General features: G+C 40.7%; 1 protein-coding gene across 1 annotated transcript; it reads left to right on the top strand.

Annotated features, from left to right (window-relative positions):
- The first annotated feature begins 21,666 nt into the window (after positions 1–21,666).
- LOC142070330 (uncharacterized) lies at positions 21,667–45,622 on the top strand. Its single transcript, XM_075124050.1, has 2 exons — positions 21,667–21,789; positions 43,374–45,622. Exon 2 carries the CDS (start codon positions 43,379–43,381, stop codon positions 44,945–44,947), a length of 1,569 nt encoding a protein of 522 aa, XP_074980151.1. The 5' UTR covers positions 21,667–21,789; positions 43,374–43,378; the 3' UTR covers positions 44,948–45,622.
- The last annotated feature ends 26,467 nt before the right edge of the window (positions 45,623–72,089 follow it).

The raw sequence follows: 72,089 nt of genomic DNA, 5'->3' as shown, positions 1-72,089 counted from the left end.
AAATAAGAGAACTTCCTGTAAACTTATATAGAAAGGAAAGAAATATAATACTACATGTATAATATCATAATTTCTCCATGCTGCCTCATTCTCCATGTAGGCCCAGACAGATGAAAAAGCACAAGGATTAATATTCTTAACAACGGAGTGGTCACTTAATTAAAAGAAAAAGAATAATATAAGGTAAGTATAGAACCATTGTAAGCAACCACATCATACTGTGATGTTTTTCCCTGGTCCCATCTTCTCACACCCTGATCCCTGTTACCTTATTGTATTATGGCTGAACTTTACAAATACAGTTAATTTTAAAGATAAAATTATCTGCAGCATTTGTACTTTGAATGTACATAGAATGTTGGATAATGTAAAATACCAAAGGATTCCTTGGCAATGTGGCCACAAAATACCCTGATAACTGTCAAGATTTTAATGGTAACTATTGTACAAATTGTTTGATAAGCTACCTTTTCCAGATCCCTCTTAAAACTTCATTTAGGCAATGAAGGGAAGCCTACAAGGATTTTACGGAAAGGAAAGGGAGAAAAATAATGCAGTTATGGTTATTCAAATGAGCCTTTCCCTCATTGACTTCAGTAACCTTTGTGTCTTATCATTATCAGAGTTTAAACAGCTAGGAACTGATCCAACACTCATTGAAGTGAAACTCCTATTGGCTTAAGTGGGTGCTTGATCAGGCCCTGGATAAGAAAAACTAAAAAGAATATACTAATAAAATATTAATAGCAATTAATCCTGTGATTAAAAAAATCAATCACGATTAATCGCATGATTAATCACACTGTTAAACAATAATTGAATACCTTTTATTTAAATATTTTGGATGCTTTCTATGTTTTCAGATAAATTGATTTCAGTTACAACACAGAATACAAAGCGTACAGTGCTCACTTGATATTTATTTTGTATTACAAATATTTGTGCTGTAAAAAACAAAAGAAATAGTTTTTTTTCTATTCACCTAATACAAGTACTGTAGTGCAATCTCTTTACCATGAAAGTTGAACTTACAAATGTAGAACTATGTACAAAAAACCTGCATTCAAAAATAAAACAAATGTAAAACTTCAGAGCCCACAAGTCCACTCAGTACTACTTCTTGTTCAGCCAATCGCTCAGACAAACAAGTTTGTTTACGTTTGCAGGAGATAATGCTGCCTGCTTCTTGTTTACAATGTCCCCTGAAAGTGAGAATAGGCATTCTCATGGCACTGTTGTAGTCAGCATTGCAAGATATTTATGTTCCAGATGTGCTAAAGATTTACATGTCCCTTCATGCTTCAACCACCATTCCAGGGGACATGCGTCCATGGCGATGACAGGTTATACTCGAAAACAATCCAAAGCAATGCGAACCAACACATGTTCATTTTCATCTTCTGAGTCAGATGCCACCAGCAGAAGACTGATTTTCTTTTTTGGTGGTTCAGGTTCTGTAGTTTCTGCATTGGAATGTTGCTCTTTTATGACTTCTGAAATCATGGCCACAACTCATCCCTCTCAGATTTTGGAAAGCACTTCAGATTCTTAAGCCTTGGGTCGAGTGCTGTAGCTATCTTTGGAAATGTTACATTGGTACCTTCTTTGAGTTTTGCCAAATCTGCAGTGAAAGTGTTCTTAAAATGAACAACCTGTGCTGGGTCATCATCTGAGACTGCTATAACATGAAATATTTGTCAGAATGTAGGTAAAACAGAGCAGGAGACATGACATTCTTCTCCAAGAAGTTCAGTCACAAATTTAATTAACAAATTATTTTTTAAGGAGTGTCACCAGCATGGAAGCATGTCCTCTGGAATGGTGGCCGAAGCATGAAGGCGCATACGAATGTTTAGCATATCTGACACATAAATATCTTGCAATGCAGGCTACAAAAGTGCCATGCGAATGCCTGTTCTCAATTTCAGGTGACATTGTAAATAATAAGTGGGCAGCATTATCTCCCATAACCGTGAACAAACTTGTTTGCATTAGCGATTGGCTGAACAAAAAGTAGGACTGAGTGGACTTGTAGGCTCTAAAGTTGTACACTGTTTTGTTTTTTGAGTGCAGTTATGTAACAAATATATATATATATATATATATAATATATACATATATATTATATATATATATATATATATATATATATATATATTTGTAAGTTGCACTTTCACAGTAAAGAGATTGCATTATGGTATTTGCGTGAGGTGAATTGAAAAATACTATTTCTTTTATCATTTTTACAGTGCAAATATTTGTAATTAAAATAATAATATAAAGTGAGCACTGTGCATTTTGAATTCTGTGTTGTAATTGAAATCAATATATTTGAATATGTAGAAAAACATAAAAAATATTTAAGAAATTTCAATTGGTATTCTATTGTTTAACAGTGTAATTAAAACTGTGATTAATTTTTAATAGCAATTAATTTAATAGCAATTAATTTTTTTAGTTATGATGACTGCAATTAATCGACAGAAAATGTTTGTGTGAATATGTAATTGACAAATTTCACAGAATCTAATTTTGTTATTCAAAATTCAAGTCAGCTCTATTTAGAAATAATTATTTTTAAAAAAATCTGTTTTCTTATTTCCAATGGAACCACTTGACCTAATCCTCTGCAACAATCTTGTCTCATAATATTTCATATAGGAGCTTTGTGGTTAGCCTAAATTAGTTTCCTTTACATTTTTCCATAAACAGGAAAGCCTTCTTTGGAGCCAAATAAGAATTTTATTGGAACAGTTAAGTAACATTAGTTTTATAAACTTCTAACCAATGGTATTATTAGACTTTTCTTTCAAATTGATGTTAAATAAAATTATAAGTCAAAATAAAATTTAAACAATCCACTCGTAGACTAGCACAGTGTATAGTCTAGTCTAGTATAAAGCTGTAATACAATAATTTAAACCTAGAGCTTGGCTATTAATACACAAGGATCTTGCATATATTTCATGACTTGTTAATTGCCAGTTACTCTGTTTTTATGTCACTAAATCTTTTACTAGCATTTGATACAGTGGATTATGACAACTACGTAGCACATTCTGAATCTATTATTAACCTTTTGAGTAGGATGTCATAGGAATGGTTCTAAATCTTAGCATGTTTGATGATTGTTTTCATTAGGTCAGTATAATTTCATATCTGTGCTTTTCGTTGCAATATTTCTCTAGTATCTCTTATAGGGACATTTCTATTACTTATCTATATTTTACCTAAGATCTATCATTAAAAGGCACAACCTGAATGTCCACTGTAACATACATGATGGTACTATTGCACCATTTAATCGAATCAACGTGAAGAAATATCAGCTCAGATAGCTTGCTTATAAAAAATCAAATATTGGGTATCAATTTTATAAAAATTAACTAGCAAAAAGGATTTGGGATTGAATCAACAACTGAGCAGTTCCCTTTCCTTGGCAATTCAATCTGATACAATATTTTCTTCTTGATGTATTGAAACAGCATATGTGTGGTGCTAAGCCTGGACTTCCCTATAAACAGTGGCTGAACTAGATTAAAGGAATGTGGACTAGAGTTAAGTGAACTCTTTGCTTTTGGATAATATAGTCAAACTGTAGTCCCTATTTTGTTAATGAATTATCTAAGAACAGAACTAGAATTTCATTAAGGTGTGATTCAAAATGGTTTATGCAAACATATTTCAGCCGATGGGTAGTTCAAAAATTATTCCGTCTAACCTCTGCTTTGAATATTTACTATTTGTAATTCATGATGATGATTGTGCACCACTGAAGACAATTGGCTTTAATGGGAATAGCGCTAATAGCCCTATGTGACTGTATATGTAAGCCATATAATATTGCCTTTGATTCCTAACTAGATAATTCCCAAATTCACAGAAAATTCTAGAAGGTAGGCAAACACTTACATCATAAATACTTGTAACAATACATATTTGGCCAAATGTTAATGACAGCTCTTCTTTCCACAATAATTTTTGTGGAAAAAAAAGTTAATGAAAGTGTTCATAGAAATCAAATAAAGCAGATTGTTGCAAGGAATGTCAAAACAAATTTTTATGTTATTATTGGCACAAATGTTTGCAAATACTTGTTGACATCTAACAGAAACCACATCTAATAGAAACCACCTCTGTCTATAAGTATTTTTTTTCTATCTGCATACTATTGAACGGCTAGAATGATTTCTTGTCTTGCCTAGATCTTGGAAATGCAGAGGTATCTAAAAATACAAATAATGGAGGGGAAAAGTGAACCAAACTTTTTCCAACTTCAAAAAAAAATTTTTGTACAAATAATATATATTTTAGTCAAGTAACTTTATACCATACCTAATTAAAATACTATAAAAAGTTTATTCCTCTTTCCTTCTGAAGTTTTGCTTAAGAAAAACAAAATAAAACAAGAACTGATTTGCCGTGTTTTGAGCTGTGACCAATTGTTGTGTGGTGTTCTGTGGTGACAAGTGAAATATATGGGTTCTCTTTACGTTTATTCCAAACAGCTTTTTCAACAGGAACATCAAGGCCTGGAAAGCATGTGTCATATAACATTTTATAACAAACAATATTAAACATTAACTTTAATTTAATTAAAATTTACTGACAAGAATGGGTTCATGCCAGTGTAATGCTTTGAAGACCACAGTAAATGTTTTTGAAAAAGATACCACAACCAACGTAATAATTTACTCATTATGTGCAATTCCAAAAAACACATGCCTTAATAGAAAGCAGGTGCTTTCTCTTTTTACCTATCAAAATGTCATACTCAAGTGTGCTATAAGTAAATGATTAGAGAGTCCACATTTTTGTGATGGAATAGAAAAACCATGGGTGAAATTCTGACCTCCTTGAAGTCAATAGCCAAGCTTCCATTGACTTCAATAGAACTAGGATTTCACCATGTTTGGTTCTGACATCTATTTATATGGAATAATTAGATCTTTTTAGTAGAAACAACACTTATAAATCCTAGTCTCTTCACCAACAACCACCAGGAAGCTTGAATGGCAGCAGCCATAGATGCTACTGGAAAGCATCATTGTAGTAATGAATTCAGTATCAGCTGTGACATGGTGATGTGGGCACTCCACAGCCTACGGGCTAGGATTCCTTTCTTGACTCATCGGAAGAATCCTTGGCAGAGAACATTTATTCAGACTTTACACAGGAAAGGAGGCTTTGGCCTCAGGTGCCAAAGTGGGCTGGTTCAGGATGCTTAGGGTACTGAAAAACTGGATCTGACTGGTAAATTGCCTGTAAATCAGACTGGTCTGAAGGACCAGTGACATATTTAATGTATATTATCTCACGAACCATCCGGAATAGAAACAAATGTTATATATCACTGAAGAACCAGGAATCTCCATTTTCCAATGAGGAGGACATTTTTTTCAGCTTAGAGGGTTCACAAGATATCAGACCATAATATCACATCATTCTGATTACCATCATGCCTCTTATTTCCTTCACCTCAGTACCAATCTTATGTTAGTGGTCTGGTTTTTTCAAGAGTTGAAAGCAGTAGAATCAATGTTGTATTATCATCTGACGGTTTCTAATCCGACAGTTTTAAGGGCATAAAGTATTAATCTCTAACAACAGGAGTTTGTGAACATACTGTTAAATTCATGTTGGAATTAAAGTGGAGGTGGGGAAGGGAAATCAGGGAAATCTGATGAATACTCTATTTTTATAGCATGACTTGCATAATTATATTATTTTAAATATTTTACTTGTTGAATGCTAGTTATATAAAATTTTCATATTTTCACAAAACTCAATGAAAAGTTTATGGCCAAGATTTTCAGAAGTGGCTAGTAATTTTTCAGTGCCTCAGTTTTTGGGTTCTGAACTTGAGGCTTTTTAAAAGGGCCTGATTTTCAGAAAGTGATGAGCACCCAGCTTCTGAAAATTAGACTTGTCTGCAGTGTTCAAAGTTGGTCCCAGAAATTAAGGGGCTGAAACTCACTAGTCACTTCTGAAAAACTTGGTCAAGATATATACCTTGGCTATTTTTCTTTCTGCCTGCAAAATTTGAGAGGCTGTTTGAGTTCCATGCTGCTGTCCAAAACAGATCCTGTTTCCATATTCAACAGCAGCTACAAGGATTCTAACATTAAATGGAGATACGGTAATATTGGAGCAGATTCTTACCCCGGCTCTCCTCCCTTTGAACCACAAAGGAAGCAGATACTTGCCATAACTCTTCCAATGCTTTTTAGTATAATAGATGTGTTGAGGCTGGAAGGAGGAGTGTCCAGACTATGACAATGTTGATAAATGCAAATTCAAAGTAATGCACATTGGAAAACATAATCCCAACTGTACATATAATATGATGGGGTCTAAATTAGTTGTTACCAATCAAGAGAGAGATCTTGGAGTCATTGTGGATAGTTCTCTGAAAACACCCACTCAATGTGCAGCGGCAGTCAAAAAAGCAAACAGAATGTTGGGAAGCATTAAGAAAGGGATAGATAATAAGACAGAAAATATCATATTGTCTCTCTATATATCCAGGGTATGTTCACATCTTGAATACTGCATGAAGATGTGGTCGCACCATCTCAAAACAGATATATTGGAATTGGAAAAGGTTCAGAAAAGAGCAACTAAAATGATTAGGGGTATGGAACAGCTTCCATATGAGGAGAGATTAATAAGACTGGGACTTTTCCGCTTGGAAAAGAGACGACAAAGGCAGGGTTATGATAAAGGTCTCTGGGCATGGAGAAAGTAAATAAGGAAGTGTTATTTACTCCTTCTCATAACATGAGAATTATGGGCGGGGGGTTGGTCACAAAATGAAATTAATAGGCAGCAGGTTTAAAACAAACAAACGGAAGAATTTCTTCACACAATGCACAGTCAACCTGTGGAACTCTTTTCCAGAGGATGTTGTGAAAGCCAAGACTATATCAGGGTTCGAAAAAGAATTTGATAAATTCATAGAGGATAGGTCCATCAATGGCTATTAGCCAGGATGGACAGGGATGGAGTCCCTAGCCTCTGTTTGCCAAAAGCTGGGAATGGGCGACAGGAAATGGATCACTTGATGGTTACCCTCTGGGGCACCTGGTGTTGGCCACTGCTAGAAGACAGGATCCTGGGCTAGTTGGATCTTTGGTCTGACCCAGTGGGCCGTTCTTATATATTCTTATGACTTGCTCCAGCTAGCCTAGTGCTATAATCAGGTAAAGGATCAAAAAGCTGTAACTGGCCCTGGGGCATCCAAGAATGGCACTAGCCTTTTTTTCCAGCCAGGGTGGAAAACATTTGGCAGTGGAGGAAAACAAAAACAAAATACCAGCACAGCTGGCAAACCAGTGGAGCCAAAATGGGCCTGCCAGTCACAGCAGGGAAAAATGGACAAAAAAAAAAATTAGTGGTGGCACAGCAATCTGGCGTCCCTTTGAAATTGGACTGCAGGTCGACTGCCTCTCTCATCCATGCCTTGAGCCTGGTCACAGCCAACCCACCAGGATTTCTTTAATAGATCAAAGAATGGTCAGCTAATTGTCACGCATGGGACCTAATCCTGTAGCTCTCACTAATGCAAACATTTCTATTTACTTCAGTGCTTCTCCAACATGTAGTGACAACTTAGTGTAATTATGTACCCTGCAAAATCATTATTGATTGTGTGTTTGTGTTCATATAAACAGATAGATAGATATGAACAAAGATCAGTCAATGCCCAAATGATAGGAATTATTTTGAATTTTGACTACAAACTAGCTATAATTTATGCTTTGCTATTATTTCCTGTTACTGACAGTAATTAAAAATTTACCTTGAATGAGAAGCAGGGATTCCAGTAAGTTATGGTGGGCATAATTTACTACATGTTGTAACAAGATGTTGTTGCTTCATGAATTCTCCATTTTCTAATGTGAGACTTCTACTTTTTGCTTTGAATACATTTAGCCATTAGCAGGTATCACATAATTCTAAAGGGACTTAGGTCATCTACTTAAAATGGCATTAATCACATCATCCAGTGTTTTCCTAATTTTACTAGTATTAGTTAAAGTTGAAGTTGTGTCAGGAATTTCTGTATAAACCCAATTATCAGGTGTTTATAACCCAGTGGTAAAAATTCCCGAAGGGTTCAAACTTGAGGTTGAAGGACTCCCGCCATGATTAAATGTTTGTAAAAGTTTAAAGGAACCAACTTAACAGTATTTAAATATTATGAGAAATTACACCACATATATATTTTACACTCACACCCATTCCCTAACTCTCTCCCCCAACACAATAACTTTGGGAGTTCTATAAAAGCAGAATTTAGTTTTTTGGGCTACCCTGAGTGTATATTTGATTACTTATATGTATACATATGGCATCTTATCTCATTTTTTAAAAGAAAATATTTTCTAAATTTGCTTGAAATGATACATTTTTAAACTTTAACTACAGGTTTCAAAGTTTTTGTGTGAAATAGAACCCAAAGTTTGTTTTACTATTATATTTACTGAAATCCTGTAATAATGTGATCTTTTAAAAGGGACACAGCCAGGGCTCTGTTATCCCTATGCTGGAATAGGAGCCCTTTAACATTCTTGTATGGGAATTGCTACCACAGGGAAGATTTACGTCTAGTCTAAGTTGATAAAATGTAAATGCAGACAATGGAATACAATGGAGTTAAACCTATTTGCACCAGGTATGAATTTAGCCACATGCATTTTGGTGGGGGTCAGACAGGAAAATCTGTCATTTGAAAATAAATTTTGAACTAATCAAAAGACATCTACTTTCACTTCCATTTCCAGCTAATACCAATACATATCCCAACTTCATCAAACCTAGGATCTAAAATTAATTAATGATTAATCGTGAATTTAAAAAAAATTAATCGCCATTAATCGCAGTTTTAATCACACTGTGAAGCAATAACAGAATACCATTTATTTAAATATTTTGGATGTTTTCTACATTTTCACATATATTGATTACATTTACAACACAGAGTACCAAGTTGACAGCGGTGACTTTATATTATTTTTTATTACAAATATTTGCACTGTAAAAATGATAAACAAAAGTAACAGTATATTTCAATTCACCTCATGCAAGTACTGTAGTGCAATCATTTTATTGTGAAAGTGCAACTTACAAATGCAGATTTTTTTTTGTACATAGCTGCACTCAAAAATAAAACAATATAAAACTTTAGAGCAATGTTTATCAAACTTTTTGTGCTGGTGACCCCATTTGGACTTAAAAAAAAATTGTGACCCTTCCCCCACTAGAAAAAATGGTGATCCCCTACCTTCAACCCCTCCCCTGCTTGGGGTGTGGGGTTCCAGCCTTCAGCCTCCCTGGGGACTCCAGGCTTCAGCCTCTCTCAGGACACGGGGCTTCTAGCTTCAGCCCCCTGGGGGATGTGAGTCTTGGCGCTCCAATTCCACCACCGCCTGTGGAGGTCCAGGGCTTAGGGCTCCAGCCCCCCCTACTGCCTCTCAAGTGCAATTAATGCATTAAAAATTAACGTGTTAATCGTGCTGTGAATCAATATTTAATAAACAGCCCTAGTGCAAAGTGAAAGGTCATGGAGACTTATCAGTTGGAAGTGACAGAGGAGGAGTAAGTGGGGACAAAAAAACTAACTTGTTTTCAAGACTGTGCTTGATAAGTAGGGCTGTCAAGCAATTAAAAGAAATTAGTTGCGATTAATCACAGCTTTGATTGCACTGGATAAAAAGACAGTTCTATGTAGCTATTGCAAGGCTAATTTCCAATACCATCAAAGTACTTCAAGTTTGCAGTACACCTACACACTAAACATGCTTTTGCCTCCAATTCTTGTGCTACAGATAACCTACCGACAGCAAATGAATCCTTCCAGCCATAACAGAGTATGCTTACAGAGTTCCAGGATTGCTACAAGCCCATGGATCAAACAAAGTACAACAGCTTAACCAATGCTATTTAGGGTGACCTATGTCCCATTTTGACTGGGACAGTCCCCTTTTTAAGTGTTGTCCCAGCCGTCCACCTTTTTTGGCAAAACTGGGCATTTATCCTATTTGCTCTTGCCCAGTGGGGCGCGGAGGAGCTTGCAGGGGAGCAAGCGGCAATGCCAGCCCTGCGCAGGAGGGATAGCTCAGGAGAATGGCTGAGGAGAATGGCGCCACACTTGTGGGCCTCAGGAAAAAAAAAATCCATGCTTTTTTCTCTTTGACCTGTGAGATGTCTCCTGAGGCTACTCTCTCCCCGTCCCAAAGTAAAATATATTTCCCACAGACATATTTGAGAAAACATTCCTTTTAATAATACTCCAGGCCCTTCCACTCCAAAGGAGACCCCAAAATTTTCCCAAACCAACTGAAACATTCCCCACACTCATTTAATACAACACAAACATTCCATAAAGCATTTCACATTACACATAAACTCAAACACAGCACAGAGGGTTCCCCAAGTGCCATGGGACCATAATACAGTCCCACAAGGAACAAACCCAGAGTCCCAGACCTTCTGAGTCCTATACAGTGGGGTCATGGTCACCTATTCAACCTCACTGGGCACAGTCAATATATAGTCTCGTCTTCTCTGCCTGACTTAGAGGGCCCTGAACCCATAGGCATTTCAGTCTCTGCACACATCATTCCTAACTCAATCTGCAATTCATTGATCATGAGGATTAAGCATCCTCTTTCCTCCTGGGTGAAATGAAGGTCTGCCTCCAGTTGCTCTCTCTCTCATACCTGATGTCCTGTGACTTGTATTCTGCCACTTCTAATTGTTCTGAGATTTCCCGACCCCACAGGACGGGAGCCCTAAAACAGGTATTCCTCATCTCCCTTCCCCTACTGGAGCTCTGCTTCCATCCTGGCCTCTTGACTGGGCCTCTACTTGTTGGTGAGGCCTATCTGGGTCCTAAAGCTAGCTTGTTTATTGGAAACCCAGTCTAGGTCCCCATGGTACCCTGTTGGGACTGAGACTCTGTTTGGGTTCCCACCAGCCTCCATTCTCTTCTTTTTCTCTATATGGAGCCTGGCCAACTCTTACTCCAGGATTAAACATTGTTGTTTCTCAACCTCCACTTGAACCCGGGCTAACTCTTGTTCCAAACCACTAGCTGTTTAATAATGTTTTCCTATGAGGTGCTTACCTCCTCCAACTTTTGTAGACATCTTTTAAAATATTCCCCCATGACAACCTCTCTGCCCTTCTTCGCCATCCTTACTCCAGCTTCCAGCCCCCTTATTTCCTTTTCCAGTTGACCCTGGATCCTCCCTGTCCTGCATTGTTCTACTTCCTGCAGCATAAGGGCTGAGAAACCCATCCAGTCTTTACCCAGAATTATGAGCCAGGGCAGATCCTTGACCATGCTGATGTACTGCTGAGCTCTCTGGACCTGGCTCTCCAGGTCAACTTTTGCTATAGGGTAGATGTGTGTCTCACCATGGATAAACAAGATGCGTATTAAGAGATGCTGGTCTACATTACTCTCGCCCATTGTGTATCCTTCAAGTTTTGGTCACCTGGGGTCTTTCCCCCTACAGTTCCCTCAGTTTGCCATACCACCCCAGCTGCTCATTTCCCTTGGCCTCAAAGAAGTCATCTGCTCATTCAACAGATTCCACTGAAGCCAGCTGAAAGCACCTTACCCAGCTCTGGGCTCACACAAGTAGAACCTTTAGAAACTGCTCTAAGACAGTTTGGTCCAAGAGTCTCTCTATCAAGCTGGTCTCAGGAGAGAGATACCAAGCCACAAGATCCTGTACTTGCTGGGCCACTATCTGTGGTGCCCCTTGCAGAAATGGTTCTACTCAAAATTGGTGGCTATATGCCTCTGAAATAAGCTCTAATTGGTCCAAAATGGCTGCCTACATGACTTGATAGGAACTGGCCTGGACATCACTTAGTGCCCAGTAAGTCACCTGTGCCTTACCCTTCAGGAATAGTGCTATGTGGGATGCCCATGTTGATTCCTCCCAGCTTGCTGTCCTTGCCACTCTCTCAAAATGTTCAGAAGAAGGCCTGGGGGCCATCTTCTGGTCCCAGCTTCTCCAAGCCCAGGACCAGCTGGCCCATGGTCCCAACACTGATCATGTTACCTAGTGTCCCTTGGCCCAATCATTTCTATAACCACTCTTGATGTGGAAAGTGATCTTCTTGCCACCTCTGTTGTGTGGCGAATTGCGCCTCCTGATTCTTGTTTTGATTCCACCTCAATTGCATCAGCAGAGTCTGAATTTGCTGCTGATATTCTTGTTGCCACTAAATCACAGCCATCTGTTGCAGCTTCCCTGTTACTAACAGGCAGATCACCTCCTCCATTTTCCCCTTAGCCCGCAAAACTAGAGGGGGTCAGTCAATATCATGAGCTCAGCTTTCTCTTCACTGGCCCCCCAAAATTTACATCATTCTTCTCTTATATCAGGGCCAATCAAAGTTCCCACATTCTCCACCATATGTTACAGGGCAGGGCTTTTCACCACCTTCCAAACATACACTGCCCCACCCAGTCTCCTTTCAATAGGTTTATTTTTCAAACATAGAGAAATCAAACACAAGCAGTACTGAAGGGTTCATGTTTAGCTATTCCACCTGGAAGCAGGCAGGGCACACCCTTACTGTTTTGTAGAAGCAATGCACACATTGCTCTATCCAAGGACAAGGGCTGGATATGAACCATGAGAACTTGATTGTTGGGACAGCAACTGTGGGAAGCTTTCTTAGCCTGGGCTCAAGGCCTGAGAACCAGGATTGTAGTAGATAAAGGATGGTAAATAAGTATATTAATCAACGTCATACATTCCTTTGTGTATCTTTTTGCGGTAGCAGTGTGTAATGCTTAGGGGGGAGAAATATAATAAAAGGAGAAGGTGGAAGGTGGGGGGGCAGAACAGCCCATCTCAGCTGACCAGCCTACTTGCTTGCATAAAGCTGTGTTCTGTCTCATCATTGAACCGCCACACAGTACCACAGTTCACCCTTCTCAGCCAGGCCTTATTCAGCCAACTCCACTCTCCGCCAGCTCTTCTCTTCTGTAACAGCAGGTCCGTGGCGACCTTCCTGGACACCTAGCCCTTTGTTCCGTGCCCTGCCTCGCACTGGAGCTAGCTCCACTCCTCTGTGCTACTCTCCCCAGCCCACCGCAATCTCTCCTCCCCTTTCTGCCCACTGACGGACATTTATAGCCCCAGGTGTAGCCCTGCCCCCTCAGTTGGGCCTGACTGCTCTGACGCAGGGGATCTGGGCTGGGTCTCCCCAAAGGGACCAGCCACCTTGTGACAGCAAATAAAACTAATCTTTTCCATTCCTTGCAAACTTCTCTTCAACCTTCCTTCCCATAACTTCATTTCTGACCTACAGCAGATGCTTTTCAGCACTATGCCTTCAATTCACGTGATGACCACATCTTTATAATTATTTCTATGTACCTTCCATGCCTTGATGGTATATTGTTTTTTTCTTCTATTCTAGTTCCAGGACAATTATGGCTGAAGTACACTGTGACTGATACAGCAGCTTATTGAAGTAGGTCTGGAGCCACTTGCTTATTCTAAGCTTATAAGGTGAAATTTTGGCCCTAATCACAGCCACACAGAGCGAAGGGTACATTATGGAATATGCATCCTTAGTCAGAGGAGAAGAAATGTGGTTAGGAAGGGGGCAATCAAACAATTTTTTGCGTTCCTTCCCCTCCCCACCAAAATGTAACCAACCCGTATCCTCTGTGATCACATCACTATGCACAGGGCCAGCCCAAGGGTTCTGAAACTTCGGACCTTTCTGTGGTTCACTCCTGACTAATTTGACTATCAGTATTTCATCTAGTGCAGGAATGTGCTGAAGCAGCAACCACCCTATGTTCAGTTGTAATAAAAGGAAGAGGAAATGCAATAAATCAAATAACGTTATTTTTGGTCAGCCAGATTCAGTAATGGATGAGCTCAAAAGGCTCAGAGGTTTGTTCTGATAAACCAGCTAAATGCTTAATGTGAAAATAAGTCATATCTATATTTTTAAAATTTAAATAAACTGAAAGGTTTGCTTCAAGTTTAGTGTTAAGTTCAGATCAATTCTTACTTTAGTCAGACCAAGTCACCCGTTCATAACGAAGCGTCCAGTGCTTGGTCTTTCTTTATTACTGAGATAGAACCTTTTCGGGGTACATATTTCGGGGGATTTTTTAATTGCATAGTACAAGACTGTATACTGTCATCTAGGGCCCAATTCTGAACCACTGAAGCCAGTAGGAGTGGGATCTTTATGGGGAGTTTCCTCCCCTTGCAAGCCCCCACCCCACCTTCCTTGCCATGCATGTATTATTATGTATTTAATGCCAGTGGCATAGTAGAAGCTTTACAGACAAGTAAGAAGGCAAGATGTGCGCCATGAAGAGTTTAATTTAGGCTAGATCCTAGCTAGTGTAGATTGGCATAGCTCCATGGCATAAGTGGAGCTTCACTGATCTACACTAGGATAGGCTCTGGCCCAGCTACATAGCACTAGAGAAATAGAAAGCAAAGAAGGGACTAGAATGCTCAGTCCTCCTGTACTACTAGTAAAACACAAAAATCTGGGGTCCTCTGGCTGTCAGCTCTTGGCAGGAAGCTACTATTGTTCTTCGAGTCTCCATCATTTGTCAATCTTTGCAGCTTGCATTCAACTCTTGGCAGCTTCTCCATTCACAGTATTATTGCAGGGCTGATGCACAGCTCTGGGTATAATGTGGCTCTGAATAGTTTGGAATTTTACAAAGATAGAGCTTAATCCAAAATCAACTAAAAGCAAGAGTGTTTTTCCATTGATTACAATGTACTTTGGATCAGCCTCATATTGAAGTTTAATTGAACCAAAACTCAAACCTGAGGCCTGCTCCTGTTCCTACTTTATACTGAAGCTAATGGAAACATTCAAATGAAGTGATAAGTGATCACTTACTAAGTGATAAGTGCTATTAAAAAACCCACAAAGTAGACAGATTTCAGTGGAAGCAGGATCAGGCCCTCTAACTTTTCTATTCTAGTTTTGACACATGCATTTCCCAGAGACATAACAGTTCCGAACATCTCTTAATAACACTGTTGCTTAATATTATATTTCTCAAATTCTTTTGATGTGGGACTGCTATGAAGTTATTATGGTAAACCACTTTGCTTGGGAAATCTTTCCTCATCTGACTATAACACAGAACATTTTGCAGTGACAGCATTTTAAGTGGATTTGGACTCTGACCAGAGCTGTGGTCTTAAAACTTTTCTGTAGAATTAGGCACATTGCTACCTATGCATTTTAATATGCCCCTGCCTGTGAAATTTAATGAGATAATTATAACTGCTAATGCCTGCATCTCCTCAACCACCCAAGAAGGAAGAATGTTCTCTTGAGGTCTTACATAATCATTACAAACAAAGTAACCATTCCTTAACTAATCTTATGTTTAGGAAGGGGAAAGCTGCTTACAGGCCAAGTAAATATCTAAGCTGGTCTCTCTGGGTAGATCACCAACAGACACATTTCTGTTATCACTCACTATCTGTCATCCTACCAAGGTTTCAGAGTAGCAGCTGTGTTAGTCTGTATTCATAAAAAGAAAAGGAGGACTTGTGGCACCTTAGAGATGAACCAATTTATTTGAGCATAAGCTTTTGTGAGCTACAGCTCACTTCATCGGATGCATCACGAAAGCTTATGCATCCTACCAAGGTAACCAACGGGAACATGTAAGAAATGAACCACTAAGTATAACAGAAGTGTTTTCAGTGTGTGTTTTTTGTAATTGAGACGGGGGGCAAAGTAAACTCAGTACCTTATTATATTAGGTGAGAATCATACCTTGTATATGTCATTGCCTCTTTAAAAAATAGCAGTTATTCTATAAACACTGTTAGTAGCATGATGGAGAAAGTGGTGTTCCATCAGGAAAAGCTTCCTAACAATGAGATCTACTAGATGTTGGATGAGTTTCTCAAAGGAAGGAATGAAATCCCTGTCACTATAGGTTTCAGAGTACCAGCCATGTTAGTCTGTATCCGTAAAAAGAAAAGGAGTACTTGTGGCACCTTAGAGACTAACAAATTTATTAGAGCATAAGCTTTCATGAGCTACAGCTCACTTCATTGGATCCATACAGGGGGAAATACAGTAGGGAGATTTTATATACACAGAGAACATGAAACAATGGGTGTTACCATACACACTGTAACAAGAGTGACCAGGAAAGGTGAGCTATTACCAGCAGGAGAGCGGGAGTGGAGGGGGGCAGGAGGGGGACCTTTTGTAGTGATAATCAAGGTGGGCCATTTCCAGCACTTTAGAAGAACAGCAGAAGGGGAAATAAACAAGGGGAAATAGTTTTACTTTGTGTAATGACACATCCACTCCCAGTCTTTATTCAAGCCTAAATTAATTGTATCCAGTTTGCAAATTAATTCCAATTCAGCAGTCTCTCCTTGGAGTCTGTTTTTGAAGTTCTTTTGTTGAAGAATTGCAACTTTTAGGTCTGTAATCGAGTGACCAAAGAGATTGAAGTGTTCTCCAACTCGTTTTTGAATGTTATAATTCTTGACGTCTGATTTGTGTCCATTTATTCTTTTACGTAGAGACTGTCCAGTTTGGCCAATGTACATGGCAGAGGGGCATTGCTGGCACATGATGGAATATATCACATTGGTAGATGTGCAGGTGAATGAGCCTCTGATAGTGTGCCTTATGTGATTAGGCCCTATGATGATGTCCCCTGAATAGATATGTGGACACAGTTGGCAACGGGCTTTGTTGCAAGGATAGGTTCTTGGGTTCGTGTTTTTTTGTGTGTGTGGTGTGAGGTTGCTGGTGAGTATTTGCTTCAGGTTGGGGGGCTGTCTGTAAGCAAGGACTGGCCTCTCTCCCAAGATCTGTGAGAGTGATGGGTCATCCTTCAGGATAGGTTGTAGATCCTTGATGATGCATTGGAGAGGCTTTAGCTGGGGCTGAAGGTGATGGCTAGTGGCGTTCTGTTATTTTCTTTGTTGGGCCTGTCCTGTAGTAGGTAACTTCTGGGTACTCTTCTGGCTCTGTCAATCTGTTTCTTCACTTCAGCAGGTGGGTATTGTAGTTGTAAGAATGCTTGATAGAGATCTTGTAGGTGTTTGTTTCTGTCTGAGGGGTTGGAGCAAATGCGGTTGTATCGTAGAGCTTGGCTGTAGACAATGGATCGTGTGGTGTGGTCTGGATGAAAGCTGCAGGCATGTAGGTAGGCATAGCGGTCAGTAGATTTCCAGTATAAGGTGGTGTTTATGTGACCATCACTTATTAGCACCGTAGCGTTCAGGAAGTGGCTCTCTTGTGTGAACTGGTCCAGGCTGAGGTTGATGGTGGGATGGAAATTGTTGAAATCATGATGGAATTCCTCAAAGGCTTCTTTTCCATGGGTCCAGATGATGAAGATGCCATTAATGTAGCGCAAGTAGAGTAGGGGCATTAGGGGACAAGAGCTGAGGAAGCGTTGTTCTAAGTCAGCCATAAAAATGTTGGCATACTATGGGGCCATGCGGGTACCCATAGCAGTGCCACTGATTTGAAGATATACATTGTCCCCAAATGTGAAATAGTTATGGGTGAGGACAAAGTCACAGAGTTCAGCCACCAGGTTTGCTGTAACGTTATCGGGGATACTGTTCCTGAACTACAAGCATATCCAAACTTACCTTTAGAGTTTAAAGATGTGGGAAGGGGCTGCTTTTAACAAGAAATGAAATTTGTACATTACTTCCAAGCAAAATATGGGATTATTTGTCTTTTTGAGAAACCACTGAATAGGCACATTTTTCCTGTTGTTCTTCTGATTCAATTATTTTTTCACAGCTCTATTTAGCTCATGCTCGGATTGCATCAGTTTCAGAACACAGTCCTAATGAAATACTGTATTGTTCAAGTGTTTTAAATAGATGCCTGTAATACATGTTATGAAATGAATACATGTTTTCATGACAGAAGGTTGTGCATCAAAAGCATTCTCTGTCAGGACTCTGCACTTGTCCTTGTTGAACCTCATCAGATTTTGTTTGGCCCAATCCTCTAATTTGTCTAGGTCCCACTGTATCCTATGCCTACCCTCCAGCGTATCTACCTCTCCTCCCAGTTTAGTGTCATCTGCAAACTTGCTGAGGGTGCAATCCACGCTGTCCTCCGGATCATTAATGGAGATATTGAATAAAACCAGCCCCAGCCCTTGGGGCACTCTGCTTGATACTGGCTGCCAACTAGACATGGAGCCATTGATCACTACCCGTTGAGCCCAATGATCTAGCCAGCTTTCTATCCACCTTATAGTCCATTCATCCAGACCATACTTCTTGAACTTGCTGGCAAGGATACTGTGGGAGACCACATCAAAAGCTTTGCTAAAGTCAAGGACTAACATGTCCACTGCTTTCCCCTCATCCACAGAACCAGTTATCTCATCATAGAAGGCAGTTAGATTAGTCAGGCATGACTTACCCTTGGTGAATCCATGCTGACTGTTCCTGATCACTTTCCTCTCCTCTAGGTGCTTCAGAATTGATTCCTTGAGGACCTGCTCCATGATTTTTCCAGGGACTGAGGTGAGGCCGACTGGCCTGTAATTCCCAGGATCCTCCTTCTTCCCCTTTTTAAAGATGGGCACTACATTAGCCTTTTTCCAGTCATCTGGGACCTCCCCTGATCACCATGAGTTTTCAAAGATAATGGCCAATGGCTCCGCTATCACATCCGCCAACTCCTTTAGCACTCTCGGATGCAGTGCATCCGGCCCCATGGACTTGTGCTCGTCCAGCTTTTCTAAATAGTCCCGAACCTCTTCTTTCTGCACAGAGGGCTGGTCACCTCCTCCCCATGCTGTGCTGCCCAGTGCACTAGTCTGAGAGCTGACCTTGTTCGTGAAGACAGAGGCAAAAAAAGCATTGAGTACATTAGCTTTTTCCACATCCTCTGTCACTAGGTTGCCTTCCCCATTCAGTAAGGGGCCCTGACCTTCTTGTTGTTGCTAACATACATGTGGAAACCCTTCTTGTTACTCTTAACATCCCTCACTAGCTGCAACTCCAAGTGTGATTTTGCCTTCCTGATTTCACTCCTGCATGCCTGAGCAATATTTTAATACTCTTCCCTGGTCATTTGTCCAATCTTACACTTCTTGTAAGCTTCTTTTTTGTGTTTAAGATCAGCAAGGATTTCACTGTTAAGCCAAGCTGGTCACCTGCCATATTTACTATTCTTTCTACACATCGGGATGGTTTGTCCCTGTAACCTCAATAAGGATTCTTTAAAATACAGCCAGCTCTTCTGGACTCCTTTCCCCCTCATGTTATTCTCCAGGGGATCATGCCCATCAGTTCCCTGAGGGAGTCAAAGTCTGCTTTTCTGAAGTCCAGGGTCTGTATTCTGTTGCTCTCCTTTCTTCCCTGTGTCAGGATCCTGAACTCGACCATCTCATGGTCACTGCCTCCCAGGTTCCCATCCACTTTTGCTTCCCCTACTAATTCTTTCCGGTTTGTGAGCAGCAGGTCAAGAAGAGCTCTGCCCCTAGTTGGTTCCTCCAGCACTTGCACCAGGAAATTGTCCCCTATACTTTCCAAAAACTTCCTGGATTGTCTGTGCACTGCTGTATTGCTCTCCCAGCAGATATCAGGGTGATTGAAGTCTCCCACGAGAACTAGGGCCTGCGATCTAGTAACTTCCGTTAGTTGCCGGAAGAAAGCATGCTCAATGGCCTAAATACTACATTCCTTACTCAATTAAAACACTGTCCCAAATCCCCTGGGAAAAGCAAGGCCTTGGTGCACTGAACTGCTATTGTTCCACTGCATGGAGGGAATCCATGAAGAAGACTCTATAAGTCATTGGAAATGAGACTGGAAGGAACCAGGGAAATGGCCAAGTTTTTGTGTGTGTAAAGATAGAATTGGGGATAAGACCCAACCATAAGGGACAAAACATGGAGGTAATACTGTGAACCAGAGGTGGAAATACTTCCTTTCTGGTTGTGAATCTGACTTGGAATGAAAACACCAAGGATCATTCTATTACCACGGAGTGGAATCTGTAACTTTCATCCCACAGGAGAGATTTGTTTCAGGGGTTTCATTTTGGCCTCTTAAGATGACAAAAAGAGAGCGGTCTGGAGATAGAATTTAAACTCATGATGACAGCCAGTGAAACAGAGAGGGGAAGAAAGTTCCACAGTGTAGGAGGCAAAGCAGTGCAGTTAGAAATGGTAACAGGACAGTGAATTGAAGGAAGAAGATTGTGATAGGGAGTGAACAGAAGAAGATGAGGAGTAATATGAGAAGAAAGTAAGGAAATGGCATTTCAGGTGATAGCATTAAATATAAATGTGAGAATTTTATGCGCTGTACAGAAGAATAGAAAACCAGTGAAGTGAAGAATAGCAAAGGGAAATGTGAATAGAGAGATAAACAAAGATTATACTTGCTGCATGGCTTTGGACCAAATGAAATACCATACTCTTAAGTAGAGCAGTAGATGGCTGATTGTGTAGAATAAAATAGATGCTTTTAAGGAAAAAAATAACTTTGTAATAAGTGTATCAGGCAATATTTCTGTCTAGATGGAAAGTTTCTTATAAAGATGAAGATTCTTCGCTCTAGGTTCGCTTGGTGTTATAGTTTCTATGAGTTTGACTCAGGAGTCTACTTAAACTGGACAAGTAGGTACTTTTATTTATGTAGGTAGGTTGAACAACAGAGCTGAGTTTTGTATGTGGCCTGGTACTAACTAAATTGGTTGGTGTCTAACATATCCTTGCAATAGAAGGTTGGGATTTTGATCCCCAGATGGAGTTTACTGTCAGCTCTGGCTCCTGCCATGAATCTAACTGAATACTTTCTGGCCTTAAGAGGTGTGGTGGAAATCTAGTCTCTTACAGTACATAATGAGAGATCAAAGCTCGTTACCTTCCCATTATAAAGCTGCCATAGAACATTGATCAACTTTTTGTATTATTTGACCTTTAAACTGGATTTGGACAAGCAATCCCATATCATTTATGACAAAAGGAAATTAAAAATCAGTCCATTTACTAGAAAATTATAAATATAAAATATATTGTATTTTACAGACATTTTAAATGGAGAATAATTTGCCTAAAAACATTCACAACCTTTGTGTGATATCCAAATCTACAGATTACAAAACTTCCCCTCCTCTTGCTGGATTATCATATTTTCTGTTGCAGCACAGCATGTGAAGGATTACTACAATTTGCAGCTGAATTCTGGAATAAATTTTGTTTCGTTATTACTGGTGCATAGTTGTACAGGAACAGCGTAAGTGCCTCTTTCAACTTCAGCCTGAATCTTTGAAGCCAGAGAACTACTTTCAATTTGGATTCACTGATAAAGCATACATTATAATGGGTTAAGCATCAGACAAAAATAAAGACTTATGGCTGTGTAATTTCCCAAAGAGATTAGAAGACTTTGCTATAAAACATTCCTACCCAAAATCCTGGAAAAATGACAAAACTGGAGTTAGTCACAGAATGTTCCATCTCTCTATCAACCCCTTCCAATCCCCACACCAAAGGTTTTGTTACAAATCAGAGAGCTCACAGCTAAATCAGATGGATTCTACAGATTCCTTTCTCTTATTTCAAAGAGCTCTTTATTTTGGGGGGTATACATAGGCACATTTGGATAGCAAGCTATCCACTCAGCTGTCTGCAGGCTAGTGCCCTACCAGTCTGCACAGTAAGGTGGGATGCTTGGCATGTTCTGGTTTCTGTCAGGCATTATGAAGACATCAATGCAGCAGTCAAGCAAGAGCAGAAAGGTAAGGCATAAGGTAGTAGGTTGTTGTTGCTTTAGCTTAGATGGCTTTTCCTGTACAAGCAGAAAAGTAGGGTCTGGAGTTAGAGAGAGTATTTTCATGGACTTCAGTGTCAGCCATACTGGACATTCATTGCTTGATCCTGCATCTTGCACATCAAAGGGAACTTTTCCATTGACTTGAGTGAGAGCAGGCCCTTTTTGATGAAATAAATGATCTATTAACAGAAGTAATGCTTTGGGGGAGTGTCATAAATATAAAGGGAAGGGTAAACACCTTTAAAATCCCTCCTGGCCAGAGGAAAAACCCTTTCACCTGTAAAGGGTTAAGAAGCTAGGATAACCTCGCTGGCACCTGACCAAAATGACCAATGAGGAGACAAGGTACTTTCAAAGCTGGAGGTGGGGAGAAACAAAGGTTCTCTCTATCTGTGTGTTGTTTTTTGACAGGAACAGAACAGGAATGGAGTCTTAGAACTTAGTAAGTAATCTAGTTAGATATGCATTAGATTCTGTTTTGTTTAAATGGTTGATAAAATAAGTTGTGCTGAATGGAATGTATATTTCTGTTTTTGTGTCTTTTTGTAACTTAAGGTTTTGCCTAGAGGGATTCTCTATGTTTTGAATCTAATTACCCTGTAAGGTATTTACCATCCTGATTTTACAGAGGTGATTCTTTTACTTTTTCTTCAATTAAAATTCTTCTTTTAAGAACCTAATTGCTTTTTCATTGTTCTTAAGATCCAAGGGTTTGGGTCTGTGTTCACCTATGCAAACTGATGAGGATTTTTATCAAGCCTTCCCCAGGAAAGGGGATGTAGGGTTTGGGGAGGATTTTGGGGGGAAAGACATTTCCAAGCGGGCTCTTTCCCTGTTATATAATTGTTAGACACATAGTTTGTACCTTGGGGAAGTTGTAACCTAAGCTGGTAAAAATAAGCTTAGGGGGTTTTCATGCAGGTCCCCACATCTGTACCCTGGAGTTCAGAATGGGGAAGGACCCTTGACAGGGAGCAAGAAAACTCATGTGAGCTATCGTATTTGTAATACAGTAACTCCTCGCTTAACGTTGTAGTTATGTTCTTGAAAAATGCGATTTTAAGCGAAACGATGTTAAGTGAATCCAATTTCCCCATAAGAATTAATGTAAATGGGAGGGGGTTAGGTTCCAGGGAAATTTTTTTCACCAGACAAAAGACTATATTATATATATATATATATATATATATATACACACACACACACACACACACACACACACAGTATAAGTTTTAAACGAACAATTTAATCCTAGTACACAGCGATGATGATTGTGAAGCTTGGTTGAGGTGGTGAAGTCAGAGGTTGGGATATTTCCCAGGGAATGCTTTACTGCTAAATGATGAACTAGCATTTGGCTGAGTACTCAAGGGTTAACTCACTATTGTTAATGTAGCCTCACACTCTACAAGGCAGCACGAATGGTGGGAGGGGAGACAGCATGGCAGCCAGAGACACACACCCTGTGTGAGAGAGAGAGATGCGCATTGCTCCTTTAAATACGTTGACCCCACTCTTAAGTACACTGCCTTTTTAAGTTAATCAACAAGCTGAGACGGCAGCTCCTGCCAGGAAGCTCCCTCCATCCTGAGCCCTGTTGTGTGTCCCCCCTGCTATATGGAAGATGTGGTAAGCGGGATGCAGGAGCAGAGGGGAGGGGGACACCCTGACATTAGCCCTCCCACATCCCCCCCATCCCCTTCTGCACAGCAGTCAGGAGGCTCTGGAGATCAGCTCCAAGGCAGAGGGTAGGAGCAGCACATGGCACTGGTGGGAGGGACAGCTGAACTGCAGGCAATTGATAGCCTGCTGGCTGGCTGCGACACAGGGAACTGAGGGGAGCGGGGAGCTGATAGGGGGGCTGCTGGTCCACCCTGGTTCCAAGCCCCCACCAGCTAGCTGCAACAGGCTGCTCTTCCTGCAAGCAGTGGACAAAGCAGGCGGCTGCCAAACAACATTATAACAGAGCATTGTGAAACTTTAAACAAGCATGTTCCCTAATTGATCAGTGATGTAACAACGAAAAAACATGTAGACGACTCTAAGTGAGGAGTTACTGTAGGTGTTCAGATGTTTCAATATCCAAAAACAAAAGTACATAAAGAAAACATGGCAACTCTGAAAATGATAGAATCATAGAATATCAGGGTTGGAAGGGACCTCAGGAGGTCATCCATTCCAACCCCCCGCTCAAAGCAGGACCAATCCCCAACTAAATCATCCCAGCCAGGGCTTTGTCAAGCCTGACCTTAAACCCTCAAAGAAAGGAGATTTCACCACTTCCCTAGGTAACCCATTCCAGTGCTTCACCACCCTCCTAGTGAAAAAGTTTTTCCTAATATTCAATCTAAACCTCTCCCACTGCAACTTGAGGCCATTACTCCTTGTTTTGTCATCTGCTACCACTGAGGGTATCTCTACACTACGAAATTAGGTCGAATTTATAGAAGTCTTTTTTTAGAAATCGGTTTTATATATTGGAGTGTGTGTGTCCCCACAGAAAATGCTCTAAGTGCATTCAGTGCATTAACTCGGCGGAGTGCTTCCACAGTACCGAGGCAAGCGTCGACTTCCGGAGTGTTGCACTGTGGGTAGCTATCCCACATTTCCCGCAGTCTCCGGAAATGAGATTCAAAAGTTCACGGTTCTTTTCCTGTCTACCTGGCCAGTGCATCTGAGTTGAGAGTGCTGTCCACAGCGGTCACAATGGAGCACTCTGGGATAGCTCCCGGAGGCCAATACCGTCGAATTGTGTCCACAGTACCCCAAATTCGAGCCGGCAAGGCCGATTTAAGCGCTAATCCACTTGTCGGGGTGGAGTAAGGAAATCGATTTTACGAGCCCTTTAAGTCGAAATAAAGGGCTTCATCGTGTGGATGGGTGCAGGTTTACGTCGATTTAATGCTGCTAAATTCGACCTAAAGTCCTAGTGTAGACCAGGGCTGAGAACAGTCTAGATCCATCCTCTTTGGAAGCCCCATTCAGGTCATTGAAAGCAGCTATCAAATCTGCCCTCATTCTTCTCTTCTACAGACTAAATAATCCCAGTTCCCTCAGCCTCTCTCATAAATCATGTTCTCCAGTTCCCTAATCATTTTTGTTGCCCTCCGCTGTAATCATTCCAATTTTTCCACATCTTTCTTGTAGTATGGGGCCCAAAACTGGACACAGTACTCCAGATGAGGCCTCACCAATGCCGAACAGAGGGGAATGATCACATCCCTCGATCTGCTGGCAATGCTCCTACTTATACAGCCCAAAATGCTGTTAGCCTTCTTGGCAACAAGGGCACACTGCTGACTCATATTCAGCTCCTCGTCCACTGTAACCCCTAGGTCCTTTTCTGCAGAACTGCTGCCTAGCCACTCAGTCCCTAGCCTGTAGCTGTGCATGGGATTCTTCCATACTACGTGCAGGACTCTGCACTTGTCCTTGTTGAACTTCATCAGGTTTCTTTTGGTCCAAACCTCTAATTTGTCTAGGTCCCTCTGTATCCTATCCCTACCCTCCAGCATATCTACCACTTCTCCCAGTTTAGCGTCATCTGCAAATTTGCTGAGGGTGCAATCCACACCATCCTACAGATCATTAATGAAGATATTGAAAAAAAACGGCCCCAGCACTGACCCTTGGGGCACTCTGCTTGATACTGGCTGCCAGCTAGACATGGAGCCATTGATCGCTACCCGTTGAGCCCAATGATCTAGCCAGCTTTCTATCCACCTTATAGTCCATTCATCCAGCACATACCTCTTGAACTTGCTGACAAGAACACTGTGGGAGACCACATCAAAAGCTTTGCTAAAGTCAAGGACTAACATGTCCACCGCTTTCCCCTCATCCACAGAGCCAGTTATGTCATCATAGAAGGCAATTATGTTAGTCAGGCATGACTTGCCCTTGGTGAATCCATGCTGACTGTTCCTGATCACTTTCCTCTCCTAAAAGTTCTTCAAAATTGATTCCTTGAGGACATGCTCCATGATTTTTCCAGGGACTGAGGTGAGGCCGACTGGCATGTAATTACCTGGATCCTCCTTCTTCCCTTTTTTAAAGATGGGCACTACATTATTCTTTTTTCAGTCATCCAGGACATCCCCCGATCACCATGAGTTTTCAAAGATAATGGCCAATGGCTCTGCTATCACATCCGCCAACTCCTTTAGCACCTTCAGATGCAGTGCATCCAGCCCCATGGACTTGTGCTTGTCCAGCTTTTCTAAATAGTCCCGAACCACTTGTTTCTGCACAGAGGGCTGGTCACCTCCTCCCCATGCTGTGCTGCCCAGTGCACTAGTCTGGGAGCTGACCGTGTTTGTGAAGACAGAGGCAAAAAAAGCATTGAGTACATTAGCTTTTTCCACATCCTCTGTCACTAGGTTGCCTTCCCCATTCAGTAAGGGGCCCTGACCTTCTTGTTGTTGCTAACATACATGTGGAAACCCTTCTTGTTACTCTTAACATCCCTCACTAGCTGCAACTCCAAGTGTGATTTTGCCTTCCTGATTTCACTCCTGCATGCCTGAGCAATATATTTATACTCCTCCGTGGTCATTTGTCTAAGCTTCCACTTCTTGTAAACTTCTTTTTTGTCTTTAAGATCAGCAAGGATTTCACTGTTAAGCCAAGCTGGTCACCTGCCATATTTACTATTCTTTCTACACATCGGGATGGTTTGTCCCTGTAACCTCAATAAGGATTCTTTAAAATACAGCCAGCTCTCTTGGACTCCTTTCACCATCATGATATTCTCCCAGGGGATACTGCCCATCAGTTTTCTGAGGGAGTCAAAGTCTGCTTTTCTGAAATCCAGGGTCCATATTCTGCTGCTCTCCTTTCTTCCTTTTGTCAGGATAGTGAACTCGACCATCTCATAGAATCATAGACTTTAAGGTCAGAAGGGACCATTATGATCATCTCGTCTGACCTCCTGCACCACGCAGGCCACAGAATCTCACCCACCCACTCCTATAATAAACCTCTAACCTATGTCTGAGCTACTGAAGTCCTCATGGTCACTGCCTCCCAGGTTCCGATCCACTTTTGCTTCCTCTACTAATTCTTCCCTGTTTATGAGCTGCAGGTCAAAAAGAGCTCTGCCCTTATTTGGTTCCTCCAGCACTTGCATCAGGAAATTGTCCCTGACACTTTCCAAAAACTTCCCCAAATCAGCCCATATCATCATGTCTTCCTTGGTAGAAAATGCCAAAGCTTATAGAAAACTACTTTATAATATGTAAGGGTAAGATTTGGAATCCCTGACTTGCCATGGTGAACAGCTACTCACATAGGTATTTGGACTCACTGTGATTCACTTTGCGTCACTGCACAGCAGTCTGAATAAGAGGCTCATAGCCCGACGCAGGGCATACTCAGAATGGATTAAAAAAATATTCACTGAGCTGTGAGTAGGAGGAACCCAGTCCTGCTCATATCCCATTGATCAATGGCAAAACTTCCATTGACTTCCAGGGAAGCCAGTTTGGGTTCTAGATAATAATCCCCAATAGATTTTCTTACACAAAGAGAATTTACCTGCAAATTACATAGATTCTAATACTTATTACAATATTTATATTTTATTTCTGACTTTAGAAAAGTCTAAACAAAAGTGATTTTTATAAATAGCCATACTTTTAACTGTATAAATAATATTAAGTTCTGCCTTAATGTTTCAGAAATGTTCATCAGATGCTTGCCAGAGGGACATTTTCCATAATTTGATACTGCCAGGGAGTTAATGAAGTACATTTAATCACCTAGGGATGGTCCATCTCATCCTTAGGTTACTTAAAATAAAGATGAATGGTATAATTAAGAGAATTGTCCACTGTTCCTCTTTTTTTTACATTCTGATCCAAAGGGGGGGAAAGAAAACATTTTGAAGCCAGAATAATGTGGTTTTCTTCAACCTGGCTAATGAATACATTTTAATTTCCCATACAGTTGTGTTACTGAAAGTTTTGTTCCTTTATTGAAATTCCATTTACAGTGAAGCTAAATATTTTTCAAGGCCCAGAAACATAAATTAAATATCTAGACATAAATTTTGCTAAGCATTAAAATCAAGTGTCAACATTCTCTGTGCAAATAAGATTTGCAAGAAATACCATACTAATGAAGAAAAGTATATCTCTTGCCAATATTTTGTTTTCAGATCATTCACGTAAGACATTCACACTAAGGAAAGCTTGGTGGCCAGATTTATTTATTATAATGAGACTTTGTAGAAGCACAATGGCTTTGCTACTGTCATTTCATTTTCTTAAAATTAACATCTTTTAATTGCTTGAATTGATTTTTTAATAGCAAACACAACACAATAAACATTCCAGTCCTGCCCTATGAATACTGGTGTATGTGCTGATTTGTATTCCAATGCATTTGAAATTCCACAGTCCAGTACAAGGAAAAAAAAACCCACAGTGTTTTAAGGCTGTCCTCTAGCACCCACTTGAAGCATGAAATCATTGTGCTATTCATTGCTGCTTTGCTTTGTTGAAATAGTGTTAGCTTGCTCTTTTCCCCTGGAGCCAGCAAATTAGGCACAAGCTTTTATATCTCTCCGTAGAACAAGTGAAAGTGGAGATACTAAATGTTTCTAAAGAGATTTGCATTTTTGAGTTCTTGAGCTTTCTCTTGCTTTGTGAGGGATGTAATCCTTCCTGGGAATTGAACCAAAGGCCCTGAGATCCAACACAGTAGCACTATTGCCTATGCTAAAGGGCAAAGTGCTCAAGGCTAGAATCATAAAGTGCAGTTTGAAGAGTAGTCTAAAGCCGTTTAGTATGCACCTGTAGCAGTATCCAGACCAAGCATGTAGGGCATGATCCTACTTCCATTCCAGTTAAAGGAAAAACTTTCGCTGACTTCCTTGATGCACTTGAGCAGCTCAGGATGTTTGTGTGCTCTTTATCACTGTGTTAAAGCCTTGGAAATAGTTGAATCTTCTACTGTCTAGAAAACTGGAAGAAGATCTCACTTAGTGTTACTGATTTTGACACCTTCTTTCAACCCCAGTCTGGCCCCTCTAAACCCAGGCTCTTCCCAGGTCTACACAGTCCCTTGCCAACATAGATTCCTACTCTATTGAGAGCCCTTCCAGGGGTCTTAGGAAGTGTTGGATGGATCACCATTCTGCATACGGCTGGGAAGATGCACGCCTCCTATATGTACAGATTTGAGAGACATTTGAGCTGGTCTTTAGCTTCTTGTAAAGGTTTCAGCTGATACATTAACCTAATCTACATTAACTGACATTTCCTACTAATCATGATTAGATTGCAATTTTCAAATCAAATTTCTTTTGAATCAAAACCAAGTTGTTTTTAAACCAAGGGAAGGGAATTGTTCTAAAAAAGGCAAAGGCCCTGATCTGCAGCTGTGGCTTCCCCGATCCTGGGTCAATTATGTGATTGGTCAGCAATTTGTAAGAACAGTTCCCTGGTTAATCTAAAACAGCTTTCAGTGTTGTTTGAGAACAGTTCCAAGCGCTGTTATGGCTACTGAGGATCACTGGATTGCAGGAAAGCCATGACCACATCCCCTATTTTCCAGTCACAGTCCCTATAAAGGCTACTGGGAGGGCATGTAATGTAGCAGCCACTCTACATTGTTGTATGCTGGTGATCCTTTTGTCTCCAGCTAAGTATATTTTATAATCTTAGCCTATGCTAAGTAGGCCTGATTGACCCACATCTTGGGCTGCTGCAGGCTCATTTGATTGTGTCCCCCAATTAATTTCCCTTCCCACAGGAATATGAGAGTGCGGACAACTGCAGCATCATTCAAATGGATTGAGGTCAGGTGGGTTTGCCCTCAAAGCAAGCCATAGTTGGGGAGAGTGGGGACCAGGCATCTGGATCAGTCCTCATTTGGGGAGTAAGTGGCTAGCAGCTGCTATGGGATCGGGAGAGGTCTGCTGCTGTTGGAAGTGGAGAGCATCCAGACCTTGGATAGCAGTGGCTGGGAATCCCATCTGCGCCAAGTTCTGAGAAGCTCCCCATGTGATGTTTAACGCATACGATTTAATGAGTTAGTTTGCATGTTTGTAAATAAGTTGCAAATAACACTTAACCTCAGCTTTAAAACCTCAGCTTTATCTCTAGGGCAGCATCCAGACAGGTTCTCCACAAAAACTGCCCTTCTAGTATGCTTCAACCCTGATATAGGGGAAGACTTACTCTAGAGGTGGCAAGGGTAGTTCAGTATCCATGGCCATGCAGTTCTTAGCCTTTCTACTGAGTTTGCCAATCAGTGAAAACTGTGCTGGTAAGGTTTATGATGTAATAAACACATCTCATATAGGGACCACCATTAGAAGACAACAAATTTTAATCCCAAGTGAGCTGGTCTGGATTCAAATGGGTGACCTACAGGTGAAAGTAGCTCAGTCATTAACAATGCCCTAACTCACCCATTCCCCCAATATGTATTAATTTAAGAAGGTGTCCTATATATACATACATGGGTGTGGCTCTAGGATCCCTTCTTTAATTAACACATGAAAGAGTTATAGATAAGACTGTTAAACTGACATTTCCTGAAAGTTAGGAAATACTAAAGATAAGGTTACCTGTGTCACTTTAATTCAGTCACCTGTGTTGTATGTGTTATGATGAAGTTTTAAAATGGCATAATCATATACTGTAATCTGTTAATCTGTTTTTCCCCCACTTGAGGTGTGACTCCAGGCTCTTCAACATTACATCCCTTTTGCTTGAACTAAAGGAGTAGTTTATAGCAGAAATAGTCTGTTATCTTTGCTGTAGACCAGTTCCTGGGGGGAGCACTTTCTGACAATGGGCCATACAGCTGTTTGTGTGACAGCAACAGAATGTTCATCATTAGGATTCCTGGTTTCTATTTCTAGCTCTCTGAGAAGTGGAAAGGCAGAGTTGCAAAGTGGATGATGCTTAGCTTTGCCAGGCTCTGCATGAAGTGACCTTGTGTAACCTGTCACTTTATGTTATTTGTAAAATGGGTGAATGAAAGCTGCCTACCTCCTGAAGAGAGGTGTGAGGGCTTAGGGCTTAGTAAGGGTTGTGAATTATTAACAGCAGGCAATAAAAGAGCAGACATGAGTTCCTGACTTCTTAGCTCACAGCCAACTGTGTAATGACCAGGGTGTGGGCAACCTGGCCTAGTGGTTGGAGTTGGGAGCCAGGAACTGGAGCCAAGGGTCAAAGCAAGATTTGGAAGCCAGGAAATGGAGTCAAGGGTCAAAACCAGAGTTGGGAGCCAGGAGTCAAGGGTAGGGCAAAGGAGCAGGGACCTGGAGCAAGGCGGGCAGAGGAGGATCTGGGATAAAGAAAGCAGGAACAGGCTGAGGGGAAGGAACCAGGAATAGACAGGAATCAGTGTATTAAGTGGCAGCCAGTCAAGTATCCACCTAGTTGCTCAGACAACTTCCTGTGCCTCCTTCTGGCTTTACTAGTGCGTTTGGGTAGGGTCAGAGGTCTCTCCCAATCAGGAACTTTGTGGATGGAGCCCTTGGTGAGCTGGAGCTGCGTTAGCCCTGTTCTCCACTAGATCCAGTGAGTTGCTGGGTGGTGACTGCAGTCTAAGTACTGCCTGACGGCCGGGGTTCAAGGCCAATGATCCTTCGCACACTGCACTTTATCTCAAGAATTTAACAGGGGGACTCTGTCAATCTGCTCGCTCACCCACTTATGGATTCGTGCTTTGCAAGATATGTGAGCAGGCATGACAAGGCTGCCAAATGTATGGGTGTCATGTGAGATGTGTGATACTTTGCAAGTCTGGGGCCCATGAAGCAGACTTTAGCCCAGAGAGTATGCATCTGCAAGACTGTTGTAGTTGCCTTCAGGAACTCCCAGTAGCAGAAACAACAAGTAAGTAAAGAGAGCCCTGATCTGACACCCAAGCAACAAGGGAGAAATTCCTGCCCCAGATGAAATAGTAGAAAGACTCCCATTGACTTCAACAGGGCCAGGCTTTCACCCTGCTTATCTGAAGGAGGGAGAATAGAATTAAAAGAACAGATGCAGCAGCAAATTTCAGGGCTGTCCCTTATCTCTATCCTTGCCTGAACCAAAACCCTGGCTCCAAACACCCCTGAACTCTGGGGTATTTGAAATCTGGACCCAGATCTGAATTTTGTAACTTGAGCCTTCCCTAGCAATTCTATAGGAAAAATAAAACACAAAGGTTCCTGTATATTATTAGAATAATATTTTTTCCTTTTTATTAATCTCAGATTTTTAAACTGTCAGCAAATTAGGTAATGTATCCTTCTCTTTCAGCAAGAAAAGCATAATAGCCAAAAAAAGAAAATATATATACCCTTGAAGAAGGTTATCTATCCAGGAAGTCTCTAATGCAGAACACATGTGTTTAAATCTCTTTTGATCTGGTTAATCCCTAGAGGAATTTCTAAATTATTGTAATACATTACATTAAATAATACAATGTACTGTATTATTGTTTTGTACCCCTTTTTAAAGTAGACACTTGAATAATCTTGAAACTAAAACTCATAGGGTCCACTGGTATTGTTCCTGTAGGTTTACCAGTGTGAAACCCCCTTTTTCTTCAAATTTATACTCTTTCTGCCCTCCCTCCCTGCTTCCCCTGTCCCCCCATGAAAATATAGCTATAATTTGATGAGAATATAATTTAGGGCCATTCCTGCAGAAAGATTATATATATATTCTTGATGATCTGCACATGACTGATTCCATTGTAGTTAATGGGCCTTAGTGACAACCAAGGCTATGTGATAATCCATTAAGCAAAAAAGGCTTAATAAAATTAAGAAATAAAATTTAATTGTAAATCAGCTATTTTCATGCAATGCTATGGTTGTGCAATTAAAATAAAACACAAAAACAAAATCCCCAGGAAATCAAAAGTTAATGAATGACATCAGCTGGTGTGAATGAGGATGGCTTCGCTGGAGTCAATGGAGCTGAGGATCTAGCCCAAGGTTGCTACAGCAAAATTAACTTACATTGCATGCTCTCCATGTTGCTGTATGTCTATGTAGTTAATTCATGGTGGAGGGGTTGTTTTAGAGAGGATTCTCTGTGTATATACCCATTATCTCATACTTTATATACAGTGGTGATATCCATGTGATAATTTGTACAACTATTTAATAAATAGCATTTAGCATGCACCTTTGAACACTTCTCCTGCACTCTGCTCATTAATCTACCTCCACAGGGGCTACATCTAATATCCCAAACTTCTGATCAACTTCAGACAGCTGCGTTTATTTTTAAAAGGATAACTTCCAGAACAACTTTTTCCTTCTTCGTATCAGCAGTGAAATTTCTTCCACAAAGGTACACCCAGGGTTACGGGCCAGGACAGGCAATATCTAGTTCTGGGCCAATGACAGATTTAAGATATGATATATTGCGACTTTTAAGGGTTAGAAACCAGAGGTATTTATTTCCTAAAAGTCATGAAACTTCTTTGACCAGAGATAGAAGGCATTTGGCCCAGATCCTTAAAAGTACAGAGGTGTCGATCTGCTCTTTAGATGAGTAAATCCACCATTTAAGCATAACTGACATTTTGGAACTCCTATCCAAAGTCATTTAAAGGACATCATTTCCTTGCACTTATTTATTTAACACGGCTAAAGAGTACCAGGCAAAAGTCCCGTTTCCAGGAGTGTCCAAAGAGCCCAGCATTTAGGAGCCATCAGCAGTTCCATTAAGAAATGATCAACTCCTGCTGAAGGGCAGACATTAAACTGATGGAGGAAATCTGGAGTGCGGAGGGGAAAGCGGCATTTCAAAGTAAGAGCTCCTGAGGCACCAATCCAGTCTGCTTCCAGGATTGGGGTCTAAAACAAATGATGATGCAGATCAGTCGGAAGCTGGAATAAAAACAGCAGAGAGTGATCAAAGGTCCATGGCTCTGAAATTTATTACATGGCTATCCCATCTATATGTGGTTGTGTCTATGGTACACATGTGTGTGTGTTAACCATGCATATTTATGGGCAGATTCCAACCCTCAGCAAGATGTTGTTAGTTTTGGTTACAGAGAATGTTTGTGAATCAAATAATTTAGAACAACCAGTCTTTTTGAGGTTGACCACAGTGTAAAATGGGAAGGTTGATTTTCAGAGAGTTAACCCTTGTTTAGAGAAATGTTAGAGCACATGAGAGCTAAATGGTTTGGAAAGGGGAAAAAAATACCCTATTCGTCTAATTTTGAAGTTTCTTCCAAAACAAAGAGCAGAGTGCTTTGATAGCTGCTTTTTGCTCAGAAATTCGTGAGGAGAGTAACTGAACTCTGTCAAAGATAGGGCGATTAACAAACAACAGGAACACTGTAAACGCTCAGGGCTCTCAGTCCCGTGACTCACTGAGAGTGGGGGCCCCTCAACATTCCATAGGATCATGTTCAGCAGGCTAGATTTTCTCTGTCCCTTGCACAGGTGCATAGGGAGGAGAGACTCTTACCTTCTTGCACACGCCATGCACGAGCTAGGGACAGTCACATTCCTTGTTCCTGGGGGAGTACATGGTGTTCAGTGGTACCCTTTGCACAAGAAGAGAGGTACAATGATTGACCATAGACCTATCTGCACTAACCAAGTTAAAAATGTATCAGGTGCATGGTGGAGAGCAGGTTACATCTTATGGATGGTACAGACTGCAATTTCATGTGCAACAGAGAATTTGGAGGGACTGTGCTTTCCTGGGTACCTTTCCTCCCTAATCTTGGTTGGGTCCTCTAAGCCAGTGGTTTTCAAACTTTTTTTCTGGGGATCCAGCTGAAGAAAATTGTTGATGCCTGTGACCCAACAGAGTTGGGGATGATGGGTTTGGGGTGTGGGAGGAGCTCAGGGCTGGGGCAGGGGGTTGAGGTGCGGGGGTGAGGGCTGCAGGGTAGGGACGGGAATGAGGGGTTCAGGTTATGGGAGGGGGCTCCGGGCTGGGGGTTGGGGTGTGAGAGGGGATCAGGGATCTGAGCTAGGGGTGCAGGCTCTGGGATGGGGCGAGGGATGAGGGGTTTGGGGTGCAGGAAGGGGATCTGGGTTTGGGGGGGGCTCAGGGCTGGGGATTGGGGCACAGGGCTGGGGCACGGGCTTACCTCAGGAGGCTCTCAGTCAGCATCACAGCGGGGGTGGGGGAGTGCTAAGGCAGGCTGCCTGCCTGTCCTAGCACCACGGACCACGCTGTGCCCCAGAAGCAGCCAGCAGCAGGTCCGGCTCCTAGGCAGAGGTGCACAAGCAGCTCCACGCAGCTCTTGCCTGCAGGCACCGCCCCTCCCCAGCTCTTTTTTCCTGTGATCAAAGAACTGGACTGGTATGACCAATACTCTTACATTTTAGATGAGTGTATATAAGCATCTCTTTCATTTACAACAACCTACCTCCTACACCTGAATGTCAAGTGGGTTAGCCTTCAAGATCAGCTGATAGCCGGAGCTGAAAAAACCCTTGAATGTTCATTCAAATTCAGAAACTGTTTTCTACTCAACCATGTTTATTTTCTTCAAACATCAGAGTCACTCTTTACCCATAAAAAACAAATTCATAATCTCTTCTGTTTCAGAGGAAAAGGGAAAAACCTGCAGAACACCACAGAGGAGAGCTGTGGAGGGGGAGTTGTTCATCATGACCCTCCTCAATTAGTCTAATTGGAAGGGTCAGAGTCAGCTCAGCTCACTGCTGTGCTGCTTGCCCATGCCAGGTGTGATCTGAGGAATCTATGTATAGCTTCTGAATTCTGTTTGATATTAGGGAGCTCTTTATATGTGTCTGTGGCAGAATGCACTCCATGGTGAATGTGGGGTTTGTTTGCCTTCTTGTTGTCCTCTTACCTCTGTGTTGGACTGGGATTCTAAGGGGTAGTGGCACAGGATTGACAATAGAGGATCATTAATTTAAGTTCTGTTCCATTCAGTTGGAACTACCCTAGATAGTAGGTTGGCTACCTAGAAGAACTGGATTATTAGAGGAGAGGTCACCTAGCAATGAAGCCACCTCATTGGGGTCTGAGGTCACCTGTTAAGGTTGATCAGGAGGTCAGATGATGGCAGAGACAGGAAGATTGTGAAAGAGAAGGAGCTGCTTTCCTCTGGGTTTTTGGTCATTTCACCAGTTCAAGGTGAGGGGAACTGCTGCAGCAGATGGAACACAGATGGACTCACCAAGGGAAAGGTGAGCTAGCATGAGGGGCATTGTGTTCAGAGTGTTTGTTGTTTTCTAAATGATCAGACCTCTCTGCTGCTTCATCTCTGAAGAAAAGGGGAATTGTGTTAAAAACCTTTGGCTAAGTCTGTGGCTATTTGCTTCCAATACCACAGATCCTTGAAGAAGTATATTGTAAACCAGAAGATTTGCACCCGTGGTGGAAATCTGGGAAATGTGCAAAAGCTGCTGGGGATATTTTGGGGAAGATGTCACTACTGTCAGGGTCCAGGCAATTGTACCACAGGGGCCCACTACCAAGAGGGGTGTCAGATACAAAGTCTGCACCTGGAGTGTGTGCCTAGCAGCCCAAACCAAGGACCATGTCTAAATATTGCCCAGCCAAAGCAAGCTAAGGGCAAATGGGATTCAGTGTTTGGATCCCTCACAGCAGTCTGGTATATCCAGCAGGGGGAGGTCTACCAGATCCAGATGCCTGGTCTCAAACGCAAGTAAATAGGCTCTCATGGTGAAAGGTTCATAGATCACAGGGAAGTGAGCCAAATACTTTAAATGACATAAAGGAGCAGATCTAAACAATAATGTTATCTGTCTCTTATAAATACATCTAAACTACCCTTTACAGAGATATTTGTATCTGGGCCCTTTGATTAATGGTTGCATGGATAAGTCCTTCCCTAATACCTTCCTAGTCCTGCCTACAGCACTCTGTCTTCTGCAGTCTCCACCTACCTTAAAGATTTCATCCAACACATGGAAGAGGAGTCTGTATGGACTGACTGCTTTGTTTTTGTCAGAGAAATGGCCAGATGCAGACTCCAGATCAATATGTAATCCATGGAAGGACCTCACAGAGGCTGTGACAGCCTATTATCCTTGAGTAATTTGTTCTCTGGACCTATGTCATACCACTTTTTTTCCACTTCTGAAACACAGTAGAAGCCTCTCTAATCAAGGGCAGGCTCCACCCATCATATTACCCCTGGCATTCTGGACTGCACCCTTTCATCCAGGAAGACAGCACTCATGTCTTTATCCCGATTTCATATTAATGCATTTGGGTTCATATTTGATATCTGGATTTATCATGACCTTATTATGTTGCTTAATTTGTGCAAGTATTAGTTTATAATTAAAATCCACGTCTATTTTATAAATTGTCATTTAACCTTCTAGTTTGACAACAGTTTCTTATCATATATTAGCTGCTAGGTTATAGTTGCTACCTATAGTGTCCACAGGAAGTGGCAGAAAAAACAGTAACAACCTGGAATGAAGAATAACTGAAAGCCCCTACAGCTTTTGCCTAGACTAGCCATGATCCTGGAGTGAAGGAACTGAAAGGGTTGGTATACAACCTGGATGGCTAGATCAAGTTGAACAATGGGTTCTTAAAGAGTCTTCCATAGCCCCACAAAAGAAGAATGTTGCTATTAGATTCAGCACAGCTGGCTTGAGAGTTCTCTTGAGCTACTGAGGAGAGAGTATGTTAAAAAACAAAGGGACCTGAAGGAACTAATTTTCAACCTCAGTGCATAGATTATATCATTACATTTTTTTAATCTAGTGCCACAGTGGAGCTCACCAAAATCCCATGTCATTAAGGGTTATTAGCTTTTTTAGTGACTTATTACTTGTAATAAATTATGGGAAGTTTGATCTCATGCTCCAACCTTAATTTAGATTGATTTTTCCTGGCTTTAAAAGAAATTCCCAATTGGAGAAGCCTCCATCAGCTGGGTGGAATGCATGTCAGTTTAGCAGAGACCAAAGGAAATAAAAATCATATCTATCTGAAAGTTGTAGGGGTTTGGCATTGAGCTCAATGGTATCGCTTCTGAGTGATAGGTCACAAGGGTATCCAACACTAAAAAAAAAAAATGGCTCTGGCTTGGCTTTTATTTAACACCTACTGTTTTGCTGCAGGACTGGAAATGTACAAAGCATGAAATGTTCCTTGTGATGCCAGAAAGCATTTAATTTACACAAAGCTCAACTGTGTGGGTGTGTGCATTTCATACCTGAGAGTAGATAAAATTGTACAGACTCTCAGTCATAAGGTTTCCAAAAGGCTGAGGAGTCCATGCAGTGGTCCAATGAGAGCGTGTCCAACTCAGTCTTGCATTGCTCCGTCTTTATAGTATGCCTTAAAAAATAAAGTCCAGACACAGCAAGATAGAAGTAACTTTCTTTCTAAGAAGCAAGCCATAAGAAAGATATTTGTAGAGTTGGTCAGAATGTTCCCTTGACCAAAAAAACAAATTGTTATGGAAAATAGTTGCCTTTAAATGATGTTTTCCTTTTTTTAAAAACTGAAAACAGATTTATTTTCAGTGTTTCATCCAAAATTAGAAAATATCTGCAATTTTATTTTAATTTCCCCCACCCCCAAAAAAACACCATCTTCTGACCAGTTCTACTCATTAGCTCTGAAAACAAAGCCAAACAAATCTGTTTTATGAAGCTAACAAATCCCTACTTTGCTTTTCTAGACTAGCTAATTGGAAAGGTATAAGAGAGAGCTTGGGAATTAAATGAACTATTTTTGGTAAGTTTTTTGTTGTTGTCATTAACTAGGCAGATCTATTTCCAAAAACAAATCTCAGTTTACAGCCCTAATAATCAAATAGATCTCTCAGAACTGGGTCCCTTGCAAGATTTTCAGCCATAGCTTTCTGTCTTCCAGGCCAGGAATCTTGTATCTGTACTGAGAGACAAAGGTAACAATCATAAGGATGCATAAGACTCCAAAAAGTTCAGATATTGGTCTCTCTCCCCCTATTTCATCCCTCATCTAGCCCAACCAAATCCTTCTCCTCCACTTAGCTTGAATTCACCTTTACCCCTCTTTGCTCCAAGTAGCTGGCAGCTAGCTGGTTCATAACTGTCTTTTGACCTGTAACTTCTAGCTCCTTCCACAATGATTCTCTTCCTACATCCTGACCTGATATAGGGGCTTGTCTATATGGTGGGGTAATGTGCTCGAAGGAGGTGTGATTTCTAAAGCACACTAATGTGTTGCACATTAATTGGTCAATGTAGACTCTTCTGGTGTACTTTAGCATAGTGCTGTTTGAAACAATACTATATTAAAGTGCATTAGGGAACCTTTAGTGCCCAGCAATAAGGTCTACATGGACACTTAATGCACGACGCATTCGTACACTTTAGAAATCACCACCTCCCACATACACACTGTATAGACAGGCCCTGAGATTTGTTCTGTCCTTCACAGTACTCCTTCCCTCTGCTGATATGCCAAATCTGTAATGGGTTTTTACCATGTCTAGTGGACCAGTCTCCTGATCATCCCTATGAAACATATTGCCATATTCTACAATAATACATCACAAAACTTCACTGCATATTATTATATTATTGACTTTATCATAAGAACTATCTGTTTCATGGAATCTTGCCAGATTTTAGCCTCCTTAGGTCAGAAACACCCCTAACTTCATAGCTCTCCTGTGAGTATAAGGAAGCCTCATAATGCAGATGATTGGACAGTAGCCAGGACAGTTGCCTGTCCTTTTGATATAGATGCTCTCCTTAGTCCAGCCTTTGCTGATATCCCTGAAATAGATTGACAGGATACCCATGAAGGTAAGGGAGTATGTTGAGGATAGAACACATCTAGAATCAGAATTGGTTCAGTATTTGGGCTAAAATTTGGACCAATTTACCCTTTTCTAATCCAGGTTTTCTTACCCTCCGACCCCCCCCTCCCCACAGACTCACTCTCCTGCTGGTAATAGCCCATCCAAAGTGACCACTCTCTTTACAATGTGTATGAAAATCAAGTTGGGCTATTTCCAGCACAAATCCAGGTTTTTTCACCCTCCCCCCACCCACAAACTCACTCTCCTGCTGGTAATAGCCTAATAACATCAGCCACACTATCAGAGGCTCGTTCACCTGCACATCCACCAATGTGATATATGCCATCATGTGCCAGGAATGCCCCTCTGCCATGTACATTGGTCAAACTGGACAGTCTCTACGTAAAAGAATAAATGGACACAAATCAGATGTCAAGAATTATAACATTCATAAACCAGTCGGAGAACACTTCAATCTCTCTGGTCACGCAATTACAGATGTGAAGGTCGCTATCTTAAAACAAAAAGACTTCAAATCCAGACTCCAGCGAGAAACTGCTGAATTGGAATTCATTTGCAAATTGGATACTATTAATTTAGGCTTAAATAGAGACTGGGAGTGGCTAAGTCATTATGCAAGGTAGCCTATTTCCCCTTGTTTTTTCCTACCCCCCTCCCCCTCCAGACATTCTGGTTAAACTTGGATTTATGCTGGAAATGGCCCACCTTGATTATCATACACATTGTAAGGAGAGTGATCACTTTAGATAAGCTATTACCAGCAGGAGAGTGGGGTGGGAGGAGGTATTGTTTCATGGTCTCTGTGTATATAATGTCTTCTGCAGTTTCCACAGTATGCATCCGATGAAGTGAGCTGTAGCTCACAGAAGCTTATGCTCAAATAAATTGGTTAGTCTCTAAGGTGCCACAAGTACTCCTTTTCTTTTTGTGAATACAGACTAACACGGCTGTTACTCTGAAACCTTTTCTAATATAATTTTCCATGTTTCCGTACTGTGTTTCGGATTGGCTCTTTGTACTTCTGACTGGCTTTTTGTAACATTTCATTTCCTAGGGGAAGAAAGAAGAGATGCTCTCAGATTCTTATACCAACACCGTCCATTTGCTAGAACACCATCTGTTACTTAATTACTAGAAAAACACAAGATGTAACAAATGGAGGAAAAAGCTTCCATGGACTTGCCTGAATCTCCTCACTGAATTTTAGTAACTTATGCTCTTTGTTTCCTCCCCTCCCCCTTCTTAATATCGCCACTGCAGCTCTGAAGACTATTGAAAGCCACCTATTCTGCGGCTTCTGATTCATAGTGTAAGATCTTCACATCCACTCTGACCCCTGTACATTTGGAAAAGGGGCCAGAGGAGCATAAAGCCCACACGCTACCTGCTACAGACCTCTCTCACAAGTCTTGGTGTAGGGGATATGCTAGTGGGATGGAACAAGGCACAGAACATAGCAATACTGAGATTTTGGCAGTGCTGCTGCCCATTGCGTGGCTGGGGAGGCTGATATAACTTGGGCATTCCCCCAGGCCTGCCTAAATTGCTTGGGATTGGGAGAGCACCATACACAACCATAACCTGTCACTCCAACCACCCCTCCCCTGGGCTTTAAGTACTGTGCTGCACCTCTCAGAGGCACAACACAGAATCTCATCCCTAGGTTTTGAGGCCAGAAAGTGTTATTAGGATCATCTAGTTTGACCTCCCGCAAGCACAGACCATAGAATTTCAACCAGTAATTCCTGAACCATGATCATAACTACTTCTTAAGCTACCATATATCTTTAAGAAAGAGAGTGTTGTAGTATCTAGTATGTCTGCTTGCCCATTGTTGATCTCTTTTCAAATCTCATATGAAAATATACTTCCTCTTGCTTTTAATTGTTTCTCTTTCTTTCCTATTTATTACTGGTGTCTTTTACATCTGAAGGCGTGTCCCGCCCACATCCCATTTCTCCTTTTAAGCAGATTGGAAAAATGGTCAGAGAATAAAATGAGATTCAAAATGCAGGCTTTAATGCATCTGTGGTAAATAATGCTAAACACACATACTTAATGGGATAGAGAAAGCTAGGAGCAGTCATGGATCAAGACACCTGAGTGATAGAGGACAGCAACTTAGACATGAGTTTGCACTGCAGTGGGACAGCTAAAATAGGCCATTCAGTTTGAAGCATCATAAAACGGGGAGTTACAGACCCTCTCTTTACAGCTCTGATGTGATCACACTGAAAATTCCCTACTAGGAGAAAGTATTAACAAATTAAAGGTAGTTCAGAGAAAAGCAATAAAAATAATCAGGGGCTGAAGGACTGACTTATGAGGAAAGGTTAAATAGAGCTAAGGATATATACTGGCAGCTTCATTAAGGAAGAAGAATATGTAAGAAATCTATAAATATTGTAATGGTGTTATGAATACTCTTAAGTGAGCAGATCATTTAGGGTGCTACAAGGGATATCTAGGTAAGAGTAATGGGAAGAAATTAAGAAAGGGGAAAACTAGAGTGAATATAAAGAAAATCTTCCTGTCAGTAAGATTTATTAGGTTGTACCATAGTCTCCCAAGAGAAGTGATGAAAACTCCATCACCTGGGACAATTAAAGGAAGGGGAGAAAACATTATAAAATGTACCATAGGGAAAACTTGACTTTGCAGGGGCTGGACTGGATAATACAGTAGGTCTTTTCCATGTCTAACATCTAAGATTCAGATTATCAGGGTTATGCTTAGGTATGTGCCTCCTTCCTCATTCACCACTGGAGCTATTTTTACTTCTTTCCTGCCAGTTCTTTCCTCTAGATTATTTTTCTTTCCAGCCATTAGGCCTATTTTTATGTCTTTCATACTTGTATTTCAGTTGAATCTCTGCTCCCTTTATTAATACCATGCCATAAATATTGCTAGATTAGCTTGATTATTCTTTTCTCACTAGCAGCCCATGTGAGATTGAGAACTATAATAAATTATATTTTGTGCAGCACCTTTCATCCAAAGATGACTCTGTCCTAAATAAGGGAATGCGTTTTTGGTGGAGCTACATTTATAGGCTATGTATATGTTGGCAAGGCCTTTCCCTCTCTTTTAACATCTTCCTCGTTTTGCTCCAACTCTATCTCCCTGAGTTACAGAACTACAGTTCCCTTACTCTGCACACACTCTCTCTGTCTCCAGCTCTCTCCCCTTCTCCCTTTGGCTTAGGCTGTGTTTTCTGCACCAAGGGGGGTATTGTAACTCCAGAAAAATCAAAACTTTGCCCCTGCCCCCCTGCAGGAAGAGTAAGTTACATCATCCCTTTTCATGGTGCAGCTTCCTTCCCCCATCCCGGTGCACCGTGGGAGTGATTCTGGTTGACAAGTAAGGCAATGAAGGGAACCAAAGTCTCCTCTCACTCCCCACCCCTTCAACTCACATTTTCTTGGAGCAGAGAATACAGGGAAAATAGTCCTCATTCTCCCTCCTCAGCTAGGAGTTGCAATCTGAGGGTGGGTGTATATAGGGCTTCTCTTTACTCCCTAGTTTGGCCAAGTAAGGGCTGTGATAATCCCCCCAATCCCGTGTTCAGATCCACCTCTTTCTTCCTGGTCCTTTCCCTCTCTGATCAGGTCCCCTCCTTAAAGCTTGACCTCAGACCACTGAAACATATTAATTCATCATATTGCTTCTCTGTACAGCACACAGTACTGTTGTCACTGACACTTGACCATGCTATTAGCAATGAAATCACTGTCACTTGCTCACTCTTTTCTTTTCTCCTTCTGGCAATTAAAATTTGTGTGACAGGAAGGATGAGTGAATTGTCAGCTGCATTTACATCTATCGAAGTTTCCAAATCTACACTCCAAGCAGACTCAAAAGCTCCCAAAATACTCCACTTCCGCCGACGTGCACGGGCTGAAATTGTGGAAAAGCAGCATCACTTACCCCACAACTTCAGCCATGCAGAACACAATGCCATCCAAAGCCTCAGAAACAACTCTGACATCATAATCAAAAAGGCTGATGAAGGAGGTACTGTTGTCATCACGAATAGGTTGGAATATGAACAAGGGGCTACTCGGCAGCTCTCCAACACCACTTTCTACAAGCCATTATCCCCTGATCCCACTGAGGGTTACCAAAAGAAACTACAGCATTTGCTCAAGAAACTCCCTGAAAAACCACAAGATCAAATCCGCACAGACACACCTCTGGAACCCCGACCTGGGATATTCTATTTACTACCCAAGATCCATAAACCTGGAAATCCTGGGTGCCCCATCATCTCAGGCATTGGCACCCTGACAGCAGGATTGTCTGGCTATGTAGACTCCCTCCTCAGGCCCTACGCTACCAGCACTCCCAGCTACCTTCGAGACACCACTGACTTCCGGGGGAAACTACAATCCATCGGTGATCTTCCTGAAAACACCATCCTGGCCACTATGGATGTAGAAGCCCTCTACACCAACATTTCACACAAAGATGGACTACAAGCCGTCAGGAACACTCTCCTCGATAATGTCACGGCTAACCTGGTGGCTGAACTTTGTGACTTTGTCCTCACCCATAACTATTTCACATTTAGAGACAATGTATACCTTCAAATCAGCGGCACTGCTATGGGTACCCACATGGCCCCACAGTATGCCAACATTTTTATGGCTGACTTAGAACAACGCTTCCTCAGCTCTCGTCCCGTAATGCCTCTACTCTACTTGCGCTATATTGATGACATCTTCATCATCTGGACCCATGGAAAAGAAGCCCTTGAGGAATTCCACCATGATTTCAACAATTTCCATTCCACCATCAACCTCAGCCTGGACCAGTCCACACAAGAGATCCACTTCCTGGACACTACGGTGCTAATTAGCAATGGTCACATAAACACTACCCTATACCGGAAACCTACTGACCGCTATTCCTACCTACATGCCTCCAGCTTTCATCTTGACCACATCACACGATCCATTGTCTACAGCCAAGCTCTGCGATACAACCGCATTTGCTCCAACCCCTCAGACAGAGACAAACACCTACAAGATCTCTATCAAGCATTCTTACAACTACAAAACCCACCTGCGGAAGTGAAGAAACAGATTGATAGAGCCAGAAGAGTACCCAGAAGTCACCTACTACAGGACAGGCCTAACAAAGAAAATAACAGAACGCCACTAGTCGTCACCTTCAGCCCCCAACTAAAACCCCTCCAACACATTATCAAGGATCTACAACCTATCCTGAAGGATGACCCATCACTCTCACAAATCTTGGGAGACAGGCCAGTCCTTGCTTACAGACAGCCCCCCAGCCTGAAGCAAATACTCACCAGCAACCACACACCACACAACAGAACCACTAACCCAGGAACCTAGACTTGCAACAAAGTCCGTTGCCAACTGTGTCCACATATCTATTCAGGGGACACCATCATAGGGCCTAAAAACATCAGCCACACTATCAGAGGCTCGTTCACCTGCACATCTACCAATGTGATATATGCCATCATGTGCCAGCAATGCCGCTTTGCCATGTACATTGGTCAAACTGGACAGTCTCTACGTAAAAAAATTAATGGACACAAATCAGATGTCAAGAATTATAACATGCATAAACCAGTCGGAGAACACTTCAGTCTCTCTGGTCACTCGATTTCGGACCTAAAAGTGGCTATTCTTCAACAAAAAAACTTCGAAAACAAGCTCCAACGAGAGACTGCTGAATTGGAATTAATTTGCAAATTGGATACAATTAACTTAGGCTTGAATAGAGTGGGAGTGGTTGAGTCATTACACAAAGTAAAACTATTTCCCCTTGTTTATCCCCCCCCCCCCCCACTGTTCGTCAGACGTTCTTGTGAAATCCTGGATTTGTGCTGGAAATGGCTCACCTTGATTACCATACACATTGTAAGGAGAGTGATCACTTTAGATAAGCTATTACCAGCAGGAGAGTGGGGTTGGGAGAGAGAAAACCTTTTGTTGTGATAAACACCCATTTTTTCATGGTCTGTGTGTATAAAAACATCCTCACTGTATTTTCCACTTTATGCATCCAATGAAGTGAGCTGTAGCTCACGAAAGCTTATGCTCAAATAAATTGGTAAGTCTCTAAGGTGCCACAAGTACTCCTTTTCTTTTTGCGAATACAGACTAACACGGCTGTTACTCTGAAACCAGTGTAAATGTGGTATGTGTGTGTGTGTGTGTGTGTGTGTCTATAGATAAGTATAGCTAGATAGCATAATTTCAACTGATCTTATATTAAAAACATCACACAGAGAAAAATCTGATTGGTTCTGGTATTTGGATTGAGTTTTGCATTCCTCTTTTACTGAGTCTAAAAATCCATTTAAAGCAATGGTTACTGTAGCTGTTTGAGAGCTTAAGTATCTCAGTGTTTCAAAGGGGATTCAAGTTCTGTTCTAAATTAATCTGAACCTGTTTGAAAATCTCCAAGTTTCAACCATCCACAAGTACAAACATGAAATCTGAACCATAGCCTGGGAATTTGATTCATTGAATTCCAAAAAGAAATTGGTATTTCTCAATTCTTTCTATTTATGCTTTGCCTTTAACATACAGTCTAGAAAATAATAGATGAGATGTTGTTATTGGACTACATTTTAATAGTTACAGTTTTTGGTTTCCTGTAATAAGAAAAAAGAACATACTTTATAAAAAAGAGACAATATTTCACAAAGGACTAAAAAGTGTCTTTGGCCAAAGATTTCCTTTTTGGAAACTTTTCTTCTTTTTCTGAAATGATAGACCTTACTTTCTGTAAAGAAAACACTACCTTTCCATTGTTTACTTTTGATGCTGGAGCCTTGGACAATGAACAATTTCACTGTGATTATAATGCACAGTAAAAAGTAGCAGTTGATTGTCTCAGGCAATGAGAGGGGAAGCATGTTGAATAAAACAATATACTGTAGGCTCCCAAAGAATGGCCAACACAATGGAGATGATCGAAAGGCTTTGGATCAGGCCCCACTGCAGGATTGCTTTATGTTTCCTTCCCACCCTTTTAATGCTTTGCATTATTGAAAGAACTCATCAAGTTGATGAGCTCTACAAATGAGAAAAAAAATCTTCTTACATGAGCCTTTATTCATTTGGGTTAACCTCTTCTTATGGCAATAACCTGAAACAAATGACAGATTGACAGGAGTATGAAATGGTTCTTTAATGAATTCTTGCAACTCATTTACAATCGACCTTCAGGCTACTGACATATAAATCCCTTTTATACTGTCTGAGCAATTATAGTGGATTTGTGACTGATAACTGACTGTTGTGGATTAATGTCTCAGCTTGTAATATGGGCTGACTCAGGCTTTACCAGGGCTGAATCTATTACACGTCACCTTCCTGTACTTACAGCTGTTCCTCTTGATAGTCGTTTTTAGGATCAAATTCATGAAAGAGTTACCCACCCTTCAGACCTCATCAACACTCATAATTACTGCTTATCTGATGGCAACACTCCAGTCATAATATGTATTCCAATTTGCCTATTTATTAAACTTTAGTTTATGGATTTAGGGCTAGAGTCTGACTAGTGCTAACACAGTTACACAGAGGGTTACAATAAAGCCCCACTCCCAGACACGTAAGGGCTACCTATATCTTAGAAGCAGGTCTTGTGTGGAGTGCAGGGGCTATGCTCCATGTTGGGAACAAGTGGGCATGGAGAATGCAGACCTGGGTGGGGAATGATCCCGGCGTCGGCTCCACCTCTCCGTTCTCTGCTTAGCAGATCTGGGTGGATGCACAAAGATAAGCGATCTCCTTTTAAGGGCATCAGTAAATAACAGAGCAAGATAGGAGCAAAGGATTCACCCTGGCTGATGCAGTGGCAGACACTTCTTATTGGGGACAAAAAGCACAATCTAGCCCTTTATGTCCCCAAAAGGTCTCAAAAAGTAAGCAGGAAAAGATAGAAAGAAAGAACTTTCTCCTGCTCAAAAAGTTATCTTAAAATATACCTGGCACATAGAAAAAGTTTTAAAATGCCTCAGAATATGCTTGCAACAATTCTGAAAATATGGGTTTAAGTTTGTTTATTCACAAATGAAATAAGTTTAATGATTTCAAGATTGTGGTGGCATTTTGTCCACATCACAAAATTACTAGACAGCTGAGCGTTATCTGATAGTCTCTGTTTAGGGGACAGCTATTATATTCACAGTTTACACACAAATAAATGACATAAAAATATAAAATACTCTTTCTGGAATGTTGCAAGGCAATATTACTTTATTTCTTTGAAGGAAGAACACTAACACGCAGGAACCAAAAACAGAGAGACAAAGCAAGCTGCTCCCTAAGGCAAAGAGCCATAACTTGCTCCAGGCTGGCTTCATTGCAAATTGACTACAGAAGACCCATATCACACACTTCCCTAGTCCACAAGCAGGACTGGGAAACTCCTTGTAACTGAAAATGATTGTTATTTTAACAGTTTTCAATACACCACAATGGCCAAAATAGGAATAGCAGAGGTATTGCAAGTCAGGGCTGTAGGAGATCATATGCACTCATATTCAATGCCAGTGGCAATGACATTGTGTGAACTCACCGCACACTGGATGGGGAAGGGTTAACTCCTCACTGTGGGCAGAGGAAGCCATGCCCCCACATCCCTACCGGGCATGCTCCACGTATAGCAGTAGTATAAGAGGAAGCAGCCCAGCTCGATCTGGGCTGACAGCCAAAGAGGAAGGACGGTCCTTGCCAGCTCCTGCTCAGGAACCACTGGAGCCATGGACTGCAGAAGCCAGAGGTGCCAAGACCCACACAGGCACCCAGCTACCTATGGACACCTCAGGGAGGTCAGAGCTACAGGGCGTTGCATGGGCTGAAGAACCCAGTGACCCCGAAGACGCTCAGATCGCTGACTGGAGTGACAAGGTAGGAAGTAGACCAGGGGGGAAAAGCCACTGTCCCAAGGTTGGTCAGTGTGTTGTGGACAGATCCCCGCTGACCCAGTGTCGGACATAGTCGCCACTACAATGGTTCTGGGCTGGGACATGGTGGAGCAGGGACAACATGGGTCCCCCTACCTGGTTGCCACCCTTCCCCCCCCTCTTGGTGGCAGCTAACACCTACCCCCCCAAGAAGCTGCTTGACCATACGGACCCGCCCAGAGGGCAACTTTAGTAACTCAGGCTGCTAGGTTGTACAGCCCCGCCCAGAAGGCAGCTTTATTGACTCTGGCCGCTAGGTCATACAACCACGCCCAGAAGGTTACCCTATTGGCTCCAGCAGCTAGGCCATACAGCCCCTCCCAGAGGTCGACTTTATGGACTCTGGCCACTTGGCCATACAGCCACACCCAAAGTGGTATCTCCATTAACTCTGGCTACTAGGCCAGGCTGACAGCGAACCCAGAGTATCATTAATGACTCTGGCCACTAGACCTTACTGCCCTGTAGACCCAGGATATCTCTACTAACTTTGGCCATTGGACCTTTCTGCCTTGGAAACCCCAGGGTACCCCTATGGACTCTGGCCACTAGGCCTTACTGCCCAGCAGAGAAGGGCTACCCCCCCGCAAATGTTGGTCATTACCCTATTGCCATGTGGAACAAGGCGTTTCCATCAACTCCGGCCATTGGGCCTTAAAGAACTACAGATCAGGGCATCTCTATGTATTCCTGCCCTTAGGTCTCACGGCCTGGAGACAGAGGGAAGCTTGAAGGATGGGTTGAGCTCACCCCGCACGGACAGGGTCTCTCCACCCTGTCACAGGCAGAATTATTTAGAAAATTCAGGACAAAAGGAGATTGGCTAAGATCTTGGATATATTTGAAAAAAATAATAACTATGGAATGGCTATTACAATTCATATATATTAAAATTAAATTAAGGAGAAAATGTAAAAACAGGGTCAAATGTATCTTTCAATTTCACCGGTGCAACATATTGACTTCAGTGGGGTTGCCCACATTTTGCTGAGGACAGAATTTGGCCATGTGTATTTAAGAGAATTTGTTTGAGATAGAAGTACATCCATAGCATATCTTTTTTTCCTTAAGTGGCTCACTGGGGGTCTAATAGAAGATTTTCTTGCGATGAGTTGTTGTGTACTACATAATCTAACTTCAGTGGTGTTACACAGGTGATAGAATTTAGCCAGTCATATGCTGACAATGCCTTAATATTAGTTTCATGACAAACCAATCTGCCATTATATAGCACCTTTCTCACAATGCATTCCCAATACATTTGACAACCCAGAAAAACCTACCTACAAATCAAAACCTCTGTTTAACTTGATTGAGTATTTCACAAATGCAAGGTACTTCCATAGGACTGGTAGTTTTGAAGAAAAATGAAAAATGTACAAGGCCTCCACTTCAGCTGAACATTTTTAGCACTGTTCATAGTTTTTCTGGGTGTCACAGTTTTCAGTGCTACGTGGAAAGTGTACTGTGATTACAGCTGGCATCTTCCATAGGGCAGGAAAAAAAAATGCACAGTAACCGTGCAAAAGAATCATTTCTGTAGTGAAGGGGAGGTTGTCACATCTGAGATTTCTAAGGACCTGGTCCAGCAGAGCACTCAAGTGTGTGCTTAACTTTAAGCATGGGAATGGTCCAACTGGAAACTATGGGACTGCTCCCATGCTCAAAGGTAAGCTCTTGCTTAAGTGCTCTGCTGGACCAGAACTCAGATAGTTCAGAGTAGTATTGATTTTCAAAGAGCGGTAATATTTTCTTTTAAAATAATCTTCATTCTACTGAAATAATTCTTGAAAGGCTACTTGAATACCAAATCATTTAAAACAAGATCTTCCCAGAGGTATGTGGGCATATAAATATGCAGTTGTGACATCTGAAGTTTTACTTCTGTCAATATTGACTCCTCATGGCTTGCATGGATTCTTCAGGGTCAGCTCCCTCTCCCCCTGAGAGATGCAAGGTTTCTCAGTGGAGCGATGTGTAATTCCTGTGCTGCCAAGATGATGCAGTGGGCAATTTATGCCATATGATAACTGGATACACATTTTTGACTTTTGAATCCAGAAAGCAATTGATTTTCGTCTTCAGATAAGCAAACTTTCTTTATGTCAATTATGTAAACTCGCATTGAAGATGGCTGTGATCCCTTCTCTTGGAGCAGATCTTCAGGTGGTGTAAATTGTCATAGCTCCATTCAAGCCCCCCGCAAACAAATCCAGTCTTTGATTAAGCTAGAACTTCCTTTTATTCCATGTAGGTTAAATGTTAGTCTTCTGTTAAAAGCAATTTCTAAGATTTCCACCCCACACTTATCTTTCATCACACCAAACTGAAATATTCCCAGACAGAAAATTTAACTGGGATTCTGAACACGTGATTATGGAAGGTCTTGTTTTCTTAGCAATGAAAACAATTTGTTAGGCTTAATGTAATCCAAAGTAGGAAAGAGAAGTAACACTGTGGTATTTAGATTGAATATCATAGTAAACATGGGCCATGTGACATCTGTTGCCTGGTATAATTCAATATAAAAATTTACCTAGCTAGATAGTGCCATTATCATAGGGGCTTTATGCTGCTGCCTATCTCAATAGTATCTAAGTGACTTCCACATAAAATCATTCGCAATAGCAAAGTCCCTAACTAAAAAAAAAAAAAACCTTAAAAGAAAATATTATATGTGGAAAACTTTATTTTTCTATCGTAGCAATGAAATCTATGAATTTACAAAGGATAAAACTCAAGTTACGTACATAACTACATGTAGCTTATTCAACATTTTGTGCTGTTATGCCCTTATTAGACTTCTTTGTAGCATAACCACCTCACATCAGAGTGCTACTTTGAGAGTTGTGGTACACTGGTCTTTTTTAGATAGATATTTTATAGTGAGTTGCATGTGCCATGAGTAAGGATACGATTCTGTCATGGAGGTCACAGATTCCGTGACTTTCTGGGACCTCTGTGACTTCTGGGGTAGGGCTGGAGCAGCTGTCAGCTCTGGGGCTGCCAGACAACAGCTGCTGGAACAGCTGTCTGATGGCCAGCCCCTAGGCTGCTGAACAGCTGACCACTGGTGAGCCCCAGGGCTGCCAGAATAGCTGACCAGAGGCCAGCCCTGGGGTAGCAGAGCTGTGGGCCCTGGAACAACAGCAGTCCTGGAGCAGTGGCCAGCCCCACAGCAGTGGGCCCCCCAGAACAGTTGACAGGTGGCCAGCTCTGGCCTGCCAGAAGAGCAGTCCCCAGCCCGCCAAAGCAGTGGATGGGTCAGCCCCAGTAAGGCTGGAACAGCCCCTGCTGCAGGAGCAGCCACAAGGCTGGTGCAGCTGCAAGCCCCTGCAGTGCTCTGTTTAGTAAAAGTCAGGGACAGGATGCAGGCTTCCATGAATTTTTGTTTATTGCCGTGACCTGCCCCTGGTTTTTCTAAAAATACCTGTTAAAGAATCTTAACCTTAGACAGGCAATTAGAGGCAAGCATTGTAGGTGCTTCAGATACTATTCTCTACAGCCTTGTTGGGTTTTAAATAACTACCCCCAGCCTGAGGCCTATCAGTGCTGCTGCCAGCAGAAGTGATAGAACATCCACTTGAAACCACTGTTACTGTAAGGAAGAATTGTCGGATGGGGAAGCTGTTGAGAGGAGCCTCCATGAGGTGCTAGGGAGAGTGAAGCATGTTGGATTGACAGCTACTGGGCCAGGAGTTAAACGGATCTTTTGTGGTGGGTGGGGAGGAAAAGTGTATTGGATTGATATATATGTTGTGGTGGGGAACAGTATGGAATCTGTGCAATAATTACTGGACAGCAGGTTTAAAACAAATAAAAGGAGGTATTTTTTCACACACTGCGGAGTAACCTGTGGAACCCCTTGACAGAGGATGTTGCGAAGGCCAAGACTATAACAGGGTTCAAAAAAGTTCATAAGTTCATAAATAAGTTCATGGAGGATAGGCCCATCAATGGCTATTTGCCAGGATGGGCAGGGATGGTGTCCCTACCCTCTGTTTGCCAGAAGCTGGGAATGGGTAACAGGGCATGGATCACGTGAAGATTTCTGTTCTGTTCATTCCCTCTGGGGCACCTGGCATTGGCCACTGTTAGAAGACAGGATACTGGGCTAGATAGACCTTTGGTCTGACCCAGTATGGACCTTCTCATGTTCTTATGTTGTGGGCACAAAGAAATACTTTACATTGAGAATGTCATGCATCACTGGTTGAAGTGAAGTATTTTTTGATGAAGCCCCTTGTTAAAATAAGAGCTGGGTGAATTTTTTTCAGAAAATACTTTATTAGACAAAAAATGTTGTCTCAGGCCAAATGACACAGTCCTGAAATCTGGGACAAGTTTGGCAAATAGTTTCAGATGTAAAAAGATGTCTGTTTTTCAAAAAAAATTAAAAATGTTTCATTTTGATACTTGAAATAAAATATTTTTACTTTTCATTTTCAAAGAACATTTTGTTTAGAAATTTAGTTTTTAATAGGGTAATATCTCCTCCACCCTAAAATGGCGTGTATGTTTTTGTTTTGTTTTATTTTTGTTTTGACAAGAAAAACAAACAAATTCCATTTCAAGTCAACCCAAAATTATTTTTTTTTCTTATTACTTTTCTGGATCATCCACAGAATGAAAAAAACACAATTATTCACTCATCTTTTGTTTAAATCAGTATTGGGCAATCTGCGGCCCATGGACCTCATGCAGCCTGTCAGGGTAATCCACTGACAGGCTGCGAGACAGTGTTTACATTGACCGTCAACAGGCATGGCCGCCCGCAGCTCCCAGTGGTCGCAGTTCACCATTCCTGTGAAGATTAGGGGTATGGAATGGCTTCTGTATGAGGAGAGATTAATAAAACTGGGACTTTTCATCTTTGAAAAAGAGATGACTAAGAGGGGATATGATATAGGTCTATAAAATCATGACTGGCATGGAGAAAGTAAATAAGGAAGTGTTATTTAATCCTTCTCATAATATAAGAACAAGGGGATCACCAAATGAAATCAATGGGCAGCAAGTTTAAAACAAGCAAAAGGAATTATTTCTTCACACAATCCACAGTCAACCTGTGGAACTCTTCACCAGAGGATGTTGTGAAGGCCAAGACTATAACAAGGTTCAAAAAAGAACTAGATAAATTCATGGAGGATAGGTACATCGATGGCTGTTAGCCAGGATGGGCACGGATAGTGTCCCTAGTTTCTGTTTGCCTGAAGCTGGGAATGAGTGACAGGTAATGGATCACTTGATGATTACCTGCTTTGTTCATTCCCTCTGAGGCACCGGGTATTGGCCACTGTTGGAAGACAGGATACTGGGCTCGATGGACTTTTGGTCTGACCAATATGGCTGTTGTTATGTTCTTATATCTTAGGCTTCTTAAAGCGTCTCTTTTGGTGGGTAACACAGGTAATAATAATCCAAAAATTTCAAAACTTGCCTGAAGATTTTGTATGGGTTCAAGTATATGTTTGATAAAAAGATTGGATCAGTTCTTATCTTAAATCTGCTTGCTCATTCACACTCTCTTTGGAAGAATGAAAATATGACAGAGGATCAGTCTTCAAGCAGAGATTAATAATTATTTAAAGATTCTGGGTCATATTCTGATAGCCCTACTCACGTTAATTACCTTACTCAAATCGTAGAAGTCAATGAGAATATTTGTAAAGTAAAATACTACACAGTGTGAATAAAAGTATCAGAATGTGGTTTTCTATAATATCAGAACATACATTATATTGATCACCTAAGACTTCGTGTCATCATGGCTATTACATCTTGAAATGATATACAGCACACAGAGTAAGCATACAAAGAAAAATCATGGATGTTCATGCTTTTAAAAAAAATAATCAGAAGTGATATGTCTTCCACACCCCAAAGAATTCAACAGGCATAGCCTGGGCTGCTCCAAGTCTTTAGCCCACCAATAGTCTAAATCTTCCAGTGATCTGCTTGTGGAATATTTCTTAGCATTATTCAAAGGCAAAACTCTGCAGCAAACAAGAGAAAAGACATTAGAAACATCATACACATCAGGATTTTTATATATCAGTATGTCAGGTATTGGGGGAGATAGGATTATAATGCTGCTGCTCCCTTTCCTTCCTCCTGCCTGGGAAGGCTGTGGGCAAGATACTAGAAGAAGAGTACTACTTTGTACCCTTGATTCATTACAGGCATAATATTTCCTAACTGCATCCACAAAAATGACCATCAGGCTAAAAAATCTGGTCGTTTACCTAAAATTAGTTTGTTATAGTATGGAAGGGTTGCCTTCCTTTAAAAATCATGCTACTGTTAAGTGTTGTATTACTTTAGTGTGTGATCCTGGAAACATTTATGATGTGATTCATTTTATCCATGTGAGTAGCTCTTGCATAGGACTTTTCCATTCATCTTATCTGGTTATCAACCTTGAAACTGAATTTTAACCACTTCTACTCCAGCATTCCTAAATATTCTATCAGACAGTGTTTTGATTATTCAGATAGTTCAGATGCTTGCTGTGGTGTTCTTAAAAATCTGGGGGAAAGTAGCATCTGTATTACCGTTAGCAAAAAAGAGTTGGATTCCTGTAGTGCAGCTTGAGGGATTTTGTGGTTTTGCTGTAAAAAGTTGGCCCAGCAGCAGTGAAGGTAGTTCATTTTAATAACCTAATAAATATTTCTGAATGACTCTCAGTGATATCTACTCCTAAAATTCAAGAATAGGGCCAAGTAGAAAGTAAAATCAAAACAAACTCCCCCACAGAAATTCCACAGAAAGTCCCTTTTCCCTCCAACAGATTCTATTGTCCCTGCTCAATAAATCCTTGCAAAGCCATTCATTATCCAGTTGGGGTAATATATTATTTCTGGAGCCTTATCAATTTTTGGTTGCTTGTTAATTATTGCAATAATAACAATGTATAAATATATATCTCTGGAAATAATGTAGATACCACAGTGTACTCTCGTAGGAATTCCAGTACAGTGATGCTTATTGAACCATGGAAGTGGAGTATTACTGTATTTCCTGAATGAGACTTTAGGAATGTTCTAGCAACAAACCTCTTAAACGCATTGCAATTATTAATATATCTTAAACTAACCTTGCTCGCTGTAATATTAAATGTGATTTATTGTATTTGCAGAGGCAGTTTTTGAGAAGTTATATTTAACATCCAGATTAGCAACCAAATTAGTTCAGCATAATTTGTTCTAAGAACATGAAAGAATTAAATATTTATCAGGCATTGGTTGAAGTCACCGAGTTTTGTTTTTTTTTCCCTTCCATAAAATAATCTTGACAGTAGGACCAGCTGTGCCATGCAGTTGCTCTGCATATGGAATTCCTCTTGTCTTGAGGAGCAGGCCCACTTTGTGGTACATTGTGGGCATTGAGAATGGGCTGGAATTAAATTTGAATGCATTTCATGTGTATTCTGCAAACTGAAGTTTCTCAGTGTCAAGGTTCCTCCCCCACTCTGAACTCTAGGGTACAGATGTGGGGACCTGCATGAAAAACCTCCTAAGCTTATCTTTACCAGCTTAGGTCAAAACTTTCCCAAGGTACAAAATATTCCCCCCGTTGTCCTTGGACTGGCTGCTACCACCACCAAACTAATACTGGTTACTGGGGAAGAGCTGTTTGGTCGCGTCCTTCCCCCCAAAATACTTCCCAAAACCTTGCACCCCACTTCCTGGACAAGGTTTGGTAAAAAGCCTCACCAATTTGCCTAGGTGACTACAGACCCAGACCCTTGGATCTTAAGAACAATGAACAATCCTCCCAACACTTGCACCCCCCCTTTCCTGGGAAATGTTGGATAAAAAGCCTCACCAATTTGCATAGGTGACCACAGACCCAAACCCTTGGATCTGAGAACAATGAAAAAGCATTCAGTTTTTTACAAGAAGACTTTTAATAAAAAATAGAAGTAAATAGAAATCAAGAAATCCCCCCTGTAAAATCAGGATGGTAGATATCTTACAGGGTAATTAGATTCAAAAACATAGAGAACCCCTCTAGGCAAAACCTTAAGTTACAAAAAAGATACACAGACAGAAATAGTTATTCTATTCAGCACAATTCTTTTCTCAGCCATTTAAAGAAATCATAATCTAACACATACCTAGCTAGATTACTTACTAAAAGTTCTAAGACTCCATTCCTGTTCTGTCCCTGGCAAGAGCAGCATACAGACAGACACAGACCCTTTGTTTCTCTCCCTCCTCCCAGCTTTTGAAAGTATCTTGTCTCCTCATTGGTCATTTTGGTCAGGTGCCAGCGAGGTTACCTTTAGCTTCTTAACCCTTTACAGTTCAGCGAGGTTACCTTTAGCTTCTTAACCCTTTACAGGTGAGAGGAGCTTTCCCCTGGCCAGGAGGGATTTCAAAGGGGTTTACCCTTCCCTTTATATTTATGACACTCAGTATGAAGATCCCTGCCTGACATAAATTGTAATAGCTCCTTTGAGTTCAATGATTTATACCATTTGAAAATCAGGCCAAATCAGAACTCTGATTCCTCAATCTATCCCTATTCAGCAAAGCACTTAATCACATGCTTATTTTTAAGCATATGTTTAAATCTTATTACCTTCAATGGGACTAGCTTGTGCTTAAGTACTTTGCTGAATAGAGAAGAATTTAAGCACATACTTGCATTCTCTGTTGAAATGGCCCTTATGTAGAATCTTAACCTCCCAGAAATATTCCCATTGCCATGCAGTAGATAGCTCGACTGCAGTTTATATTGCAATTAACTGATATTATATACTTATTGAAAGTCTGTATTGTACTGAAGTCTCTGCCACACATCCTAGAACATGTAACCATGTATCTATTTACAGGAACCACAATCAGATCTGCTAGATTGTCAAATATAGCCTATTATAGCACTAAGTACTACTAGAGGAAAGCAGGAATTCTGGCTATAGATCAATAGCAACAGTGCCAATTGTTATTTATAGCACTAATGCCCCTGGGAAGCCTTGATTCTAGAAGCACTAATTTCAGGAATCGTGGTACGTGTACAAATACCGTAACATTGTCCTATACATACAATCAGTTTAGTACCCATTCACACTGATAAAGAGTCAGTGGAATTTTTCTAGATTTACGTAAAAGTGAGATCACACTCTGGCCTACAGCTGGAAAAATACTAAGCCTCTGAACATGACATTATTTAAAGGGTTTCAAATGTGGTCAGTCCATCTCTAAACTTCAAAGCCATTACCTCTATACAATTCCCAATAATAATGACATACTGCGGTACATTCTCCAATGTGTAACCCTTCTGCCATGTGGTGGTGCAGCAGCAACAAAGGGTGATTTCAATAACTTAAGCCCCCACCCAGTAATCTGGGAAGTTTGTAAAAACTACCCCTGGGCACCTCTAAGAGGCAATACTTCCCCACTCGCAAGCACTGAGTCCGTGTATAACAAAAGCAAATGCTTATTAAAAGAAGGCAACACAGCATTCATTTGGGAAAACACTGCAACAATGACTTGAAAGTATGCAACCAATAAGTGAAACATCCCTCCCACAGTATCATGACCAGTGTCCTTTTTCTCAGTTTCCCACCTTGTGGTATGAAAATCCAAGGTGTAAATGTCTCTTTAACATGCCATTCCCCTTTTCCCTCCTCTGTACCCTTCTCAGAGTGTGTTGTCTGAGGTCAGCAACACCCACAGAATCCGGGTATGCATTTGGGTGGTTTTATCTCCCACCCCTGAAGGGCGATGGTGATTGAATGAGGCCTCCACATCTGCTCCTCAATTTCTCTGCAGTCTCTGCCGCTGTTTGTCATTGCTGCTCCTTGTCACTGCTGCTGTTTCAGCTGCTGTCATTGCCGCCTTCACTGCCATTTTATTGTGACACTGTGTTCTGAGGTTTCACCACTCAGCCCAGTTCTTAGTGATTTCAGCTCTTGAGTGATTTCACTGGACAGTAGTGAACCTTTCTGATACTGCCTCTTCTGTGCTGTCTTTTCACTGAAACACAGTTCCATACCAGGTCTAAAGTTCAGCCCCCTTGGATCAGCTTATCAGTTCTGCTTTAGTGATCACTGCAAAATCACATGCAATCCCGGTCCCTGAAATTCCACTCTGGAGGACAAGGTGGCCTTATACCTTCTACAATGCTGCCATTGGCTGGTGGGTATTTGGGGCAAGTTTCTTTCAATATCTCTTGCTGAAACTGTTCCACTCTGTACAAAATACTTGAATAGTCATTGGGCCAAAAAGAGAGAATGATTCTAATTTTGTGGTTAGGGCACTCACTGTGGGGTGGGGTGTATGTCCCTACAGCCATGAATACTTAATTTACACAAAGTGAAACAACTGCAGTAGGAGAGATTAAGAACCTGCCCCAGAATACCCCCCTACCCAGTGGTTAGGGCACTCTCCTGAGAAGTGGAAGAGGGGGTACTTGAATCCAGATCTCTGACAACCCAGGGGTGTGCCCTAACCACTGAGGTAAAAGTTATAAGGCCACCAGCACTACCACCAAACCAGAACTAAAAAAATCTAGAGTTCCCCTTTGCCAGGGACCCACACTCTGGAGATCCTTTTCAGGGAAGTCTTCGCCCTGTGTAGACAGACCTATTCTCCTAAGGGCATCTATCTACAGGAGTCCAGATGGTGATTTTAGTGACAGGGTAGAATAAGCCTATTAGGAGAATCAACTGACTAGTGTCCTCTCCACCCTCAAACACAGGCTCATATATGTGTGTGATGAAGAGGGACTCAGCAGTCACAGAGGTACCTTCAGCATGTGGACAGCAGTAGTAGCGATGCAGCAGTAACGCTTTGTGACTATAACAGGGTTCAAAAAGGAACTAGATAAGTTCATGGAGTATAGGTCCATCAATGGCTATTAGCCAGGATGGGCAGGGATAGTGTCCCTAGCCTCTGTTTGCCAGAAGCTGGGAATGGGCTACGGGGAATGGCTCACTTGATGATTACTTGCTGTGTTCATTCCCTTTGAAGCACCTGGCATTGGCCACTGTCGGAAGACAGGATACTGGGCTAGATGGACCTTTGGTCTGACCCAGCCTGGTGTTCTTTTTTTCTTATTTTCTTATGTGACCTGGGGGATGGCGTATTTCCTTGACCCGCCGTACAAAAACCTATGACTTGAATTAGAAGGGAGGGCTTGTTCTATATGTCTTACTCTTCCAAGCATGGTAGAATTATTGGCCTAGATTTTGCTGACATGAGGCCATCACTAGTACACAGTACTCCTAGAGGAGGTTTTGGTGGTGGAAAGCTTCTGCAACCCTTGCTATACGAGAGCCTATAGCCAGCCATTCTGGTGATAGATACATAGGATCCCTGCTAATAGAAATGGTCACCTCCAGTTTTGATGTAGGAAATCTACTATGAACCCCCAAAGCACAGTGCCATCTGGGCATTTTCAAGAAAATCACCTTGCAAACTACCCCCTGATATCCCACTTCTGACCAAGGTAATCACGAAACAAACTAAGAGTCATCTAACCCACTGTCAGTACCCAGGGCCCCTCCCAACTGGCTTTCACATAAGTTCATGTAACAGAGACAAAATACTCACTGCTCATTGGCTCACAATGCCAGCCTCCATCACATAGCAGTTTGTTTGACCTTCATGCTTTCTCCTATGTTGCCCCTCATACTTGGGAACAACTCCCCACAATCATCAGCGAAGCTACCTCATTATCCTCCTTCAGAACCCTCATTAAAACTCTCCTTTGCCCTGATGGCAAACTTGACAATGTCTAAGCTGCTGGCGTTTAGAGATCCCTGTGTATCATGCCGACGAATATCATCTCATTATTTCCTTTTACTCCCCCATCTCTCTGTATCCATCTGTTGTCTGGTAAGTGCCTTGAGGCAGGTACTGTCATTTTGTTCTGTGTTTGTATGGTGCCTAGAACAACAGGTCCATGACTAGGGCTTCCAAATGTGGCAGTAGTACAAATAATAATAATGATAACGGAAGACTTTACCCCATCATAATGGATGACTTAGACATGGTGATCTATGCCTATGTGGCTTCCAGTTTGGACTACTGAAACTCAATATATGTAGCTATGAGCACAGTGCTTAAAAAGCTTCAAGTAGTCCAGTATCTAATAGCCTGATTTTGCACCTTCCTGAAGTAAAAAGGGTGAATCAAGCCTATTAAATAATTAACATGTCATAACTCACTGTGAGATAGGTAAGTACTAGTATCCTCATTTTACAGCTGGGGCTCCTAAGTAAAAAAAAAACAACAACAAAAAACAGTTAAGTGATTATCCCAAGGTTACAGAGAGAGGGAGCATCTAAACTGGGATTACAACTCAAAGAGATCTTGGCTCTGAATCCCATGTTCAGACCAGTATAATTGCAGAGTCTTTTATGTTATTTACACACCAACGTTATGAAGGACTGCTTATTTATTATTGAGCTACATCTACAAGTTCAAAACCCTATTGCCAGCAAAGTGATATAAATCTTCAAGTCCCTTACCCATTTTAATATGTCCTGGAAACAGGAGGCTTAGACTTTGAAGGTGAAAATAAACTAACTGTAGTCTGAGAAGCCCAAGGGATGATTTAGATTCACAAAAAATAAACTGTGATTTAACAGCCTTGTCTGATCTTGTGTGAAAGAGCTACAGTGCTTAGATAAGTCTGGGCAAGGTGCCGTCTTATAATTATGCATGAGAAACCCACATATTTCCGCTTAATCCATGCAGTAGTAATGCCTCCTTCAGCATGCTTGGATTCTCCACTGTTTAAAATGTTCATTTTTGGTGATAAAGCTAATGAGAATAAATGTACTTCTAACATAGCCAAAATGATGTTACTGGGATGGCTTTATGAGCTGCAATTCATGAAGACAGTCTGAGGCAATTGCCACTGAGGTGAGGTCCTAGAAGGTGTGCTGGCTAAAAGTGTGAATAGTAAAACAAAATGCTAAAGATCTGCAGAAATATTCTGATGCTGGCAAAGCTTCTTACCCATAAGAAAGGGAATAATTTGTTTTATTTCTTCTTTTTGAACTCTGAAGGATCCACACATGGTATCATAAATTTCCTTGGGAAATTGAAACATAATCCATGGGTGAGATATTCTGTAACTCTACAGGGATTTATTTTAGTTCATGGTGAATTAAATTGTTTAAGATCATTAGTATTTTCTGTTAAAATATTAGAAGGATCTATATTAACCATGGCTTCAAACCTATCTGAAAGTTAAGGGTAAAAACTCTCTCATCTTGCTAGAAAATTGACTCGTTAACATTTGCAAAAGTTTAGGATGGAATTCCATGCTTGACTCATTGGCACATGTGGACCAGACATGAGAAAGAGTCAGAGGAAAAAGTATATACCATGTCTGTATCTATGGAGATAGATAGATAGTGCATCTTAAATAAGAAATAATATACACACATGTATATAGCGTTAAGGAAGTAGGTTGTACTGAGAAGTAAAACATCCCATAAATTGAAAAAAATCAACAGTGTCACTGTTGTGCACGGGAGGGCCATTTTTCACTATAAACTAATATTTTGAATCCATATACAGCTTACTTTATTACAACCTTAAAAATGAAGAGGGAGCATGCTAGTTTTACACCCCTAGTGAGATGATGTGTATTGGCAGAGCTGAATGGTCATAAAATCTATCAGCCTATATAGCATTATGCACTTACACTGTGTTAATGAGGGGTTCGAATTATTGTCATGCTTCTGGGTAGTAAAACAAATCGATTAGTGTGACCAAATACAAGAAAAACCCTTCTTATATTCTACACTGGCAGATGAAGGGATATGAATACAAACCATCTATCACACCCATTTTCATTCTTTGATTAATATGAGAAGTCACTGAATCACTTGTCTTGGCACAGCATAATATTTCCAGTGAATATATTTGAAAGGCTACAGCTTTTTAAAATCCATCACAGGAAAGCTAGTTATTCACAAACTTTTCTTTGAAAACAGGTTGTGTTTTAGCCAGGGAGATGGTACTTATTTCCTGGTGTCTGCGTTGGCTGGCAGGCTAGTGACACTTCCCCTGCTGCAAAAAAAACAAAACAAACAAACATAATTCTGGGACGCATTAGCAGGAGTATTGTAAGCAAGACACGAGAAGTAATTCTTCTGCTTTACTCTGTGCTGATATGGCTTCAAGTGTAGTATTGTGTCCAGTTCTGGATGCCACATTTGAGGAAAGATGTGGACAAACTGGAGAAAGTCCAGAGGAGAGCAACAAAAATGATTAAAGGGCTAGAAAACATGACACCTGAGGGGTGATTGAAAAAGCTGAGTTTGTTTAGTTTGGAGAAGAGGAGACTGAGAAGGAACATAACAGTTTTCAAGTGTATAAAAGGTTGTTACAAGGAGGAGGGAGAAAAATTGTTCTCTTTAACCTCTGAAGATAGGACAAGAAGTAATGGACTGGAATTGATGACTTCTTGAGGTCCCTTTCAGTTCTGTGATTATGGTCAGTAGGCTGGCCTATACATTTAAGACTATTGTTGATCAACAGCTGCATCCCCACTGATGTTAATGAGAAGTTTGTGTAAAGATCAAGGGTAGAACCTAGCTTTATGTGTAACTAAAATATTCATTTGCCATTATTTAGTTAGCACCTTATTATCAATGAATGATACCACATGTTACAAAATATGCTTACCTTTTGACCACTGCTATTTGATGCCCTTTGATCCTCTTCCTTCTCCATCCTCCTGTACGCCTGAGTTCATATGAGTAATTGGACATGGGTGATGCCTTATTTTCTGGGGAAAAGAATTTGGCAAATGAATCAGCAGGCTGAAAACAGAATGACTCTTCCTGGCTAAGAAAAAGGGGAACACCCAGGGAACCATTTATAATGGACAAGATAACAATGGTTAAGATACATCAGGAATGTAAAGCTGAAGTAAAGAATAAGTAATGAATGGAAGTGAGTGGACAGAGCATGCTACACAGGGATTGGTTTCTACAAAGGGACTAAGCCAATACCAAAATGTCTAAAGCAATGTAAAGTATATACAATAAGATATGTAAACGTATATAAAGGAAGAGGTTTGCTGTGTAATTTTGGATGTGTGGTACGTCCTATAGCCACCCCATACACTTGAGTCTGATCAACTCAGCATAGCTTTGTTGTATGCCAAATAAAGGAACCTGAATGATGAGTTAAACTTGGGGAACAGACTGGAAGATGTCTTGGGTGAAACTCAACATAGTGGTGCTGTGATTTGGATCTGCTCATCTGAAGCAGATGGCTGTATGCTTTAAAGGCGCAAACCAACCCAGCACCAAGAAAAAACAGTGAATTAAAAGTAAAGCCCAACCACCCAAATCCTATTTGAAAGTTCCATCCAAATTTTTTTTAATGGGTTATTAATTATAAATTAAATTATGGTGAATGGTGTAGTGGCCATTCAAATGGTGTAGTGGCCATTCAAAAAATATCAAAACCTCCAACCATTAAAAGCCTATCCAAAAGGTCTGTTTAACTGTGGTGTAAATAAATGTTACTAAGGAAATAAAAACTTTATGATGGAGTTCTGTAAATAAAAAAAAAAGAGATTTAAATGTCCTACACTGAAAACAGGTCAAAATGGTTTAGCGTTATAACTTATTAAAATGTTGTATAAAAATGTTCAGTTTATTTATGTCAGTATTACTGAATTTTACCAATCTGCAGTTACCTAAACAATTGTGCCCACTAAAATTTAGTAAAATATAATTAAAAACTGTTAAAAAAACTTTCTAAATAAAAAATAAAAAATTTATACATTAGAATCATAAGACTGCCACGGTGGGAGACAACTACACCAGAGAAAAACTTAATAAGATTGGCACAAAAGCTAAATTATTTTAAATTGATATGTTATTTTAAAACCAACATAACATAAAAAATGCTATAAAATATGATGAAGTAATTCAATGGAAAATAGCAGCAAAAATACTGCATCCATTAAACAAAGTCAAAGCCTCATTAATAAAGTTATGTTAATTAAATAAAATATACATAATGTTATAATTGCTTTTTTAAAAGTACAAAATTATGTCATTGTGTTCTAATAACAACAACAACATTTGTAGTATGTGGAGGATACATGCTATGCAAAGTAAAAGTAAACTTGCCCTTTTTTATCACCATAGAAAAGTTAAAGTTTGTTACAAGAGAGGTGACAGCAGTTGGCTCAAGGAAAGAAAATTAGCAAGGGTACAATCCAGTACCATGAAGTTAAATGTGAAACCTCTGTAACCCATACAGTGTGAAATAAGCTTGCTTTCCCTCTGCAAGAATTGTTGTGAGACAATGCAAGGTCTGGAAAGCCCTGAGACTTGTACTGCTGTTTACACCTAGGGGACACTTACACACGGAGTTGCCAGCATGTGGGTTCACTCTGGGGGAAAAGTCTCCAAATTGCTCCAAATTGTTGAGATGCTTGGACACTGATAAAATAAAAACTGTCTGTGTGGATAATAACAAGTATCGTGTGGTGGCTGAAGAGGACTGCTTCTAGAATGTACCCAAGAAATATTATTTTAATTAGCCTATCTTCCATTTCACACCTAGGTTTCCTGTGGTAATAAATAAAAATATTTTTGTACTATTTTTATAATGTCATTAAAATAAAACAAAAGTTAAAATTACAGAAATTGCTTCTGTAAACTCTAATACAAAAAGGAAAACAAAACTGGTAGAATGTAGTCTCACTTCTTAGGAGACAGGATTAGGATCAGTGGGCTGAAAGCAGAATGTCTGTAGTAGCTAAGAGAAGAGGGAATGCCAAGGAACCATTTACAATGGCCATGCCCCAAACTGAAGGGACCTATAGGTAGGAAGTAGCCTAACAAAGCAACTTAGACTCACTTCGAGGAGGATCCTTCTGATGTGGCTTCCCACAGGGCCCTGGGCTGGAACCCAGTGTAAAGAGAGAGCCTAGGTTCTCCTACCATGCTCCGTTGGGGGCCTACATTTGAGGAAAGATGAGACCCAGATGTGAGTGGAAAGCCAAAGATCACCAGATTAAGGTCAGGAACTGGTACCTCTGTTGCTCTGTCAGAGAAGTAAGGGAGAAGAAGTTGGGTGCACTAACCACTAGGCCACTTGGTTTACTGAGTCCCCAATCATAGAAGGGAATTGGGAAGACTTTTTGTGCCTACCTGGAGAGAGAAATATAGCATATGCAAACTGGGAAAAGAACTTTCACATGTTGATATTGTCTTCTGATGAACATCAAATTAACAAGAAGAGAGTTTAATACTGTTGAAGGAGTAAAAAATCTGAATGTATTAAATTAATTAATAGGGTCCATAAGAATGTGCCTTCACTGGAATGCTATGTTCTTCACATTTCTGTTGCATTTTTCTTTCAATTTGACACAGATTTTTGTTTTCCAGTCCTATGCCTGAAATAACAGTGAAAAGACTGAAGATGGTGTGGTGATTACCATATTATCGGTTCAACTGAAAGTTCAAAATGTCTTTTATTATCAAAATGAAAATACACGGAAATGTTTTTGTGTTTGGTAAAACTTTGCCTGCTATATTTTTTCCCTAAATTTCAGTAATTGTTTAATGTAAAACCCATTGACGTCAATGGGAAGAGTCACTGTTAGCAAAAAGGCTTGTTTGTCTGCCTGAGATAGAATTTTGGATTTGCCTTTTTAATACTCATATCTTATACTAATATGTGTGAAGAACAATGAACAAAGACAGACCCTGTGTGTTGCATTTCCCACACCAGAAGGGGCTTTTAGTACAATGGGAAGAGATAAGGGATAGAGCAGTTAAAGTGTTACAGGGCATGGTGGGAGTATAATATACAAGCATACACTAGAAGGCTGCCTGGCTCGTCTCTCAAGCCAAGGTCAAGCAACCAGTTAGGAGGGGGAAGGAGGGATGGAGGGGAGGCATAAGAAACACTTAAAGTGAAAGAAAAGCCTGGCCTTGGCCAAAATACAATCTCACTCCTTACCCATTCCATGGGATACAAAAGAGGTAGGACGAAGACCCTAGACTCACGACCCTCCAGAATGGAACATGACCATAAGTTGTAAGGGGTGTGACTAGGGGCGTAGACTGCAGGTATATTTGGGCCTGCTAAGGAGGAAGAGGTGGAAATTGGGAATATGGAATAAGGAATGGGGAGTGGGAATGGGGAACAGGAACACAGGCAAGGCTCTGTAGCATCAGAGCTGGGAATGGAACATTGGGAAACAGACTCTGCTAGTGTGTAGAGCTATGAATATGCTTGCTTGGAATTAACCCCAATAAACATCAAATTGTTTGCAATTTGGACTTCTGGTCTTCTGCTTTCTGTCTGTGTGACAAGAACCAGGGGAGAGGGTGAAGGAAAAGTCCTCTAACAGTTACACTGATTTTAATGGACTGTGGATCAGGCCCTATATGACTGTAAATAAGAAACTGGAAGGTAAAAACAACGAGCAAACTGTAACTGAATATGAAACCGTGAATATGTCAGTAAATCTAACTCTTATTTTAAACATACATTTAAAGGAAAAAACCCAACAACCCACCACATTTTAAATAAATCCAGGGAACATCAAAATTGTTTCTTGAAAAAAAAGTAGTGTTCAGAGAATCTTACTTTAGCAGTACATTTTTATATAAAACTTATATACTGCAAGCTTAATTCTGGATGTTAAATACATATACTGAAACTGAAATACTTATCAGATTAGCTGTCACCTATAATCCTTTTGTGCTTTTATCTCCCAAATCAGATATTTTATATAAAAAACCCAAGTACACTGGAGATTTAAAATTGGAATCTTAGGACAACCTACAGCTTGGCTCTAAGAAACTTTCATTGTACTTGGATATATTAGTTAATGGGACAAGGTTAGCTATCCAGTGTGACAACCAGTCGTTGGTGATCAGCCAGTAAATCTCGTATATTTATTGGATCAGTTAAGACATTGTGAAGTACTGAAAATACTATCCGCAGACACTGTTTTCATAAGGTTTCTACTTCTAATGTTTGTTCAGGATAAGTTTGGGTAAAAAAAATTTGAATGTTTAGTTGTTTGTCTACACTAAATCTCCATGTCTTTTTGAAGTTTGTTCGACTGAAATGGAAGCTATTTCCCTTTTCTATTTTAGTCTACTGTCCTCGGAACAATAATCAAATTTTTTGAGGTCCAGCCACTCCATCTGGCTACTCCTAGGTCTACAAGTAAAAGCTCTAATATAAACTAGTCCATAACTTGGAGATATATAAATCCTGTGGTGGGGACAAGCTCTGGAATCTCCCTGCATGTGTCAGTGGGGGAGCTGCTGGAGCCTTTCCCCACTGCCAGAGCCTTTTCCCACTGCTGGAGCCTTTCTGAATGGCAGGGAAAGGCTCTTGCAGCACGGAGGCAGCAGGATCCTACACTGCTAAATACAGCAGTGTGTATGGTGGATTTTCTGCTTGGGTTCATAGAGAGCTCGGTAGGGTACATACCCTAAGGGTTCAGGTATGTCTTAACTTGTGTAAGCCATGCCTCACCATCTACACTGCTATTTATACCCATACTGGGGGTGGAAGCGCACAGTAAATGTACTGTACTCATGTGCCATAGGAAGTGTTGAGTGTGGACTTACCATATATAGAACTGATTAAACTATACATTGCAAATAATTCATTCACTGGATTCTACGCTCTTTTCTGTTTGCAAACGGTCTATGAATTGATCCTGGTTTTTTTACAAATGTTCATAATTATTCAACAAATAATTTTATGAGCATATTTAGCCTATTGATTTTGAGAGCTGTTTGCAGTGAATGCGCACTCGTATATTCAATATTAATAATTTGATTTGCAATCTGTATGACTCATCACCCATGCCATATCATATGGCTTCTCTTGTCTCTGATTTAACACTTATAAACAGCAGAAGTGTCTCACAAAATCATTGTGATAGTGAATCTTTTTTCAGGGAGAACTAAGGAGCACTGGAGAGGATAGCTTTTTTAAACTCTATCATTCTCAACTTTCTTTTCATAACTTGCTGGTGAGTGCAATTCAGATAAAGCGCAGATCTCCTTGTTCAGGCTTTTCAACTACTTGATGAGAAGGATGGCTTTTGTTGTTCCAGACAATGTTCAGATATCCCAGGCCCAAATTTTACAGTTGCAACCAACACACAATATACTGGAATGGCCCTTTTGCAAGGTTTCTGTGGTCATTTTTGGCTCAGTGGCAAAGACACTCATGGCCATTTCAGCTACAAGGACAATTGACCAGATTGTCACAGGTGGTCAACTTCAGTAGAAACACCCTCACAGATTGAATGTATAATACACCCCAACATGGGTGCACCATCATAGACAGTGCTGGAAGATGCTCGAAAGATGTGATCTCTCTACTATATCAGTAGCTGCCATGTTTTGGGCTTTTCATCAGCTTCTGTGGGGATGTCATGACAAGCTTGCTACAAAGTTGTGGATCGATAGAACCTCTGTTATACAAACTCTGGTGTATGGAAGTGAAACATGGGTGGAGAGAGAGTATGAAGAACATCAGCTTCTCAATGTCTTCATCAGGTTCTCCATATCTAATGGTAGTACAAGATCAGAAATGAGGAAATTTGAAACCAAACCAAGCAACTGCCTCCATCGGTCCTGGTACAATATCAGCAGCTTTCTTGGTTTGGAGTATTTTAAGAATGGAAGACCAACAAATTCCAAAGTGTGTGTACCAAGGAATGTTGCTGTATGGCCAGAGATCACATGGGCACTAAAAGCTTCAGTGTTGTGACAAGATTGCCAATGATGGACATAAACTGAATATGCAAACCTTGCCAGAGATTGATCCAGGGGGTGCTTGATTTTCCAGGAAGCCACAGCCCTTTGTGATTTGGGATGATGATGATGACTGGAAAAGGATGGAGAAAGGGAGGAAATAATCAGTCTAATAAACGTTGCACCGTGAAGATCCAACCATACATAGAGATTGCACCTCCAGGAGGCAAATTATGTCTACACATGCAAAACCTACTAAAGCCACATTTTATGTCTGAATATTTCCTCATGTTAGCAAAACCCTGATCACCATAACATATTGATTTTGCTCTCAGATTGTTTCACCAAGATATGAAATCTTTGTTCAAGGTTAATATTTGCATTGTCTGCAAAATCCCAAAGGCATATTAGCTTAGCATAGTTTTAATTTTAGCTTGTGTGCTTTGTGTTTATGTACATTTTTAGTAGCAATTAATTACTGACACCATTTTACATACATTTGCATTAGTATTTTTTATTCCTTAAGGTTTTGTCTGTCATAATGAACTAAAACAGCACTGTGATCAAAGTGATCTCAAATCTGCACGATGTACTCTCTGTCGATTAGTATTTAGAAATAGGAATGGAATGTTTGTAATGAGCTTTTCTCCTGTTTTTCTCTTCCTTGGAAATCTTTGAATTTCTAAGTCCTGTTATGCTACTGGGGAATTGAAGTTGTTCAGGTGGACCTCCAGCTATCAATAGACTGGGAAATGGAGAGCTGCAGAATACTTTGGTTGCTTTTTAGAGCATTGGTAATTCCTCTGCTTGGAAAGCATACTTTTTTGTATTTTTTCAGTTATTTATTGTAACAGATTGTAAAATCAAATGTTCCTATTATATTAATAAACAAAATATTGTTGTCAAGCAGTTAGGATTGCTATATCCACAAAATAACTGACACACACCACAAAAGCAAGGAAATGAAGACATAGGCCACACAACAGTCCTTCTCCTCCATCCACAGGCAGACACCTTTCCATTGCCACTGCTATTATCCACTACAGACCAGTTACCGTAATCTTAACTCTGACTGCTTTTTGCTCTTTTACACACACTCCTTTAATAGATTTCTCTTCCCCAGCACTAGTAGTTGTGGCTGTTAGGGGCTGTAGTTGCTGTGTTGTTAGGGGATAGTTTGGTAAAGGGTTGTGCTTAGAAGATCAGTTAAAAAGAGAACAGTCAATCCTAACTAAGGCTTAATCCCCCATATACACTACTTAATCCCTAGTTAGAACTTGTTATATAGTTTATGGTAGTTTTAGCCATGGTTAAGTGTGTCTCTGGGTGAAGGAGAAGATGGTATGTAGTATTAGGTAGCTTAACTTTTGATTTTCTTGCATTTATGGGTGTGTGACAGGTATATTGTGTGTTGTGCAACCCTAACTGCTTCATAATGGATATTTGTATATTAGCCTTCTTTGTTTTGTTTTTTTAGTGTTTAATCAGGAGTGGAGGTGGGGAGCTGCAGACCTGCTGGAGGTAGAAGCACAACAGCTAATAGAGACTATTTTGCCAGCCACTGTACAGAACACCTTTGCTGTAGTAGGATAAAATCTGACAGAAAAGTGTGAGTCCTGAGGGAGAAGGATTTTTCTGTTCTCATCCCTGGTCAACCAATCAGGCTTTTGTGTTCCCAGCCCCAAATAACCCAATTTACATGTGCCTCTCCCAGGTCAGTCAGGATTATATGCACCTGATCCAATCAATCAAATTTAGAGACAGTGCATAATGTGAATAATGGCTAAAAATGACCCTAAATCTGATATAAAGAAACAAACAAGCTCCCTCTTTTACCAGTTCTCAGGTTTCACCCCAGTCCTGAGTTTTGTATAGATAGATACAAAATTTAAGAGATATAAGTCAGAAATGTAAAGCAGGACTGCCATTGATAAATTTCAGTCAAATTTTCAAAGTCTTCTAATTAAAAATATGTGAAAAGAAACCACTCGAAAACTAAACACAAAATTCAAATGGAACCAAAACTAACCATGTGTAAAATTTCACACCAGTTGGCCATCAAACTTTAGACATAAATTCATGCTCCATTTTAAGCCCATTTTAGATTGCAGCTAGAGTTATTGGTAGGGTTAGCGGAATTAAATTTTTATATTTTATCATTTTGATAGATAACATCAATGTGTATTTTTGAGTATTTTATTTAGGGCTGTATCTATTTAAATTTTCACAATTGCAGGAGTTTATGGACATATCAGACAATTATTCAATGACAGTAGACACTGAAATTCAAAAAATTGAAGCTTGGAAATCATTAAAAGACAAACTGTCAATATCACATTACAATAGAATGTAAATATTCTTAAAGAAACAAATCAGACCTGTTTTTGCTATTCATTCACTAGTCCATTTGTTAGAAGACTAATTCTAAAGTCCAAATTACTGGATTTTGATGCTAATAAATTCTCAAGCAGCATTTTCCTTACTTTACCTTTCTGTACATTTAGATTATTATCAGTAGAAATATTTTTCATCAGTTTGTATGTGTATGGTAAAATCGAGGTTTACCAATATTTGCTGATAAATATTTAATCTTTCCATGCCTAGCTATAGAGATGATAACAGATGTCCCCATAATTCTAAAAACATAGCAAATATCATTGCATGGCTGTATTTTAACATCTCAATTTTGAATTTTCTCATGATTTTTGATGCTTTTAATATAGCTGAACAATCTCATTAGAGTACTTCAAATAAATGAAGACATTAGAGGAGATCTGCAACATTAAACCAACCATTCAGCTAAAATGTGAATATT

This window comes from Caretta caretta, chromosome 1 (genome assembly GCF_965140235.1).
Source record: "Caretta caretta isolate rCarCar2 chromosome 1, rCarCar1.hap1, whole genome shotgun sequence".
Classification (NCBI taxonomy): Eukaryota; Metazoa; Chordata; order Testudines; family Cheloniidae; genus Caretta; species Caretta caretta.
This window is presented reverse-complemented; position numbering and strand designations above follow the sequence as displayed.

Coding starts and splice junctions, on each gene's coding strand:
- LOC142070330 (XM_075124050.1), top strand. CDS start 43,379: ATGAGTGAATTGTCAGCTGCATTTACATCTATCGAAGTTTCCAAATCT.